Below are 69,809 nucleotides of genomic sequence, written 5' to 3'. Positions count from 1 at the left end.
CTCCTGCCGTGGCACTCTTCAAGACCCTGGGCTCTAGGAAGCCATGTTCTCGGGAGTCTTCCCTGACCCTCTTTCCCTACACTAGCAAGTTCCCTTTGCTATGGCCAAACCCTCCATTGTAGACACCAGCCTGCAGTTCTTTCTCTGTCAATCTATCCCCTTAACCAGACGGTGATCTCCTTCTGGCAGGGTCTGTGTCCAGCTCATCCATGTGTTCCTAGCCCAGCACGTAGTAGGGTGTGGATGGGTGGACTAAGGACTCAGCTCATTGAGACCCTCCTAGAAGTGGGAAAGGTGGGAGGTTATACCACTGTCTGCTGTTGGCCCTGAATCTTTCCCTCCTGAGGCCCCACACCATCTGCCCCAGTAACTCATTCTTCCGGGGCTCCGGAGAGGAGACTCTCACTCTCACCCAACTCCTGGGCCATCAGAGAACCACTGAATGCCTCTCCATCCTGTAAAATGGGGCTTACGTCCTGGGTTTTTTTTCAGCTGAGATGAGATTATATTCTTTCACAAAATTTCTTTCAAGAAACTAAAGGAAAACAGAAACATGGAAAATCAGGAGGGGGAAGAGTTACATATGAAAATGTCTGGATTTGCAGTTACCATGGGTCAGGCCGTGTCAGACTCTCCTGGGACGGACGCTACATGAGGAGCATGGCTCCTGCCCACAGAGGACCTATTCCAAAGGGCAGTGGAAGTCATCATCTATACACCCAATTATAACATGGGAAGGAAGGTAACAGCTGGGCGGAGGCCCAGGCACAGTAAAAATGCTAATACTTCCTCATTCACTAAAGCCGACCCCATAACCTCCCACTTCCAGGTTGTGGCTCAAAGCATCTCACTAAAGCCCATCTTGGTCTCCATCACAACCAGCTATCCACTGACCACCTCCGCTCTCTCCCTCTCTCTTAAAGCAGTCCATTCTGTCTTCTCATTCCATCTGGTTAAGAGTCTGTGACTCATCCTCTCACCCACTCCTTGACAGACTCCTCAACAACCTAGCTGCCTGACCTTTGGTCCCTCCCTCCCAGCAAAAATCCCCTCTGTGGATGAACACTCACAGCAAGTGGCTACTAGAGAAATCTGAAGAGCCAGGCAGCCTGGTGTCAGCGTGATTCCCCATCACCAATCTCAGCCCGGTCTGAAACTCAGTTCACAATTTACACTGTTTCCCAGGCCAGCTCCTGCTCCCACATGGCCCTCAAGTTCCCTCCACTCCCTTCACACCCCAGCATCACTCCCCCCGCAGCCCCCAGCACTGCTGTCTGCAAACAACTTGGCCTCCCTCATTGTGAGAAAATGAAAGTCGTGGGGCAGGAAACCTCCACCTTGCTCCCACGAAATCGCTCCTTCTTAACTCCTGTCTGTCAAATGGTCTTGTCAGCCAAGCTAAGGAATTTGGACTTTGTCCTCAGGACACTGAGAAACCTGGGAAGGTTTTAATTAGGGTGGTAACCTAACCAGAATGGGATTAGGGACTCGCCTGGCTGCCCTCTGAAGGCCAGATTGGTCTAAGGAGAAAAGGAGTAAGAAAAAATGACTAACCAGCCCCAGAAGTGCCATTTCAGCAAGCTCCTGAGGGATGAGAAGCAGCTGGCCAAGCTAAGGAGGTTGGGAAGAGAATCCCAGAAAGAAGAAAGAGCAGAAGTGCCCAGAGACGAGAGAACTGGTCCTTTGAGGAACCACAGAGATTGTTAGTGGTGGAAACATGGAGCATTAACGGGCAAGAGGCAAGGGCGTACCTGAGGGGAGCCCTGGGCCCCTCCCAGGCTTCAGAGTCTCTTTAGCAGGTAGCACAGTTTCTTGAGGTCAAGAGGAATCCAGTGATGGACTGTAAGGAAAGCAATGGCCTGGCTGAAACTGTATTTTAGAATTCATAGGAAGAGGCAAAAATGGAGGCAGGGAAAGCCTCTGTCTCTGCTCATAGAGGACTTGTTCCAAAGGGAGTGGACATCATCATCTATATACCCAACTGTAACATGGGAAGGATGGTATCAGCTGGGTGGAGGGCCAGACTCCAGTGGTAGACTGATGCCATCTCCAGATGACAGGGCTTGGACAAGGAGGTGTCTGCTAGGACAGTCTTATAGGACAGGTTCTATGGATGCTCAGAAGGTAGGACTCACGGGTCTTCGTGACTATCTACCTGGAGGAGCTTCTTTAGGACCAGACAGATGTGATGGGTCCACATTGATAGAGAAGAAGTAGGTCTTTAAGTCCCTGAGCAGGAAGGTGGGGAGAGTGGATCAGAGCCCACAATAGAGTGACTGGAGCCCACAGTGGAGTGACTGGGCTCATGATGCTATTTTGATAGGAAGAAGGAAGAATGTGGACACATGTAGGTTTGTGAGTTTTGTAGCAGGAAACTGACCAACACCCACTCTCTCTGAGGCAGCGGCGATGGTGGTTTAGTCGCTAAGTTGTGTCCAACTCTTGTGACTCCATGGACTGTAGCCTGCCAGGCTCCTCTGCCCATGGGACTCTCCAGGCAAGAATACTGGAGTGGGTTGCCATTTCCTTCTCCAGGGGATCTTCCCAACCCAGCAATCGAACCCAGGTCTCCTGCATCGCAGGCAGATTGAGGCCATTTTAAAGAGTTGCTAGGGAGAATAAACAGGGAAACAGCAAGGTTGCCGGAGGCTTTGAGAACCTGGAGAATGCTGGGGAATGAAGACTTTGAGGGCCCGAGGGAGGCTGGAAAATGGAGGCTTTGAGAGCCCGTGGGAAACTGGATAACGGGCAGGAACAGAAGCATGGACTGGGCGATGCAGGTAGCGGTGAGGGGGTGGGAGGGAGGGTTCTTCAACAGTATGCAGAGGTTAAGATGCAGGTCTCAGGTTGGAGTGTCACCTGGAGACATGATGACATGGTGGCAATTGTGACATGATGGGGCAGGTATTGGCAAGAGAGAGGTTAACATAAAGGCCCTGTAATTACTAAATAGGTGTCAGGGACAAGGGGAGCTGATAAAGATAGCACAGAGTGGTCAAGACCTCCTAGAAGCTCCCACTGGCAGTAGGCAAGATGAAGAGAGAGAAAGACTTGCCCCCTGTTCCTTCTGGGTCTCCTGGATGCCTGGATCCTAGAAGAATATGTTCCAGAAACCTCCAAATCTGTTCTAGTTCAGGTGGTCCTTCCATCATATCCAGTCACACCCCACAGGAGACCTCAGGCTCCCCTTGAGGAGCTTCCTCTGGGCCTCAGGGGACCAACACAAGCTCCGTGTTTGCACACTGACCAGTCTGCCTCCTAGACTGTTGCCCAGGACTCGCCCTGGGCACAGCAGAGAACAGCCTGCTCCGGTCCCCTCCCCAGTCAGGGATGGGACCCACCACTTCTACCTCCCAGCCTGCTCTCCCAAACCTGGAACTTCTTGGCCCTCATTCACATGGGCAAGGGGTGCCAACCCAAGAATGATAGGGGCAAATTCAACTACCAGGAGATTCTTTCTCTGGGTCTGTTTGATCATGATTTAGAGGTGAGATAATAGCGTTATTGCTGAGTGAAGCAGGCAAGTTGTAGTTAACCTGTTTGAGCCTCAGCTTCTCAGCCTATCAAATGGGCTGCCTGTCCAGCAGGGCTGTTGTAAGGAAGTGCTTACACATCAGTGTTATTATTGTTGCTGTCATTATATCCTTCAGCATCAGAACTTTTCCCCCCCTTTTTACTCTTTTAATTATGACAGTATTATAACACATTTACAGGAAACAGAAAATACAGAACAAAATTACATATAGTCCTACTATATATTAGAATTATTTTTAAGTGGATAAATTAAGATGTTTAGTTGCAGTTTCAATATCAAACCCTCAAAAATTAATAGAATGAATGGACAGAAAAGTAGAAGGATATAGTAGACATGAAAAGCACTGTGAACCAATTCAACACAATTAAAACAGCAGGATACAGATTCTATTCAGGTTTCCATAGACTATAAACCAAGAGACACTGGAATATATCCAGGGATATAAAACAAGTCACAAATATTTCATGGTCTAAAGGTACTGAAATTGTACTGAGTCTGTTCTCTTTATCACTGTGGAATTATGTTAGAAATCAATATCAAAAGGTTTTTGAAAACAACCCATGTATATCTAAGTGCAATGTGACATTTACCAAGAGAGAGCATCAGAACATCTAATTCTAGTGTTTTGCTGCTCTGAACTGGATCTTCTGACCTGAGTCCTGGGAAACAGACACGTTCAAATCCCAGTCTAGAGCGAATGAGGAGGAAGGAGGCATGGCAAGCTCCTTCTCCAGGATTAAGACTGATGATCTGTCGTGGGGAGAGATTGCCCTGGTGGTGCCCCTACAGATGCAGCTAATACCTGCAGATGCTTGCTCTGTTCCACTTTACATGTGTCACTCATTTAAGCCTTCTAAAACCATGTGAGGCAAGTGTAACTATGATCGTTATTTTACTGAGAAGAAATTGGAGCACTGAGGGGGTAAGTAACTTGCCCAAGGTCACACAGCAGGTAAATGGCAGAGCTGGGATTTGAATCCAGGTCTTCCTGGTGGCTTAGATGGCAAAGAATCTGCCTGCGATGTAGGAGACCGGGGTTCAATCCCTGGGTCAGAAAGATCCTATGAAGAAGGGAATGGCAATCCACTCCAGTATTCTTGCCTGGAGAACCCCATGGACAGAGAAGCCTGATGGGCTACAAACCTGGGGTGGCAAAGAGTCCGACACGACTGAGTGACTCACACTTTCACTTTCACATCTGTAATCTCAACTCAGTTTGTTGCTCTGCCAGCCTTCTTCAACTTCACATCCCTGGCTTGTGTGACCCCTGGTTTTGGCCTCTACACAAGGACAAGGGTTGTGGCCTTGCTTTGGGGACAGCAGGATGAGGCTGCCGAGAAGCTGGGCTATCCTTTGCAGTCAGGTCTGGGTTGGGGCTCCCAGGGGAGAGAAGGTAGTGACAGCTACGGAGGAATGAGGACAGGCTGCACGCGAGGGGCAGAGGTGGCCTGGAATCGAGGTCTGAAGCCACAGGAGGTCAGACCAGAGACAGGCCTGGCTGGGTCCCAGGCCTCCCAGCAGTTCTCCGTGTCCTTGAATCTGTGGACCCGAGTGGTGTTTCCTCTTAGTGCCTGGGGCCAGGCACGCGAGCCCGCTGGGAACCATCCCTCCGGGAAACCCAGCTGGGCCGCTCTCTAGGTCCAAATTTTGCGCCACCCACAGCAGGTTCTGGAACTCTTGTTTTTCGATTTTCCAACAGATGTTGGCAATTTGATCTCTGGTTTCTCTGCCTTTTCTAACTCCAGCTTGAACATCTGGAAATTCACGGTTCACATGCTGCTGAAGCCTGGCTTGGAGAATTTTGAGCATTACTTTACTAGCCTGTGAGATGAATGCAAATGTGCAGTAGTTTGTGGTTTTTCCAGTGGTCATGTATGGGTGTGAGAGTTGGACTATAAAGAAAGCTGAGTGCCAAAGAATTGATGCTTTTGAACTGTGGTGTTGGAGAAGACTCTTGAGAGTCCCTTGGACTGCAAGGAGATCCAACCAGTTCATCCTAAAGGTAATCAGTCCTGACTATTCATTGGAACGACTGATGCTGAAGCTGAAACTCCAATACTTTGGCCACGTGATTCGAAGAACTAACTCATTTGAAAAGATCCTGATGCTGGGAAAGATTAAAGGCAGGAGGAGAAGGGGACAACAGAGGATGGGATGGTTGGACGGCATCACTGACTCAATGGACATGAGTCTGAGTAAACTCCAGGAGTGGGTGATGGACAGGGAGGCCTGGTGTGCTGCAGTCCATGGGGTCGCAAAGAGTCGGACATGACTGAGCGACTGAACTGAACAGCAGGTTCTGAGGGAAGGTCTCCCCTACCAACCCTTCTTGGTGCTGGGCTCAGAAATGTGTGTGGTAAGTCACTTCGGTCGTGTCCAACTCTTTGTGACCCCATGGACTGTAGCAGCCAGGCTCCTCTGTCCATGGGGTTCTCCAGGCAACAATACCGGAATGGGTTGCCATTTCCTTCTCCAAACTTCTAATCTGGGATTGGGCGCTCATCTCTGCCCACATTTCTCAGAGGTTCAATCAAGGCCCTGAGAAGCTGAGCTGCTTCCTGGCCCAGAAGTGCAAGCCAGGGCAGCCCCTCCGGGTGGGCCCCGAGGACATATGAGGGGCACAGAAGTGACCCACTGGCTCCTCCCCCGGAGGCCAGGACATGCTCTGCTACTCAGCACCCTCTCCGGGGTCTCGGGCTGGGGCAGCCCGTGCTGCTGTCCCCCACACAGGGCCTTCCCCAGGCTTCGAGGGCCTGGGGGCTGAGGAACAATGAACAAGCTTGGCTCCCCTCCTCCCTGGCTCCTCCCCAACATCTGCCAGCTCCTCCTCCTCTGCGGACAAACCCTTAGATGCCAGTGTTTCCCCGCTGTGTCCTCACTGCCTCCTCTATCCCATCCCAGCCCTGGTGAGCTGATTCACTCCCGAGGGGCTCAGAGACCCTATTGTCAAGGATTCCCAAGGCCACATCTACAGACCGGACTTCACTCTGTGAATGCAGCTACCCCGGGCATCTACCCCCTGGAAATCCCATGTCCGGCATTGAATCCTTGCTCCCCGAAAACCTGCTCTTCCTCAAGTGCCCAGCCAGTCAGTCAGAAACCAGGGTGGCTTCGCTGACTCCCTACTCCGCGTGTCCAGTGGCCAAAATTCCTGTCAACCATCTCCCCATCCCCCCCACCTCACCCCCATTCTATCACATCCCTGGGATCTCTGTTCACTGTGCCACACTTTAGTCACATCTTGGTCTCTCCCCTTCCCTCCATCCCTGCACAGCATCCCCTCTTCAGCTTCATCCTTGGCATGGGCACCCTCAACCCTATACCACAGCCATCCTTGACTTCTGACCTTTTCCTCAAGCACCCCACACATTAGTCAGCCCTCACCTTCTTTCTCCTCTGGCTCTTTCCTCAAAGGCTAACACTGCATGTGGTGGATACATCTGGGCAGCTGCCTGGTTCCCCACTTCCCCCTGTTTGGCTGGGGCTGAACTGGAACAAATGGGTGGGCTTCTCAAATCGCAAGAGGACTACAGGAGCCTGCCCCCTACTGGTCGGAGCTGATCAGACCAGTAGTAGATACTCCACCCAAGCTGGGCCAATCAGATTCTATCAACTGCATACTTGAAACCCAGAATGAAGAGTTTGGGAGTCTCAGGCATGGAACCTCATGCTGCTAAGTTGCTTCAGTCGTGTCTGACTCTCTGCAGCCCCATAGACGGCAGCCCAGCAGGCTCTGCCATCCTTGGGATTCTCCAGGCAAGAACAATGGAGTGGGTTGCCATTTCCTTCTCCAATGGAACCTCATAAGTACCCATAAATGACAGAGCACTAGAGGTCCCATGCCTGACCTTAGACAGCTGGGACCACCTGCTTCCTGCCCTCCTGAGTTAGCTATCCCCCTTTAATTCACCCCCCAAACTCCTTTCCATTGCTTGCAACCAAAAGAAGCTTAACTCAAGCCTCTGCCGTCTTGAAACTGTCTCCCTTTCCCCAAACTCCCCACTAGCAGTCATGACCGTGTCTTTTTCCTCTCCATCAAGGTTCCACGGTCAACTCCACTCCATCATCTCTCATCCACTCACCCCTAGGCCGATGATAATTCAACAAAGTCAATAAATACTTTTTGAGTATCTACTATGTACGAGACTGAGTACACAGAACGAGGTGCAGACTGTGGCCTCAGAGAATACACAGTCTGGCCCAGTAAGGGTAAGGGCAAACTGTAACAAAGATGAAAATTAAACATGGTAAGAGACCAGCAGGGAAACTCACAGGTGTTATGGGAGGCAGCAGCTCTCAGGTGTCCAAAGGAGGGGATGTCTGAGTACTGCCATAGCTTTGAGTGACAAGGGACGTTTTTATGGACAAGCATCAGTTCAGGAAAATAAAAAATGAGAGACTTTATTTTTATTTAAAATGAAAAGAGATGCATTAATATCCGTGAAAAACATAATAGAACTATTTAGATTACCACTTTATTGATAGGAAAAAAATCTCAGTAAGACATTTGGCACACTGAATTTTCTCTGCTAAAAGGTTATCATCAGGTCACATCTGAAATGCTGGCAGGCAGGCAGGCTGCCTGGAGTCTACTGGCCGGGGATTTTCATCACTATCAGAGAGGACTTGGGAGAAGAGAAAGGAATCGAGGCAACAGAGGAGTGTGAGCAAAGGTCCAGGGAGAAACAGCATGGTAGGAGCGGGAGCAATAACAAATAGTTAGCTAAGCAGGAAGTAAAGAAGGGACAGTCAAGAAGGGAAACCAAAGGCTGACAGAGGCATGATTTCAAAGTCAGGCCCTTGGTAAGCTTTATTCTGAGAACAGGAGGGAGCCATTGAGAGTTATTGAGTAAAAGAAGGTCATGATCACTTTGGTGACTAGAGACGAGGAAGGGAGGATTGGTCCACCCCTGACCAGCCCTTAAGCCCTAACTACCAAGTCCCTGAGGCTTGTGGTTCCCATGAAATATCTGTTCTTCTTAAGCTGTCAAGCATAGGGATGGGGGGTGGGATAGTCCAAAGATGAAGACTCAAAGGGAGAAGCGGTCCCTGCTTGCTTCTGTCTCCAGCCCACCAACCCCAGGCTGAATGTAATTGTCCTCAATGAAGCCATCATCATCCTCATCTTCACCCACCTCGGGGCAACCTCCCTTCCCTGTTTCAGGCAGTGGGCGGTGCTGGTAGCTGGCACGGTATTTGCGGCAGAGATGGCATTTGGCAGCAAGTGCGATGAGGAGGGAGAGGACCACAGCCCCAAGGACGACCCCTACCAGCATAGGCCATGCCCGGATCCCGTTGCCCAGTCCAAGGGACAAGGTAGATGTCGTGGGGACCTCGGAGGCCCCCACAATGGCTGCAGAGAAAGGGACAGTGTTATGGATGGGGCCCAGGATCGGCTCCCAGGGGAAACTGAGAGACATGAGCGTAAGGTCCTCCCCACAATCTAAGGGGAACCCAACCCCCTCCTCAGTCTCCCTCCCACTGTCACTCACTTTGGTTTGCCTCACTCATGGAGGGGCCAGAAGACACTGGTGAGCCTCAGCCTCTGCCAGAAGAGCCCTGGCTCTAAGGAGACCCCCTGATGCCAGGCAGCCCTGGGACAGTAGTCCTGGAATATACACACACAGATGGGGGTCAGGGACGGCCACAGAGCACACATTCCAGGCCACACTCACAGCCACAGGAGGGCACTGCACAGACTCTGGAGACTGGACAACTGGCCATAACTAGCTATCCACAGGAGCAAAACAAGCTGAGCCATGCACATGGACTGTTTGTAAGGCAACACCAGAAAGTGGCTGGAAACATAACTCAGTGATGGAATTTACTGAGCACAACTTATGATCCCTGTAATGTGAGCATAAACATTATCCCCACTCTACAGGTGAGGACCCTGCAGCCCGGAAAGGTGAACTAACTCAGCCAAAGTCCCAAGACTTGAACCCAGGTCTCAGATGCCAGGGTCCAGAGCCCAGACTGCTCCCCTGCTCCGTAAGCTGAGGGTGGGAGGTGGGGCAGAGGCAGTCCTACCTTCCAGAGGATGGACAACAGCAATTCCTTGAAGCTAATGGGCAAAGCAGAGACCACGATGGAGGATGGTGCTGGTCCCCACCCAGGACAGGAGGCCCCAGATACTGCCAGAACAGCCCTGGCCCTCTGCTCCAGAGTCAGGAGTCCTGTGTCCCCAGCCCCACCTCTACCCTCAGCCCTTCAGGCACATTCCTTGTTCATTCACCTCTGCCCCAGTGGGTGGGGAGCTGTTTTGGGGGAGTAGCCAAATGTAAATCAACTGGATCAGGAAATTACCCGGCTGAGACTCTCTAAGGCTGGAAAGGGTCTAGAGGAGTAAGAGCACCTGAAATAAGGGAATATCTGGAGCAAGATCATCTAGGCTCAGGATACCTGGAGAGAGAGCATCTGGGCCAAAGGAATGTCTGGGGTGAGGGGGCAGCTAGGGGAGGAGCTAGGGGAAGAGCATCTGGGTTAGAGAAGTACCTGGGGCTGGAGGTGTCTGAATCAGAAGAGGACCTGGGAGGAGTGTCCAGGCAGAAGAGCACCTAGGAGAGAAGTACCTGGTTTAGGGGAGTACTCGGCCATCTTCTTTAATATCGATACCTTAACGATGCCTTCCCTCCTCAACACCACCACACTGTCACCAGGCCCCGCGAGTTCCTCCTCTCAGTAGCCCTAGAATGCTGACACCCCGCCTATGCCCCAGTTCGAGTCACCTTCATCTTGTTCCTCAACTCTTGCAATAACCTCCTAACTGAGATCTCTCCTCACCTCTCATCCACGTCAGAGTGATGGGCCCATGGACCAAATCTGACCCCACTACCCTCCTACTTAAAAGTCCTGCACAAGCTCCCTAGGCTCCTAGGGCTTCGTGCAGATCCTTCAAGGCTTTGCAATTCAGCACTCGGTCCTCAATTCCCTCCACATGCTACACACACACACACACACACACACACACACACACACATCCTGCCTTGCACTCTGGTTTCTCACTCACTCCCTCCTCAGTTTTTCGAGTCCCTCATCCCTCAAGGCCAAATCAGACCATACCTGCCTGAGAGGTTGTCCCAAGACTCCCCTCATCACCCCCTTCACTGCCCTGCCCACTCGACCACCAGTCAGAATTCGCCAGTTACTAAACATGCAGCTCCCTAGGTGGGGACTAAGCTGACAAATGTGCACCCTGCCGTAGGCAGAGAGAGAGCTTGTCAGTCAGCGGCTCAGTGCATGTTTGTGAGATGAGTGGATATAGGGGGTGGAGTGGGGGAGTCATTAGAAAGGAGAAGTAAATCATTCACTCATCCATTCACCAGCAAACGACCACTGGGTGCCTATCTGGGCCCCATACTAAGCCTTGGGTTCTCAAAAAAAAAAGGTTTTGTTCAGTTGAAATGAGTTGTTCAAGAGGGAGGGAACATATGCACAAATATGGCTAAGTCATGTTGATTATGGCAGAAATCAACACAACACTGTAAAGGAATTAGCCTCCAATTAAAAATAAATTAAAAAAAAAACTGAAATGAGTTAAATTCGGCCTGATGTTTCTAAGACTTTACTCCTATTCCTTTCCTTCCTGCCCTGTCCCAGGGACACACACACACACACACATACACACCCTCAGGTTCTCACCCCACCCCTTCTGGTCACATTTCTTCCACCAACAAACACACTCCACCCCAATTTGTAACTCCTTTCCTGCTCCCAGGAGCCTTCAGGGATCTGTGATTTCCCCGCCCAGGCCCCCCAATGCCTTCCCATTTGCTCCCCACCTGTAGGAACTGTGCCCAGTCCGCAGAGGAGCTTCCGGTTACAGCCAGCAGGACCGGGCCAGGTGGGCGGGCCCGAGCTGCCGCACGACTCACCTGGGGACGCAGCGGGCAGGCGGGGCCGGAGGCGCGGGTGAGAGTGGAGGGCAGCGCCGCCAACAGGGAGGACTAATCCTACATCTTCCCAAGGTTTTGCGGAGCACCTTCAGGCACAGGTCTCACCCCCACCCCCGGAGCTGGGCGGGTGGGGGGCTGGTGCAGCTGGGATCCAGAGATCTTCAGCGGGCGGCTGCTCAAGCTGGCGGCTCTGAAAAACAAGTGAATTTCCGGTGACAGGTACAAAGTCCAGAGTTGAAGAGGGTGGCTCTGCAGGGCTGTGAAGGCGGTGAGCCAGAACCAAAGGGGAGAGGGGTGGGCATTCTCCAGGCAAAGCCAGACGGGCCAAGCACACTCAAAACTGCCTGCAAAAGTGGATGTAAGCGTTTGTGCGTGTGCGTGTGTGTGTGTGTGTGTGTGTGTGTGTGTGTGTGTGGAGGCGGATGTGGAAGTCGATGCAGAGTGGCAGAGTGTGAGTTTAGAGGCCTTTTCGGAATGTGATGTGCCCTTGGGGGTTATCCTGTGTTTGTGTGTTTACCTGGACAGAGGGTACAAGCCTCTATCTGGATCTCAAGGGTTCTGTGACCCCACAAAGCTAGGCTCCCCAGGCTTCGTGTGCCTCCTTGTCCTTTCAGACCCTCAGGGAGTCACCTTCCCTGAGTCCCCCGTCTTCTCTAGCAAGCCCCGCCTCCACCTTGACAGGCCCCGCCTCCACCCGGAAAGCCCCGCCTTCTCTATGCCCAGAGCTCCGCCTATCCGTCATTATTTTGTAATCATTTATTTCTTCCTCTGCTCCCTCCCCAGCTAGACTAGTTGAGGAGCTCTCCCAGGGTGGAAACAAGTTCGGCAGTCTCTAGGTTCCCAGCACCTGACACAGGGCAGGCTCTCAGTAAATACCTAAGGGAGGAAGGGTTCCATGAGCTATATCATGCGGGCATAGCAGTTCACGGGGACCCACAGGGCAGAGAGGGAGCAAGGGCTGCGGCCGGGGTTTGTGAATGGGGCACGATTAGAAATGCGGCTGGAAAGCGGATGGCCAGTGCGTGCAGGACGTTGAAGATCTTGGCCCGGAGTCTGAACTACTGCCAGCGGCCCATTCCTCACTCTCCCACCCACATCTCATGTTCTCTGCTGCAGTCATGCCAAACTATTTTCCATTCCTAGAACTCACCATGTGCTCATCTCCTGGGCTTTGCGTGTGCTATTCCTGGGACCCCTGCTTTCCTCCAACCTTCATCCTCTCCCCCAACATATCCACCTCCCACCTGGCTGACTGTTCCTCCCAGGCCTCCCATCATGTAGGTCCCAGGTGAGGTCCTCTTGATCTAGATGCACCTTAGTCTAGGTCCCTCCTCCCCATTCTTTGCCCCTAGAAGACCCTGGCCCTTCTCCCTCATGTCCCTGAGCACACAGTATTGTGATTTTCTCACTTGGCAGAGTCCCCTATGAGCCTATAAACTCTGAGGATAGGGTCTGTGTCTGTCTTGTTCCCCTTCGAATCCCTAACATCTAAAATGACAACAATAAGTACCCCTGAAATAAACAAATGAAAGGAAAGTGAATATTATCCTGGATGAGGGAGTGAAGATCCAAAGAAGGTTTAGAAGTTTGGGTTGATTTTGAAGCAGGGAAATCTCATAGGATTCAAAAGATATTCATTGAACACCTACCATATGCTGGACACTGTGCCAGCATATGGTACATATGGTTTTGATGTTGTTGTTTTCATTGAGGTATTCACATAGCATAACTTAGTTCACATAGCAAAAAAAAAAAAAAAAATCACTCTATTCATCCATTTCAGCACACAATTCAGTGGCTTTTAGTACATTCAGAATGTTGGGCAACCATCACGCAATGTAATTCTAAAACCTTTTCATCACACCAAGAGGATTCCCCCTGCTTGTTAAATAATCACACTTTGTTTCCCAATCTCTAGCTTCCAGCAACCTCTAATCTTCTCTGTCTCTATGGATTTGCCCATTCTGGATATGTCCTACAAGTGTAATCATATTTGTGCCAGCTTTTTAATGAACTGCTTTATTTAATCCTCCTAGCTGTACTAGGAAATTGATGTTAATTACCCTCTTAACAGATGAATAAAATGAGGCCATAAGAAGGTAATTTCCATGCAGTCCCACAAAAGAAAACAAGTAAGTCTACCCACCCATCAGTCAGCAATTTATTCAATGAATACTTCCTAAATGCCCACCACAGAGCCACAGCCAGCCCATAGGCAAGCATTGTAAAATAGCAGAAGGCAACCTGCTAAATGCTCCCACAGCGTGAAGAGCAGAGAGCCGGCTGGATATTAGCACCTACCAGCCTGTCAGCCAGAAGCTTTGGTGCAGGGAACAACCTTTACGACCTTCTGTGGCGGCCCTGGCAGCCGTGTGGTCGGCTCTGTGCTAGCTACTGGGGGCAGTTCCCGCTGCCATACAGCTTTCATTCTGGTGGTGAAGATAGACAATACACAAGTAAAGACATGAATATGATCATTTCAGATAATGGTTAGTGCTATAAAGAAAGTAAAATAGCTTCCAGTGATGGAGTTGTGGAAAGGGCTCCTATTTTATATTAGATGGTCGGGAAAGGGAGGCTGACTGAAGGGGAGGCATTTGAGCTGAGATCTGTATAAGAGTGAGACAGCAGTCATGCCTATATCTGGGGGAAGAACATTCCAGAAAAAGGGAACAGCCAGGACAAAGCAAAAGCAGGACTGGCTTGTTCAAGAAGCAGATAGAAGGTGGGCTAATGGAATCCATTAAGTCAGGGGAGATGGAAGAAGCTGAGATGCTGTGCCATCTGTGAGATGGGGAGCTGTTGATGATCAAAGTTGGGGACCTAGGGACTGACCTTCTTCGGCTTCCGTGTGAAGAATGGATGAGAGCAGGCCAAGGCAGAGGTAGGGAGGCCAGTTAGAGAGCTGTGGCTATCACCCAGGAGAAGGGAATGTGGCATTAGGGTAGTTAGGTAGAAATGGAGAAAAGTACTAGATTCCGGATGTTTTTTGAAGGTGAAGCCAACACAATTTGCTGATTGGATATGGGAGTTGAAAAAAAGAAAGGGAGCAAGGATAGCTCCAAACCATTGATGTGAGCAACTAGGGTGTAGTTATGGGGAGACTCTGGAGGGGACAGATTTGGGAGGGCAATCTGGACCTCAGTTTTGGACATGTGACTTGTGAGATGCCCGTGATTCATCCAAGTAACATGCTAAGTAGGCAGTAGATAAACTAGCCTAAAGGCAGCAGAAGGTAGGGGCTAGAAATATAAATTGGGGAACCAGCAAAAAACAGACTTTTTTTTAAAGCTGGTCATCTAGGTGAGGCCCCATAGAGAAGTGCAGAGAGAAAAGAGGGCTGAAGGCTGAGCCCTGGAGCCCTCAGTGGGCAGAGGTGAAGGAGCAGAGGAGAAGCAGGCAAAGGGACTGGGGAGTGACCAGCATGATGGGAGAGAGTGTCCTGGAGGTCAGAGAAGAAAGTATTTCAAAGGCAAGAGCTTGACTAGCTACGTCAAATGCTGAGGATAGGTCCACTAAGATGAATGTGAACTGAAAACTGACATTGAACTTGGCCGTGTGGAGGCACTGGTGACCTTGACAAGCACAGTTTCACTGCTAAGTCAGGGACAAAGGCCAACTGGACCCATGCCTGGGCATGGGAGCAGAGGAGGTAGGGACAACTCCTTCAAGGAATTTTCTATAAAAGGAGCAGAGAAATGGGGCAGACATGGGAGCAGGTGTAGAAGGATTTTTTCAAGACTTTTTTCAGGGCTAGGAGCTTTTAGATCATGTGTGTGTGCTGGTCAGAATAATCCAGGAGAGGAAGGAAAGTGATGATGCAGAAGGAAGAGAAAAGAGACAGTGAGGGGGTGGGATGTCCTTCTAGAATCAAGGGGTGTGGGAGTTGAGCAGCAGATGAAGGGCTGGCCTTGGGCAGGAGCAGAGGAAGGCGGAATGTCAGGTGAGTGATGGGAGTCAGGGGGTTTTCTTCCCATGGCTTCTGCTTTTCCAGAGAAATAAGAAGCAGTATCCTCAGCTGAGAGTGGGGAAGGGGTGCTGAGGTTTGAGGAGAGAAGACGTGAGTTTATCATCCTGGGGTTTTGGAGAGAGAACTGCATGTGGCAGGCTTGCCAGGCAGCATCAGGACCCCCTTGAGGGGAGCAGCATGAATTTATAGTGAGATCAATAAGGATGGCTGAGTGTTTTGTTTTCTAGCCCCTCCAAGGGCAGGTGGAAAGAAGAAGGAGCCTACAACTTAATCAGGGTTGGGAGACACACCAGGCAAGTCTGATTAAGGGGGCTGAGTTGTAGACAAGGCCTGAGGTGGGGCCAGGTAAAGAGGGAAGTATGGACAGAGTTGAGGAGGTGGGAGGGACTCTGAAAAAGTGGCAGAATTGATAGATTTTAGCTAGAGCATATAGAAGTGGAGGTTACCCAGGGGATGCCGTTCTTGATACAGACAAGTCCTAGGACATGAACCATGGAGAGGTCCTGAGGTAGGATCTACAGACTGGTGGTGGTTTTACTATTGCCTGCAGCATATTAACTCCTGAATCAGAGGTCAAATGATTATGTGCTACAGTTCAATGAGTAAATGGCAGAGGCAGGATTGAACCTAGGTCTTTTGCCTCTAGGTCCAACACATTTCCAGATACATCCCAACTGCTCCTGTGAGTAACACTTACCATCAAGGTGTTCAATTCCTCATAGTCACTGGGAGTGACAGTCAGTGATCACTGCTTTTCAAGGATTTACTTATATTTTCCAAAGGAGACTCAAAGTGCTGCTATTAGAAGAACCAGGAACAGATGCTGAGCAGGCGAAAGAACCTGGTGTCCTGGTCCCCAGCCCACAGCTACTTCCTCCTCCATCTCAACCAGCTCCTCTCTGTGACAGACACAGGGCTCTTAGCCTGGGGATAGTTGCATCCCCTTTAAGAAACTGATGAAAGCCCAGACTGCTGTCAGCCTGCGCACCAACCAGCTCCATTATGGCGACCTGCAGCTCCAGCATCGTGATTAGTGATGATGAACCAGGTTATGACCTGGATTTATTTTGTATACCTAATCATTATGCAGAGGATTTGGAAAAGGTGTTTATCCCTCATGGACTAATTATGGATAGAACTGAACGGCTTGCTCGAGATGTGATGCAGGCGATGGGAGGCCATCACATCGTAGCCCTCTGTGTGCTGAAGGGGGGCTATAAGTTCTTTGCAGACCTACTGGATTACATCAAAGTACTGAACAGAAATAGTGACAGGTCCATTCCTATGACTGTAGATTTTATCAGACTGAAGAGCTACTGTAATGATCAGTCAACAGGTGACATAAAAGTGATTGGTGGAGATGATCTCTCAACTTTGACTGGAAAGAATGTCTTGATTGTTGAAGATATCATTGACACTGGCAAAACGATGCAAGCCTTGCTTTCCCTGGTCAAGCGCTATAATCCAAAGATGGTCAAGGTTGCCAGCTTGCTTGTGAAAAGGACCCCTCGAAGTGTTGGCTATAGACCGGACTTTGTTGGATTTGAAATTCCAGACAAGTTTGTTGTGGGATATGCCCTTGACTACAATGAACACTTCAGGGATTTGAATCATGTGTGTGTCATTAGTGAAACTGGAAAAGCAAAATACAAAGCCTAAGGTGAGAGTTCAAGTTGAATTTGGAAACAGCTAGTGTCCCATTGATATCACCAGTAAAATTATCAAATGTTCTAGCTCTGTGACCAGCTGCTTAGTAGAGTTTATTATTGCATGTATCTTCTAAGAATTTTATCTATTTTGTATTTTAGAAATATTAGTTACTGCATTCCTGAACTCTTTTTTTGCACTATGAGCCTGTAAACTATCATTTCCCTTTGGGTTAATTGTTGTTTGACTCATGAATAAAAAAATCTCTTAAACTGTACCACTATTGAATGAAAATATTGAAGTTGTATCTGTAAGAAACATTTAAAGAAAAGAATTTATTAGTTTTTGAATTGGTATTTTAACTTTTACATATTCAGGGAAGAACATAAGTGATAGAACATTGTCCATTGTACCACTGTGTGTTTAGAAAAGTAGAGGTATCATTATGTCAGATAAACCATACATCCTGGAATTATTTTAGTAGGTTTCAGTAGTATTAACTGTATTTTCCCACTTGTTCATCATATTATTTCCAGTGAATCTTTGTCAACAGTTCCTTTTATTTTTTTCCAAACTTTAAACTTTTTATTTTGCACTGGGATATAGCCGATTAACAACCAATAGTTCCTTTTAAATACAAATCAATAAGTTCAAAAACCTACCACTTTTTGAATTCTTCAATATAAAAATCCTTAAAGTAAAAACTGTCTCTTTAAAAAATAAAAAGATGATGAGGATGATGAAAGCAAGAAAATGCACGTGCACACCCAGTCACAAATATGCTCACAGGCCTGACAGGTAGGAATTGTTCAGTAAAAACTTGTCAAATGACTGAATGGTCAGAATTCAGGGAGCTCACTTGCTGTCTTGGGGTGAAGGGCTGGTGCTAACACAGATTGTGCAGGAACCTCTATTCTATTATAAACAGGTACCGCCTTTGACTAGGCAGAGAACCTCTTCTTCTTTGTAAGCCTCTGGAGGGTGACTGCCCATTTTCTGCTTCCAGAGGGGGTGGCAGCCCCACCCTGCACTCTTCCTCCTTCATTCAACCCTCATCTTCCCTGGAGGCTGACCCCTCCCCATTCCTGCCCAGCCAGGGCTGACTTTCTGGACATGCCCTAGCATTCAGAGCATCCCTGATGTGGTCCCAGCAGGGACTGGGCTTCAAACTTGGCAAAAACGAGCTCTCTGACCTGGTCATCAGTAAAGTGAGGTCAAAAGATGTGTCCCCAGTGGTGCATCCCAGCAGCACCCAGAGATCACAGCTTCTTGGCTTTCCCCACTTTCTCAAGGTGGACCAGCCTGTCTGGGGCCACCGTGTTCTGCAAAGCCCTGATCAAGAGCTTACTAAACCTCCTCTATCCCAACCACACCACCATGAAACTCCAGTGTAATTACCTCAGATGGTTGCCACAGCCAATGTCCAGGTTCACAGGACAGCTTCTTCCCAAACCACCAGCTCCATCTTGCCAGGCTGGATTTATAATTAGACATCACAGGTGTCCAGAACAATGAAGCAGCAGTCTGGGGTCCCCTGTGATCACCTATCTCTCGAGCAACTGAATGGGAGAAATAGATCTCAGCAGACCTGCCAGAGGACGACTATTCCCTCTCCTGAGGGATGTCACACCCAGGCAAGTGGCCAGAGGTGACAGGACAGCTGGACAGAGCAGCCCCACAGGCTGCACCTCCCAGCCCCACCTCCGTGGGCTCCCCGCAACCGGGATAGTCATCTCTTCCACATTCTCGCTTTCTCCTGGGGGCTGGAAAGGAGGAGAGTTGGTCCCATCCGAGCCCCCGGGAGTATTGGGGCATTCCCAAGTGGAAATCCCCTGGTGGTCGACACTGCTCACGCCTGGGGAAAGGCAACTCTTCCCACGATGGCATGAAGCTCACTCCTGCCTGCTGTTGCACGCACACCCACCCCCAGAACAAGTGTCCCTTCCTCAGGGTGGGGGCAAGGATGGAGCACCAACATGCCTTCAGGGGAAAAGCGTTTAAAAAAGCAGGGGGTGTCCCTGTGACGTGGTGAGTGAATGGGCTGTGTCATCACTACTCCGTATTCTCAAATAACATTCGAAGTGAGATTGAACAGCCAGGAAGCCATCCCCATGCTTCAGCCAGGCTGTGGATCCTGCAGGAAAGTGTGACTGTGGCCGGTGGTGGCAGCTATCTCGCATGAAATGTGCTTTGTATTCTAAGCAGCCTTGCTGTTGTTTGAGGCCAAGGACAATGAGTCATTTGTGTCCCGAGCCAATGGTTCTAGGATTTCAGGGTGACCTGAGATGAAGTAAGGACCTGGTGTACCTTGAAGGCAAAATGCCCTGAAAATTCGTGCCTGCCCAGCTCTACCGGTCACACTTGCCCTTTAAAGGGCCCCTACTCAATCGTGACACAGCACAGAGAAGACAAATTATTTTTCTGGAGTAAAACCTCTAATGCTTTCTGAGTAAATGTGTGCGTGAGTGCCAAGTCATTTCAACTGTGTCCGACTCTTTGCGACCCTATGGACTGTAGCCTGCCAGGCTCCTCTGTCCATGGGATTCTCCAGGCAAGAATACTGGAGTGGGTTGCCATGCCTTCCTCCAGGGGATCTTCCTGACCCAGGATCGAGCCTGAATCTCTTGTGTCTCCTGCGGTGCAGTCAGGTTCTTTACCACTAGCGCCACCTGGGAGGCCCTTCTGAGTACATAAGGGTTGACTTTTTAAAATCATTTGTAAGACTTTGGAGATGATGCATGCAGATGGTAGCCACCTCCCTGTAAATGCTGGCAGAGACTTACTTTTACCCTGCTTGCCATCTGGATGGGACCATTTAACAGACCTGATCCAGAGTTAAGCTCTCTGGTTCTAGATCAAATTGTCTGGGGTCAGAGCTGAGCTCCAACACATGACACCCTTAGGAAGCCTCAGTTTCTTCACCTGTTAAATGGGGATAATTATAATTAAACCTGATTCAACAGGTAAGGAGCAAATGGGGAGGTGTCAGTGTATTTTCCTGGCACTTGTAAATGTTCAATAACCATCTATCACTCCAATGGAGGTTTGTTGCTGTCTTACATAAGACCTCTGCTTACAGTACTAGATAAATTTTGTTCTAACCAAGGTCAGATATGCTTTAAGAAGGTCCTGAGTTTTGAACTATCTGAACCCTCTATGGGGTGTTGATTCCAGCTTCTATTCTACCAGGGTTCCTCAGGGCCAAATGGCCTTTGTCAAGCAGTTTGTGTAAAAGGGACTTCATTCAAACCTTGTTGGATTAACTGGGGCTTCCTTTAAATAAGGGCTTGTTTTCAGAAGGTTTCTTTTTTCCAACAGGGAAAAGAACACAATGGATTCGAAGTAATCTACAGTCCTCATCACAGCTTGTCACAAACACCTGGCACATCTTTTCAGCCCAGAGTGCAAATACACACGCTCCCTCACTTGCTGACTTCAGGAACCTAGCCCCAGCCTGTCCCAAAAGCATTTGCTGACAAACTTCCGCTCACTATAAAGTTATTTCCTGGAAGAATAGCAAAACCTGGTTTTGAATTAACAGTATGGCTTTAGTTGCTGCAGAAGCTAAGTGAAATTACCATTGTTACCAATTATTTACCTAAAAAAAAAAAAAAAAACCTTACAAGAATTTCTTTCTTTTCTTTACTGATCAATATGAAGAATGATTTACTGGTAAGTCATTTTCAAGCAAAGACAGGACTTAGGAATTGGGTTAATGTGTTACTTATTCCAAAAAAAGGAAATTCATAATGTTGGTTGGGCACCAGTTTACTTGCTGCTTCCAAAAGCAATTGTGATGAATAGTAGAGAGAGTTAAAGCATTTATGGAATAGATAGACACCAGCATTTGGGGTTGCACACAACAAAGAAATATCTTAAATATTTTTCAAAATATTCTAGAAGCCAAGACACAAGGGCATGCTTTAAGAGAACATAGGAATGTGGCCGGGTCGGGGGGGAGGGGGGGTGCATATTGGAACTACCCGTTTCCTTTCAAGTCAATGAGGAAGACATCAGCATTCAGCCTCACATACTGACTTGACACCGTTTATATATAATAGTTTGACTTTAATCCAAGAAGCAAAGATGGAGTGCTCTGTTTATTTTGAAAAATAATTGCATGGACACTCAGGTTATCCTCCCTTGTCTGACAGCTTTTCTTGGGAGAAGTCTGTCTCTGTTACTTAGAAAAGTACCAATTTAGCACCCTTATTTAGATGACCTTGATATCAATTTTGACTAGGGTTTCCCTGGTAGCTTAGACGATAAAGAATCAATTTTGAGAGGCAAACTGAAGAGATTCATTTTCTTCCCTCTCTGTTGATCCATCCCTAAATTTCTCAAGCAATTGCGTGTGTGTGTGTGTGTGTACATAATTTACAGAACAATTTCACCCAGATGGGTCTCAACTCTGCCACCATTTCTGCAAGAAGAGAGTGGAACTTGTCTACATAAAACATTAAATCAAATCCATGGGCATTTTCAAAAGAGCCTTTCAAGTGTTTCCACAAATATTTACCTGCAAGCTAAGATCATGGAAGACCACGGAAGGGGTATAACTCAGTTCACTGTCTGAGCCACTTATCCAGGAAGACTGATGCAGCTTGGAGAGTCTAGCTTTTCTGTTCCTCTTAAATGTGAGAATCACTTGGACAAAGGTGAACCCAGGCCCAGTAGGACCACCACAGAAAATGGGACTTTACTTTCGTAAAACAAAAGAATAATCAAGAAAACAGTGTTTGGGCTGATTTGCAGCTGAGTACTCCCTCCAAAGCAGTACTTAATACCACAATCAGACATTCATGCTCCTGAGTTTTCTCACGGGTGTGTGTATGCTCAGTCATGTCTGGCTCTTGGTGACCCCATGGACTATAGCCCGCCTGGCTCCTCTGTCCATGGAATTCTCCAGGCAAGAGTACTGGGATGGGTTGCCATTTCTTACTCCAAGGGATCTTCCTGACTCAGGGATTGAACCCAAGTCTCTTGCGTCTCCTGCATTGGCAGGTGAATTCTTTACCACTGAGCAACCTGGGAAGCCCTCTCTCAGGGGCAGTAGAGTGTTTTTTGCCTTTTTTTCTTTCTGGCTGTGCTGGGGCTTTGCTGCAGTGCAGGGGCGGGTGGAGGTGGGGGACGGTGTTTCTCTTGTTGCAGTGTTGCTCAGGGTCAGTATGGCTACACATGGCCTTACCTCCCAGTGGCACGTGGGATCTTAGTTCCCCGACCAGGGAACACACCTGCGTCCCCTGCATTGGAAGGCAGATTCTTAACCACTGGGAAGTCCCCTGCCTTTAAAAAAGATTATTTATTTATTTTTGGCTGCACTGGGTCTTCCTTGCTTTGTGAGGGCTTTCTCTAGTTGTGGCACGTGGGATCCTCCGCTTCGTTGCTGTGCACAGGCTTCTCATTGCAATAGCCTCTCTTGTTGCAGAGTACAGGCTCTAGACAAATGGGTTTCTGTAGTTGCAGCATATGGGCCCTAGACGGCTGGCTCAGTAGTTGTGGCCCACGGCCTTAGTTGCTCCATGGCTTGTGGAATCTTCCTGGACCAGGGATTGAGTTCGTGTCCCCTGCATTGGCAGGTGGATTCTTATCCACGGGGCCACCAGGGAAGCCCTTACTTGCCTTTTTTACAGCAAGGAAATAAATATGAGGAGCTGAATTACCATTATTTCAAACTTATTTTGTTTTATTCTCAAAAAGATAATATGAGTCAGAGAACAGAATAAAAATATACAGTGAAAGTTCTCACTCTCACAGTCCCATTCCTATCTACCTTATTCTTCTCACCCCAAGTAATAACATACTTGTATTAATTCCTGTTGTATCTTTCAAGTTTCCTTATGCAAATACAAGTGCTATCAATATATATTCTTATTTTCTCCTTCCTTAAGCAAAAGCCAACGTACTGTTCTGCATCATGTTTCTTCCACTTATTAATTAGTGTGTCTTAAAGAGCTTTTTAAAAGCAATATATAGACTTAGAGATTTTCTCCAATCATTTTTATGGTTGCACAGTATTCCCTTATGTGGTTACATCAAAATTTATGTAAGCAGTCCTGTGTTGATTGACACTTGGGTTATTTCCAATCTTCTACCGCAAGATACAGCGCTGCAGGGAAACATTTTATGCTGTGCAGGTATATCTAAAGGATAAATTCCCAAGAATGTGAGTCAAAGAATGAATGTATTTGTGAATTTGACAATATTCCCAAATTGCCCTTCATGGGAGCTAGACTAATATGCATTATATGTGAGCATACCTGTTTCCCCACAATTCCATCAAGAATGTGTGTTGTAAAATTTGTGGATTTTTTTGCCAAGTAATGGGTGAAAATAGTAGTTCAGTTCAGTTCAGTCGCTCAGTCATGACCAACTCTTTGTGACCCCATGGACTGCAGCATGCCAGGCCTCCCTGTCCATCACCAACTCCCAGAGTTTACCCAAATTCATGTCCATTGAGTCGGTGATGCCATCCAACCATCTCGTCCTCTGTCATCCCCTTCTCCTCCTGCCTTCAATCTTTCCTAGCATCAGGGTCTTTTCAAATGAGTCAGCTCTTCACATCAGGTGGCCAAAGTATTGGAGCTTCAGCTTCAGCATTAGTCCTTTCAATGAAAATTCAGGACTGATTTCCTTTGGGATTAACTGGTTTGATCTTGCAGTCCAAGGGACTCTCAAGAGTCTTCTCCAACACCACAGTTCAAAAGCATCATGAATTCCTTATTGCCAAATTCAGACTTAAATTGAAGAAAGTAGGGAAAACCACTAGACCATTCAGGTATGACCTAAATCAAATCCCTTATGATTATACAGTGGAAGTGAGAAATAGATTTAAGGGACTAGATCTGATAGACAGAGTGCCTGATGAACTATGGACAGAGGTTCGTGACATTGTACACAAGACAGGGATCAAGACCATCCCGAAGAAAAAGAAATGCAAAAAAGCAAAATGGCTGTCTGAGGAGGCCTTACAAATAGCTGTGAAAAGAAGAGAAGCAGAAAGCAAAGGAGAAAAGGAAAGATATATCCATTTGAATGCAGAGTTCCAAAGGATAGCAAGGAAAGATAAGAAAGCCTTCCTCAGTGATCAATGCAAAGAAATAGAGGAAAGCAATAAAATGGGAAAGACTAGAGATCTCTTCAAGAAAATTAGAGATACCAAGGGAACATTTCATGCAAAGATGGGCTCAATAAAGGACAGAAATGGTAGGGACCTAACAGAAGCAGAAGATGTTAAGAAGAAGTGGCAACAATACACAGAAGAACTATACAGAAAAGATCTTCATGACCCAGATAATCACGATGGTGTGATCACTCACCTAGAGCCAGACATCCTAGAATGTGAAGTCAAGTGGGCCTTAGAAAGCATCACTACGAACAAAGCTAGTGGAGATGATGGAATTCCAGTTGAGCTATTTCAAATCCTAAAAGATGATGCTGTGAAAGTGCTGCACTCAATATGCCACCAAATTTGGAAAACTCAGCAGTGGCCACAGGACTGGGAAAGGTCAGTTTTCAGTCCAATCCCAAAGAAAGGCAATGCCAAACAATGTTCAAACTACCATATAATTGTATTCATCTCACACTAGCAAAGTAATGCTCAAAATTCTACAAGCCAGGCTTCAACAATACATGAAACGTGAACTTCCAGATGTTCAAGCTGGTTTTAGAAAAGGCAGAGCAACCAGAGGTCAAATTGCCAACATCCGCTGGACCATGAAAAAGCAAGAGAGTTCCAGAAAAACATCTATTTCTGCTTTATTGACTATGCCAAAGCCTTTGACTGTGTGGATCACAATAAATGTTGGAAAATCCTGAAAGAGATGGGAATACCAGAGCACCTGACCTGCCTCTTGAGAAACCTGTATGCAGGTCAGTAAGCAACAGTTAGAACTGGACATGGAACAACAGACTGGTTCCAAATCAGGAAAGGAGTATGTCAAGGCTGTATGTTGTCACCCTGCTTATTTAACTTATATGCAGAGTACATCATGAGAAACGCTGGGCTGGAAGAAGAACAAGCTGGACTCAAGATTGCCAGGAGAAATATCAATAACCTCAGATATGCAGATTATACCACCCTTATGGCAGAAAGCAAAGAACCAAAGAGCCTCTTGATGAAAGTGAAAGAGGAGAGTAAAAAAGTTGGCTTAAAGCTCAACATTCAGAAAACCAAGATCATGGCACCCAGTCCCATCACTTCATGGCAAATAGATGGGGAAGCAGTGGCTGACTTTATTTTGGGGGGCTCCAAAATCACTGGAGATGGTGACTGTAGCCATGAAATTAAAAGACACTTACTCCTTGGAAGCAAGTTATGACCAACCTAGACAGCATATTAAAAAGCAGAGGCATTACTTTGCCAACAAAGGTCTCTCTAGTCAAGGCTATGGTTTTTCCAGTAGTCATGTATGGATGTGAGAGTTGGACTATAAAGAAAGCTGAGTGCCAAAGAAAATAGTAGTTAGGGAGAGTTTTATTTTGTATTACTCTTACTATGAATGAGGTTGAGCATGCCCTCATAAGTTAAAGGGCCATTTGTATTTACTTCTCTATAAACTTTCATAATCATGAAATTGTGTGTTAACATGTTATCTTTTTCATAATCTCTGCCCATTTATATATTGTATTTTATGTGTCTTTATTGATTTCTAATCTTTAATAATGAGTTTAAAATAGTTTGGACATTTGTCTTATTTTTGCTTTTCAGTTTCTTTTATATTTAGTCAGTTTGATTAATGTTTTCTGTTAAGGTCTGCAGATTTTTAAAGCTTAGTTACAAAGGTTACCCAATCCAAAGTTATAAGAGAATTTGCCCATATTTTCTTCTAGTTATTTTGTGGGTTTGATTTTTTATGTTTAAATCTTAGGCCTATTTAGAGTTTATTTTGATATGTGATATTAACTATAAATCCAACTTTATTTTTCCAGACAGTTATCTGTTATTGCAACATCATTTATTAAAAAGAAACAAGTTTTCCCACTGATTCAAAATTCCATTTCTTAAAATTTATTTATTTTGGCTGCACTGCTCAGCATGGGGTATCTTAGTTCCCTGACCAGGGATTGAACCTGTGCCGCCTACAGTGGGCACACAGTGTCCTAAACTCTAGGCCAGCAGAGAATTCCCCATAACTGCACTTCTTTTTGAAATGCCACTTTTTATGCATACTAATTTCCTGTTTGTATTTGGGTCATTTCTGGATTTTCTCTTCTTTTGGTCTATTTGTGTGCTGACAACACATTGTTTTAATTGCTGAGACTTATATATATAACAAAGGTTTGTTTAGTCAAACCTATAATTTTTCCACTAGTCATGTATGGATGTGAGACCATAAAGACCATTGGACCATAAAGATGGCTGAGCGCGGAAGAACTGATGCTCTTGAACTGTGGTGGTGGAGAAGACTCTTGAAGGTCCCTTGAACTGCAAGATCAAACCAGTTAATCCCAAAGGAAATCAGTCCTGAATTTTCATTGAAAGGACTGATGCTGAAGCTGAAGCTCCAATACTTTGGCCACCTGATGTGAAGAGCCGACTCATTGGAAAAGACCCTGATGCTGGGAAAGATAGAAGGCAGGAGGAGAAGGGGACGACAGAGGACAAGATGGTTTGATGGCAACACCGACTCGATGGACATGAGTTTGAGCAAGCTCCAGGAGTTGGTGAAGGGCAGGGAAGCCTGGTGTGCTGCAGTCCATGGGGTCGCAAAGAAACAGACATGACTGAGCAACTGGACAAACAACAACAATATATTATATATTACATATAAATAGAAAATATTAGAAAATATTGATGTGAAACAAGTCATCCCTAAACTTAGTCATTTAAAACAATTGTTTTATTATATCTCACAGTCTATAAGTTAGGAATTTAGGAGAGTGTTGACTGGGTGGTTCTGGCTCATTCAGTTATCAGAAAGGAGCCAGAACTGGAAGTGTTGGAGGGGAGGAGCTGGAGCAACTGGGAGCTGGTCAGCTATCCTTTTCTCATGCGGCTTCAAGCCTTCTCTTTTGTTTAAACAAAAAATGTAATATATTTATTTTTAATGGAAGGATAATTGCTTTACAATATTGCCTTGGTTTCTGCCATACCTCAACATGAATCAGTCATAGGTACACATGTCCGCTCCCTCTTGAAACTGCCTCCCACATCCCACCCCTTCCCACCGCTCTAGGTTGTTACAGGGCCCTGGTTGCAGTTCCCTGAGTCAAAGAGCAAATTGCCATTGGTTATCTATTTTACACATGGTAGTGTATATGCTCCCATGCTATTCTCTCTATTCATCCCACTGTCTCCTTCCTACCCCCAGCCCGTGTCCACAAGTTTATTCTCTATGTCTGTGTCTCCACTGATGCCCCGCAAATAGGTTTATCAGTACTATCTTTCGTTAACATATGATATTTGTTTTTGTGTTTCTGACTTACTTCACTCTGTATAATAGGCTCTATGTTCATCCACCTCAATAGAACTGACTCAATGCATTCATTTTTATAGCTCAGTAATATTTCATGTATATATGTATCACCGCTTCTTTACCCATTCATTCAAACTTTCTTTTTTTTTCATTGAAGCGTTCTTTATGTGGTCTTTCTGTGAGAGCTAGTTCAATCTTCCTCACAGCATGGTGGCTTCAGAGAAGAGAAGACAGGCTGTTTACATGGCAACTAGAATTATAGTGAAGTGCCTCCAAGAACAAACTAGAAGCTGCCTCAACTTTCTGACCCAGGCAGCACCATATTCTCTGCAATCATTTTATTACAAGTGGGTCAATCTCATCCAAATCCAAAGGGAGGTGAAATGACCCCATCTCTCAGTGGGACAAATGTCAAGTTCACACTGTAAGAAAAATAGATGGAGTGGGAGAAAATACTGTGGTCAATTGGGGAAAACACAATCTACCCCATTTTACTTTCTGATAGGACTTGAATACCCTTCATTAATCTTCTATTTCAGAGTTTTTCTGGCTATTCTTACCAGGCTGTGCCACCATACAGCTTGTGAGAACCTCGCTCTTGACCAGGGATCAAACCCTGGCCCTCTGCAATGGAAGTGCGGGAATCATAACCACTGGACCCCCAGGGAAGTCCCTAAGGAGCGTTTTTAGAAATCTGATACCTGAAGTGAATACACTGACAATCATGTCTTAATGTTTTATCATTTTCATAATATACATTTAGTTCTAACTATGAATAAGTTCTCTGAAAATACGCTTTTAAAAATTAAATAATGGAGATGAATATTGTGTTTGGTCAGAGACAGGGTGGGTCTAAAATAAAAAGCACTGCTCTTGACTCATGTAATAATGGAGAATTGGAGACATCCTTATGAACTGATGCTTCAGTTCAGTTCAATCGCTCAGTCATGTCTGACTCTTTGTAACCCCATGGACCACAGCACGCCAGGCCTCCCTGTCCATCACCAACTCCCAGAGTTTACCCAAACCCATGTCCATTGAGTCAATGATGCCATCCAACCATCTCATCCTCTGTCATCCCCTTCACCTCCTGCCCTCAATCTTTCCCAGCATCAGGGTCTTTTCAAATGAGTCAGCTCTTCACATCAGGTGGCCAAAGTATTGGAGTTTCAGCTTCAACATCAGTCCTTCCAGTGAACACCCAGGACTGATCTCTTTTAGGATGGACTGGTTGGGTCTCCTTGCAGTCCAAGGGGCTCTCAAGAGTCTTCTCCTGATGCTTAGTTTAATATAAATACAAATTGCTAAATATAGAAATATTTGTAGATATATATATATGCCTTTACTGGTATAAACACATATATTTCCTTGCTCTGCCAGCTGAGAGGGCCTAGAAGCAATGATATACCAGTAGTAAAAAGCACACCTGGCACCCAGATTTTGTTTTCTAATGTCGTTCTCAAATAAAATATCAAAAAAAAAATTAAAAAGAGTGGTGACTCATTCTAGAACTGGAGCAGGAAAAATATGAGATGAGCCTGAAGCATCTTGTTAGAGCCAGGAAGTAAGGAAGTGGAAGACAGCAAACAAATAACAACCAAAAAAATACAAAGCCCTACATTGGTGGGAATATATCAAAGGAACATAGGAGACAACTGGAAGCACTGCCAACAGTCAAAGCTGAAACAACTGAGCAACAAAATAAAGTAGAATTGGATTATAATAACCCAAAATATGAAATAAATACCCATGAGGGCATGTTGTTGTAAACAAATAATTGACTAGACAGAGAAGCGGAAGAGAAAAGGGACATATCTCCATTTCAGAAGAATTCTAATTAATTTATGTAGATAAAGTCTCCCAGAGGGGCAGAGTCCTTCTCCTTAAGTGTGAGCTATATATAATGACTTCAAAGAGGAGAGTCTGTAAAGGGAGGGAAAAAGTAGTAACTTCTGGGACTTCCCTGACAGTCCAGAGGTTAACACATCATGCTTCCACTTCAGGGGACACAGGTTCAATCTCTGGTCAAGGAACTAAAAACTCACATTCCACGCAGTGTGGCTATAAAACAGGGGGGAAACAGTGACTTTACAGTGGAAAAATGTGACAAATACCACCTCAGGTAGGTGATCAAGTTCAATATCAACAGTGACAGAACATATTGGTGGTATGTATCCTTGTTAAGACCTCTTTGGTCTTCCTCCCTAACACCTAGAACCTCAGTCTAATAGTAAGAAAACATCAGACAAATTCCAATAGAGGGGCATCCCACAAAATACTTGACCAATAGACTTCTCAAAATTGTCAAAGTACAAAAAAGAAGAAAAGCCTGAGAAATTATCATACCAAGAAGAGCCTAAGGAGACACAAAACTAAATGTAATATGGTATCATGGATGGGATGCTGGAGCAGAAAAGCAAAAACAGGGAAAAACTGAAGATTTCTAAATAAACCATAGTCTTTAGTTAATAATAATGTACTAAGTAAGGTTCATTAGTTATGGCTAATATACCCTATTAATGTAAAATGTTAATAAGAGGGGAAACTGGCTATGGCTATATGGGAACTCTGAGCACTATTATCTCAATTTTCCTATAAATCTAAAACTGTTCTAAGAAATAAAATCACAAAAAATAAAACAAACAAAAATCCCAAAGTGAAAATCAAAAACAAAAAACACTGCCCCCTCCAGCTCAGGAGAAAAGATTCACAGATCCCCATGAGCTGGAACTGTAAGCAGTAAAAGCTATTGCCCACTCCCTACCCCTCCCCCACCAAAGCCCAGGGACTGAGGAAACCCAGCCAGGCACCTCCAGCCCCATTCCAGACTTTTCTGTAGACTCAAAGTGAAAAATCAAGCAGTCCCTAAGATGACAGAAAGGGATGTTTCCCCCAGGACCACCTCCATCCAAAGCACAAACTAAACGGGGCCTTGGCAAGTCAGAGCTCATCCGTAAGAGTAAGTTCCCACCTAGCCTCAAGCCCTCTGCCCACATGGTCTGCTGCTCCTTAGTCCCCCAATTCTTCCCCTTCCCCTTCCTGAGCTTCCACTCATGGAAGAGAATGGTAGAGGATAGACAGAGATGGGGGATAGTTCAACATGGAGAAAAGCAGTCCCCAGACCCAAATAAGCAATACAGCAGGTCTTTCATGGTCTGGGTTCCTCGGAACACCCTGGGATCAAGTAGGACACCCATTGGTCAGAGGAGGCCAGCACACCACCCTAATTCTGTGATTTAGTCACTAAGTCGTGTCCAACTCTTGCGACCCCATGGACAGAGGAGCCTGGCAGGCTACAGTCCATAGGATTCTCCAGGCAAGAATACTGGACTGGGTTGCCATCTCCTTCTCCAACCCTAATTCTGTCCCATTATTTTATTCTTCAACTTGTTGATATGGTGTGTCACATTGATTGGTTTGTGGATGTTGAAAAATCCTTGCTTCCCTGGGATGAATCCCACTTGGTCACAGTGTATGACCTTTTTAATGTACTGTTGGATATGGATTGCTGGTATTTTGTTGAAGATTTATGCATCTATGTTCATCAGTTGATACTGGCCTGTATGTTTCTTTTTTGGTGCTATCTTTGTCTGATTTGGGGTATCAGGATGATGGTTGCCTCATAAAATGAGATTGGAAGTTTTCCTTCCTCTGCAATGTTTTGGAACAGTTTCAGGATAGGTGTTAACCTCTCAAAATATTTGATAAAATTAGCCTATGAAGCCATCAGGTCCTGAACTTTTGTTTGTTTGCAACCCCATGGACTGTAGCCGGCCAGGTTCCTCTATCCATGGAATTTTTTAGACAAGAATACTGGAGTGGGTTGCCATTCCCTTCTCTAGGGTATCTTCCTAACCCAGCGGTCAAACCTGGGGCCTCCCACATTGCAGGCAGATTCTTTACTGTCTGAGTCACCAGGGAAGCCCCACAAAATGAGTTTGGAAGTGTTCTTTCCCCTGCAATTTTTTGGGAACAGTTTCAGGACAGGTGTTAACTCTTCTCTAAATGTTTGATAAAATTCACTTGTGAAGCTATCAGATCCTTAACATTTGCTTGTTGGGAGATTTTTAACCATGGTTTAAATTTCAGAGTTTGTGATTGGTCTGTCCTGTCCCATTATTTTAGAGGAGATCTGTCTTTCCCATCACCACCCCCAAAGAGTTTAGAACCACTTGCAGGAAAAAACAGAATTGATGCATTACAAAAAATGTGCAGATGGTACGCAAATCAAGAAGGCCTGTATTGGAAATGTTCAGTGCAGGGTTTTTACATGGCTGCATCTATGTAAAAATACAGTGTGTTCTGAATGACAAGGGTGAAAAGGAGCGTATCCTCATAGATGACCTTTCCAAACCCCACTTGGACTTCGTCTCCTGCGGCCATCTCCTCCTTGCCACTCCTGCAGCACCACAGACTCCACCATAAGCCAGAAACGCTCTATGGGTCTCCCCACTATCAGAGCATCCCCATGAAACCTTTAAGCCAAGATGGCATAAAGCAAAGAAGCAATTACCTTAGGACACATCTTGTTAACTAACGGTTGCACAAAATAAATCAAGATTAAGCACAGATGTTCACAGACACAATTCAAAGCTCTGGGGGCTTGACGCTGAGATGCTGAGTATAGTTTCTGGGGAAGGAGCTTGGAGGTCTACCTCTCTAGCAGTTCAAGGTGCAAGCTGCCTCTGTAAAAACTCCCTGCAAAACAAACGATGAATGCTTTCACTTTTCACCTTTTTTCATAAAATTGAAAATGCTCCTCGGATCTCTTTCGGTCAGCAAAAACAGGTACTAAGGAAGGTCTCTCATAAAAGAGAAAAAGTGGGAGATCCCTGTAACTCTCAAATTCAGACATTTATGACTTCAGCCATCTATTCCTCGACCCTCTTTGTCTGTTACCCATTAGACTAATGCTACTCAAAAGTGGCCCAGAGGTCTGCCAATTGTTACAGAGACAAGGGCTAAAACCTTAGTCTCATTAATCTGCTCCTAGCATAGGATGACTGTATGGTCTGAATGTTTGTCCCCCTCCAAAATTCATACATTGAAATCTTAATGCCCAGTGTGATGGTCTTAGGAGGTGGAGGACTTTGGGTGATTAGATCATGAGGGTGAAATTATGGGCATACTTCATTTTATGGTGCTTTGCTTTATCATGCTTTGCAGATGATATTTTTTTTACAGATTGAAGGTTTGTGGCAATTCTGCATTGAGCAAAGCTATCAGTGCCATTTTTCCAACAGCATTTGCTCACTTCCTGCCTCTGTGTTGCATTTTGGTAATTCTCATATTTTAAACTTTTTTATTATTATTGAATTTGTTATGATGGTCTGTGATCAGTGACCTTTGATGTTATTGTAATTGTTTGGGAGCAGGTGTCCATATAACATAGCAAAATTAAATGAGAAATGTGTGTTCTGACTGCTCCACCAATTGGTCAGTCCCCTGCCTCTCCCCATCTCCTCGGGTTTCCCTGAGACACAATAATATTGAAATTAGGTCAGTTAATAACCCTACAATGGCCTCTAAGTGTTCAAGGGAAAGACAGAGTTAATTGATACAGACTTAACTGTTGTCTTATTTTAAGAAATTGCCACAGCCACCCCCTCCTGTAGCAACCACCAACATCAAGGCAAGACCCTCCAACAGCAAAAAATTACAACTTGCCAAAGGTTTGGATAACGGTTAGCATTTTTAGCAATAAAATATTTTTAATATGTATATTTATTTATTTATTTATTTGGCTGCATCAGGTCTTAGTTGCATGTGGGATCTAGTTCCCTGACCAGGGATTAAACCTGGGCTCCTTGCCCTGGGAGTGAAAAATCTTAGTCACTGGACCACCAGGGAAGTCCCCTGTATTTTTAAACTAAAGTACATATATTTTTTAGACATGATGGTATTATAAACCTAATAGATACAGTACAGTAAGCCTAACTTTTATATACACTGGGAAACCCCAAAATATGTGACTTGCTTTATTGTGTTATTCGCTTTATTGGAGACATTAGAATTGAGCCTGCATTATCTCTTAGGGATGCTTGTAATACATTTATAAAAGAGAACCGACAGAGCTCCTTTGCCTTTTCACCCTGTGAGGACCTGTCACCTGGAAGAGGGTCCTCACTGGACTATGATCTTGGATCCATCCTGATCTCAGACTTCTAGCCTCCAGAACTGTGAGAAATAAATGTTTACTGTTTAGAAGCTAGCCAGTCTGTGGTATTCTGTTATGGCATCCCAAAGGGACCACAACAGACTACTTCTCCAAAAGCAGCAGCCCCAAAGCTCAGATTAGCTATGAAAAAATACACGACCATTTTCAGTAGCACTCAGTTGATACCAACAGTTGACACAATCATGCAAACACAGAACTCTTTAGCTCCACAGCCCCACAGTGGAACACGAGGCTGCCCCCATGGGCATTGGACAGTTCCACAATTTCAGTCCTTTTTCAGTTCTTATGGGCAAAGGATAACTACTTTCTTTACCTTTTCAGGTCCAACTTGCAGGCTTCTTACTAGCAACATTCTAACTGAAGGTGAGTAAAATCTGGCATTGGGAAAGTAAATTGGCATGGATTGTTTACTAAAAATCTCTGCTTCAGAGTTCAACAGGAGGCCTGGTTGCCCTTAACCCCTGGTGACCTGGCAAAACCCCTATATGTGACCATGTGACAAGAGCTGGCATTCCCACTATTTGCAGGAAGGTGGCTTTTGTAGCAGTGAATCATCAGCCTTGTGTGGAGTTGGTCATGCTGCTATTCTTGTTTTTTTAAAAACTAAGTTATCTTTAGCTTTATCATTATCAGCTTTGTTTTGGATTGGAAGGTTGACCTCACAATGTGTAGAACTGCGTATCTGCATTAACATTATTCTTGGTCTGTAACTTTCCAGTGACTGAGACTTTAAAGCATGCATTATGGTTTAAGCATTCCTATTGCAAGAGCAGATGTACACACAACCCACTCAAAATTTGTTGGTGCACAGATAGTTCATTAGTGACATCCTGTTTGTAAACAGATGGTATTTAAATTGCTTGCAACCTAATCTCAACACATTAAAAATACATTCTTACACTTATAGGACATTGTTTTATAATACAAATTCTTGTATACAAACTCTGCAAGATGTGCATTGTGTTCATCTACAGATCATTACTACTGAGTTCTGTTTCCCAGTTGAAAGTGGGGCAGCCAGATGGACCTGTAGTCTTTGCCGTGTTACAGAGTCACAGAGCCTTAAACTTCATTCAGAGCAAACACCTGTGCCAGTAGCTGTCATTTTCCACAACAGATGCTGCCCAAGTGCTCTCTGTATACACACAAAATGACATTAGGCCTTCCAGGTTTTCCCAGAAACAAGGGGAAAGTTCTGCCTACAACCCTGCCAGACAAACTGCTCAGCATTTCCCAGGCTCCTTTCTTATGCCAGAGTCAAAGGTCTTGGCACCAAGAAAAGCTGAAGACTAAAGCATCAGCCACCCCCCATTCCCACCAGAGTCTTATCCATAAAAAGCTCTTCCCAGCCTCATACCTAGGAATGAGTAATCTGGGGGCCAACATGGTGGGGGTGGGGGTGGGGGGTCTTCCCTGATCCATTTTTCAAACTACACCAGGAGTCAACATCTCTCCTGGGACTTTTCAGGGATTTTCAGAAGAGTCCCATGCCTAAATCAGCTCAGCTAGACTGCCGAGGCCCAGATTCCCCCAGTGAATTAGAGCCCCGTGGGTCCAAAAAGAGAGTCCAGCTTTCACCTGGCAACAGACTCTGGAAGATGTCCCAGCCCCAAAGGGAAGGTTGATGTACCAGCCCCAAAGGGAGGGTGTGGACTTCCAAACCAGTCCCCTAACCTAGCACCAGGTCTCACCCCACCTCAACCACTCCATTTGAGGCCAGAGGAGTCACAGATTTTACAAGCAAGCCCAGCCATCTGATGGCTCCAACACACTTCCCTCTGTTCCCTGCAAGGATAGACCCCACTCCCAGCCTGGCAGGCATTCTGTGCCCATGGACGATGTTCTGCTCCGGCAACTGCCAGTGGAGAGGTGGCACCAGGGCAGGGAGAGATGAGGCGCACAGCAAATCCACCATGGGACTTCAGAGCCTTTGTCAAGGGCTAGGACTGCTTCCAGGCTGCTGTCAGCCCTCAAGAGTGCAGGCACTCCCTGGGTGGGGCTTCTGCTGCCCCAGTGTCCAGGGATAATGACATCAGGCAGACAGTGTGCTGAAGCCTCTGTTAGTGGCTTAAGCCAAGGATTGCAAATGCAGGAGACTCAACCCCTGTGCACTCTGTAGCTTGGCTTAGCATGAGCCCTGAGGAACGGCTAAGTCAGAAGCTCAGGTCCCAGCCTCGCTGTGACCTCAGAGAGCCTTCAAGCCCTGCAGGCTCAGGCCTCAGTTTTGCTACCTGTAAACTGAGAGAATAACACAAGACCGAATCAAAGGGCTTTTGCCCTGAGTGTGTTGTTTGTTCCTTTGTGTACATTCCGGATCCTTGTGTTACATACATGAACCGCTCTCTAGGACACCCATGGAACTGTGTCCTAGGGTGCAAACATGAGGAATCTTGTGTTTGTGCTGGGGGAGGAGAGACCCCAGAACAATATCCTCCCCATCCCCTCTCAATAGGAGGAAGCCACCGACTTCCTCCCTTTCCTGTCTCCTGCCTCCTGCCCGCTGGCAAGACTGAGGCCCACGCGGAGAGGAGGGGAAGGGAAACAGTCCAACAGTCCCCAGGTCTGTCCTTACCACAACCCTCCCCCCACCCTCAGTGACCCCATTCCAGGACCTTCCAGGCCACACCCATCCCCAGACCAGGGGGGCCTAGAGGCCCAGAAGCAGGGTAAGTCCTCCCCACCCCTCTCCCCTGCCACCCCTCCCACCCAAGCTAACTCACTTCCTTTTCCTCCCTAACACCAACACACTGACAACACAAGCCAAGCAGCCAGACCCAGAGTGACTGACCCTGGGCCCCGCTTGTGCTGGCTGGCGCAGTCAGCCTCCGGAGTATGGTCTGGCTGGAGCCCCCTTTGCTGCTCCCAATCTTCTTCCTGGCTTCTCATGTTGGTAAGTCTCCCCTGAACCTCCCTGCCCAGGGCCTTGACGACCCCCGCCCCCGAAAACCCTATCAGCATTGCTATCTCTTTCCTCCACACCCTGATTCTCTAGAAAGTGGGATCCGGGCCTGGAAAACCCAGGCAGAAGCTAGGGACTGGGGGAGGGGAGCAGCCACAGACTGTGTTGGATTTGAAGTCAGTGGAGAGCAGCAGAGCCTCTGGGCCCCCTGAAGTTTTCAGGGGGTGCTCATACGGTCAGTGTGTGGGACTCACTCAGTTATTCATTTGACAAACATTTATCGAGCACCAACAACATTCCAAGAGCTGTGAGAGGCAGAGAGCTTCTACAACTGTACAACAGATTGAATGATGCTGACCTCCTATAGCTGTAACTGGGTTTCAATGAGGTAATTTACACAGAGCACTGCTAAGAGCTTCTGAATATGTGGTAGCCAATTCCTTCAGCGTGCTGCCCAAAGAGGATGAGAACGCAAAGGCCACCTCGAGAGGTCTGAGGTCTAGTGGGGGGCCCGGGACACCGGGTGAGCACGGAACAGACAAAGAGGAGCACTGAAGGGTCAGCCTACTCTACTTCAGAGTGGGAGATGAAAGGGGATCAGGACAGACTTCACTCAGACGGGTGGTCTTCATTCCAGGGCAAGCAGAACAATAGACACAAGTCAGAGGCTTGGAAGTACACGGGGGCGGGTGAGGGATCCTGGAGGGAACACACAGTAGGAGGGGCAGTGGGAACAGCAAGGGAGCTCTACAGCAAGCTCTGCATCCTGAAGGGCAATAGGGAGCCATAGAAGGTTGTAGGCCAGAGTGTCACAAGGTCTCAGATAGGTCATTTTGGAGGACAAGCTGAGGGAAGAGTGTGGCTATCCGGATGGTCCACTGAAGCAAGGATGAGGGTTAGCAAGGGCAGACTTGAGGATGGGGATGAAGTCTAGAGTTTTTAAGGAAACAGAATTTTGTGACTCATTGGGGCAGTCAGGATAGTGCTTCAAGGTGTGGACTTTAGAGTCAGACAACCAGGCTTTGCCAGTTACTAATTGTATGCCCTTGGGTAAGTTGTTTATCTGAGCCTTAATTTGCCAGCTATAAAAATGGGGTAATAATACCCACCTCCCAGGAGAGCTGGGATGATAAAACGAGAGAACATAAGTAAAGTATGTGGCATATAACTGATCTCTGATAGACATTCATTATCGTAGCAGCAGTATGAGATGTCTCGAAGTTTGTATCTCAAGTGGGTTTTGCAGTCTGCTGAGGCAGCAAGTCCAGAGAAGAACAAGTTTGGGGAGAGCCGAGAGGCCTGCCCAGGGTTATTGACTTGGAAGTGATGGTGAAAGCCTGAGAGGGCATGGGCTTGCTAGAGGAAGCCTGGAGAATAATTTTTATGACCCTCCTCTGTGGATGGAAAGACACCAACTTCTGCAGAGTGGGAGGATCCAAAGGAAAGCAGGTGGTCGGCACAGGACAGACAGTCAGCTTCATTTACTTGTGGCAGGCTTTCAAAGAATATCCATTGATAAGCAAAGTAGCATCTAAACCAACTAACCACTTGGCAGTGAACAGACAGGGACAGAGTAGGAGGGGCTTGGGAAGGCATGGGGTCCCAGGGCTGAGGAGGCTCAGCTGAGCCGAGACTCCAGCTCTACGGGGTCCCTCCTGGCTCTGGCTTCAAAGTGCCCCAGCCACTTTGAACTTGGACAGCCCCCTGTCCACACCATGATATTTTTCATTCCACACATTTACTCAGGCCCTGGGACTTCCCAGGTGGCGCTAGTGACAAAGAACCCACCTGCCAATGCTGGAGACATAAGATACGTGGGTTCGATCCCTGTGTCAGGAAGATCCCCTGGAGAAGGAAATGGCAGCCCACTCCAGTATTTTTGCTGGAAAATCCCCATGGACAGAGGAGCCTGGCCGGCTACAGTCCACAGGGTTGCAAAGAGTAGGACATGACTGAAGTGATTTAGCAGGCACCATGGCATGTCCTCTGCCCAGAATGTCCTTCCCACCGATGACCTCTCCCTGTCCTCATTCGCAATCCCCACCCTATATCCTGCTCAGCTTTAAGACCCTCAAGCTGTATCTTCCAGGAGGCACCTCTTCAGCCCCTCTCTCCCCCATGCTGGGTTAGGTGTCCCTTCTCTGCTCTCTACAGCTCCGTGCATTTGATAGGCATCTCTACGTCTGTCTCTCCCCTGGAGGAAGCTCTGTAGAAGGCAAAGACCAAGGCCCACCTGGTGTCCTGTGCATGTTTCAGCCCCAAGTGGGTCCTAGGGCCTGCCCTCCCTGCTTCTGGCCTTTTGCTGGGACCAGAGCTCTCTTCCTTTCTGCCCCATAACCACCCGGCTGCAGAATCCAGCCTCTCCCGCCTTCAGTCCCAGCACAGCAAACCGGTCAGATTCCGGAGCGACCTGGGGACCAGAGCAACGGGAGGGGTCCTCCAAGACACTTGTGACTTTTAGCGCTCTCCCCTGGCGGCAATCTGGTGTGGGCGGGGGGGGGGTGTGAGGGGCAGGGAGAGCGGCTCCCTTTGCGGAGGAGCAGTAGAGAACAGGTCAGGAAAGGGGACTGCGGGAATAGAGTGAGGAAACGGTGATGGGGCGCATAGATCATTCTTTCTTTCCGAAGGCTGGGCTGTAAAGGGAAGCCATCTGGCTGGAGAAGGGAGGGGATGGGGAGGCTAGGGAAGGGTCTTTGTTTTTGTTTTTGTTCTGTTAGGATGAAGAGGCTCGAGGGAAAGGGGCCAGTGCACCGGGAAGGGGATAGAGACAGGAAGGGAGGCGGATGGACGTGCCTGCTGAAGTGCAGTGCCTGGCGGGGAGGGGAGGAGAGGGGAGAGGCTGCGAGGAGAGGGGCGAGAGGTGGAGGGCGGGGCAGGGGGAGGGCCGGGACCCTGCCAGATCGGAGCCCGGTGTCCCGGCCCAGGGGCGGCGGTGGACCTGACGCTGCTGGCCGACCTGCGTCTGACCGAGCCCCAGAGCTTCTTCCTGACCTGCGTGTCCGGGGAGGCGGGGGCGGGCAGGGGCTCGGACGCCTGGGGGCCCCCGCTGCTGCTGGAGAAGGACGACCGCATCGTGCGCACGCCCCGGCCCTGGCAGCCCCAGCACCTCGCCCGCAACGGCTCGCGCCAAGTGACGGCGCGCGGCTTCTCTCAGCCCTCCGACCTGGTGGGCGTCTTCTCGTGCGTGGGCGGCGCGGGGGCGCGGCGCACGCGCGTCCTCTATGTGCACAACAGCCCCGGGGGTGAGTCCGGCCGCCGGTGAGGGTGGGGCTGGGGTGGGAGCGGGGAGGAGGGGGCTGCCCTTGACCCCTGACCCCTCCCTCCATCCGCCTCGCAGCCCACCTGCTCCCGGACAAGGTCACACACACAGTGAACAAGGGCGACACGGCTGTGCTTTCCGCGCTGGTGCGCAAGGAGAAACAGACAGATGTGATCTGGAAGAGCAACGGTAAGGGGGGAGGAGTCTGAACTGGGTGGGCAGGTAAACCCATAGTACTGACACCCCGGCACCTCCATGGCCCTGGAAGCTCCTAGTGCTGGCCCCTGACACAGTCGTGGCTCCATACACCTGTTACCAGCTCTGGCCAGCCTCCGGGGCGCATCCTCTCTCCTGCACCAGATCCATGGGAAGCACCTGCATCCAACTCATCTCTGGCTGTGAGATGTCCTCCTTCTGCGCCAGGAGGACCACAGCCTCCTGGTCAGCTGCCTCCTTCCCTGTCACCCCCTAGTTAGCTGTGTTAACCCCTCCAAGTTGGGCTCTCTCAGAAGTTAGCAAGTACTATCACATAGCAGGTCTGGCAGGGAGCAGAATCCCCCCTGCTGAAGAAGAGAAGGGGTAACAAAGTCCCAGCACGGGCAAGGGACATTTGGCCTCTTCCAGAGATCTGTCCAGACAGGAGCAGGGGCCTGGGCCGGCCTGGGGATCTCAGCCCGGGCCTGCTCCCACCTGGCCCTGTCAGGCCCTCTGGTCACCACAGAGGAGGAAGCCATTTTTCTGTATGGCCCCAAAGATTCCTGCCTCAGCTCTCCCACCCACAGACCATTGGCTGACTCTGTGTCCCTGGACTCTTGAGTCCCTGGACTCTTGAGCGAAAGGTTTTGCCTCCTGAGCTCCAGGGCCCCTGAACTAATAAGAGACGTGGAGTCAGGTAGACCTGTGTTCTCTAGAATCTCTCTTCCATCCTGAGCAAAGAGGAAAGGGGGAGGGGTGCAGGGACGAGAACCCTAATATTAGTGTCCACAGACCCTGGAGGGAGAGGCTCCTGGGAATTAACTGCACAAAGAAGAGGGGAGAACTAGGTTGGATGCATGAGGCAAGTGCTCAGGGCTGGTGCACTGGGAAGACCCAGAGGGATTGGGTGGAGAGGGAGGTGGGAGGGGGGATCGGGATGGGGAATACATGTAAATCCATGGCTGATTCATGTCAATGTATCACAAAAACCACTATAATATCGTAAAGTAATTAGCCTCCAAGTAATAAAAATAAATGGAAAAAAAAAAAAGAAGAGGGGAGAAGCATTCCAGGAGAAGGATTGATAAGAGCAAAGGCAGGAAGCTGTGAGATACCACATTGTTTCTAGAAGAGATAAAAGCAATTCAGGAATGCAAGATTGTGGAGAGGTATGGGGGTATGTCCTTCAGGACAAGTTGGGAGCTAACAATTCCAACCTCACTCCTTTGAACTGTATCCTGAAAAACTGGGATAGATTTGATCCCCAGGGCTTAAAGAAGACACACCTGGTCTTCCTATGTGATACTGCATGGCTGCGGTACCCACTGGAGGATGGCAAACGGTGGCCAGTTGGAGGGTCTTTTAAGTATAATACTGTTTTACAATTAGATCGGTTCTGTAGAAAACAAGGGAAATGGGTGGAAGTAGCATATGTGTCAGAGAAGGCAATGGCATCCCACTCCAGTACTCTTGCCTGGAAAATCCCATGGACGGAGGAGCCTGGTAGGCTGCAGTCCATGAGGTGGCTAAGAGTCAGACACGACTGAGCGACTTCACTTTCACTTCACTTTCATGGGGCTCGAAAGCTGCATGGTAGCCAAACTGGTGAAAATGATGTGTTGAGGAGTCTGATGCTGTCCCTTGGGCAGTGAAGAACTATTGAAGAGCTTAGGCAGGGGAGCTACGGTGGGGTCTACTGGAGAAAAATCTCACTGATCACCCTGAGTGGAGGATGGACAGGAAGCAGGGGGACTGAAGGCAGACAGACAGCTTGGAAGGCTGTGGGAGGCTGGGAGCAGGGTAGTGGCAGTGAGCGTGGAGAGAAGGGGGCAGCTTTAGGAGACAAGGAGGAGGGGGACTGAACAGGACTTGGTGATTTACTGAGTGGTTGGTGGAGTATGGAAAAGAGGCTGCCTCCTACATTTCTGGCTCAGGTCCAGACACTCGCTGGTGCCTTCTCCCGATCTGCTCACTCTGCCTGACCCATGCTAATGTGACTCAGGATAAGGTGGGCAGAGGGAGGCGACCCCAGCTCTTGTGTGATGCTGAGGCCCCTATCCTGTTTATGCCCCCAGGATCCTATTTCTACACCCTGGACTGGCACGAGGCCCAGGACGGGCAGTTCTTGCTGCAGTTCCCAAATGTGCAACCATCATCGAGCGGCATCTACAGTGCCACGTACCTGGAAGTCAGCCCACTGGGCAGCGCCTTCTTTCGACTCATCGTGCGGGGTCAGGAGCAGAGGGCAGAGGTGGTGGGTGATATGGGAGGTTGGGAGCCCTGTGCATACTTCCTGTGGACCCCCCTCAGCCCCCAGGGGTGCCCCAGTCATCAGAGGCAGTGGTCGAGTGGGTGAGGGTCTGCTGCTGAGAGTACATTCCTGCAGGCTGTGAGGCGGGGCGCTGGGGACAAGACTGTACCAAGGAATGCCCAGGCTGCCTGCATGGAGGTGTCTGCCATGACCAGGATGGCGAGTGTGTGTGCCCCCCTGGATTCACTGGGACCCGCTGTGAGCAGGGTAAGGAGGAGGGGGCACCAGGACCTGGGCAAGAGAGGAGGCCTTGCTGGGAGAAGACTCTCAAACCACAGGAATGGACTTGGAGGGTGAGCATGTTCCAGTAGGTCTTGAACGCTGAGACCCAACAGAGGCTTCGGTACCCACATGCCCTCTTTCTAGCCTGCAGAGAAGGCCGTTTTGGGCAGAGCTGCCAGGAGCAGTGCCCAGGCACATCAGGCTGCCGAGGCCTCACCTTCTGCCTCCCGGACCCCTATGGCTGTTCCTGTGGATCTGGCTGGAGAGGAAGCCAGTGCCAGGAAGGTACAGACTAACCCACCCTCCGTAGTCTCTGACTAGACAGCCGGCTGCAAGCCTGGCCCCAGCTCTTCCTTCCGGCCCTGCCTCACACACTGAGCCCTCCACCATCCCCTGCTCACTTGACCAGTGCCCTCTCCGCCCAGCCCGGCATTCCCCAGGCCCCCGCTGTGCCCCTCTAACTACACCCCCTTGGTGCCCAGCCTGCGCCCCAGGTCGTTTTGGAGCTGACTGCCACCTCCAGTGCCAGTGTCAGAATGGTGGGACTTGTGATCGCTTCAGCGGCTGCGTCTGCCCCTCCGGGTGGCATGGGATGCACTGTGAGAAGTCAGGTAGGAGCACGGCAGGTGGCTCTGAGGAGCAGATCAGCTTCACCAGATGCATCCCCCTGGCTCAAAGCCCCTCCTCCCCCTGGGGATGGGCAGCAGCCCAGGGTGGGTGGGAGCCCCGAGGGGGCCCTGACCAACCCGAGAGAGTCAGGGAGGGCCTCTGGAAAGAGGCGTGATCTCAGATGGGGTATGGAGGATGCGAGAAAGATGGCCAGGGAGAGAGCAGGGCAAAGGCCGGGGGACTGAGGACTCAAGCTTCAACACTGGGACAGTGGCGTAAGGAAAGGCTCTGGAAGTGGTCAGAGGAGGTCAGCTCTCGAGGCGTTTGAATGACAGGCTGTAGGGTTTGCACTGAATATGATAGCCCTGCAGGGAAGGGTTGAAGAGGTCCATCAGGTGTGCTGTCAGGCATGGGTTTGAGAAAGGACCCCAGCTGCTGGGGAGGAGCGGGAGCAGGAGAGCCCAGAGGATCTGTCACGGGGCCCAGAAATGATAGAGGCCTGAACCAGGGTTCTGGTGGTGAGGCTGGCGAGGGGTCTGAGGAGGCGGAGGGTGCAGGAGGCAGATTCGGGGGCCGGTAGAGGTGGGTGTGAGGGCCTGGAGGTGTTGCCGGGACTTTGCTGGCTTGCAGGCCTGTGTGACTGGGATGCTGGCAGTGCCTCCACTAAGATGAAAGACTCGGGGTGGTGGCTCTGTGGCAGTCGTGTGTCTGCCCTTACAGGGCCTCTGGGATGAGTGTCCCCTCTCTCCCCAGACCGGATCCCCCAGATCTTGGACATGGTCTCAGAACTGGAGTTCAACTTAGACACAACGCCCCGGATCAACTGTGCCGCGGCGGGGAACCCCTTCCCAGTCCGGGGCAGCATGGAGCTTCGCAAGCCGGATGGCACGGTGCTCCTGGTGAGGCCCATGACCTCTGGGCCTCTGGAGGTCCAGGACCTCTGCCCACCCACAGGCTCCTCCACCCCTCGGGGCTTTCTGAAGGCTCTGCCCACTGGCCTGACCACAGCTCAAATTGGGTCAGGCTGATTGTTGAGGGACCGCCTCCCCATCTCTGTCCCCTCATCAACCTGGACAAACACACAAGCCTCTGCCACCTTCTCTGAGGCCTGTCCCTCTCCCCTGCCTCTTTCAGTCCACCAAGGCCATTGTGGAGCCAGATAGAACCACAGCCGAGTTCGAGGTGCCCCGCTTGGCTCTTGGGGACAGTGGACTCTGGGAATGCCGCGTGTCTACGTCTGGTGGCCAGGATAGTCGACGCTTCAGGATCAATGTCAAAGGTCAGTGATGTCCCGGATTCATGGAGGATGGATGGCAGATAGAGTGGGCCCTAGCCGAGGCTGCTCAGATAGGAGCAGAAAGGGCAAGAGCATGTAAGGTCACAGCCCAGCACCAGGCAGAGAAGAGGGCTTGTCGTCAGCCTGAGGCCTGGGCCGGGCACTCCCCAGGCTGGAGCATAGCTCAGTCCCACCTGGGAAGGGAACCCATGCCCCAGAAGTGGGACACTCTCCAGCCTTGCCCCGGGAAATGCTACCTTTCTATCTCCCCTGCCCCACAGATACACGGATCTGCATCCCAGATCCACTTCTGGGATGCTATGTTCCCTCCAACCCCAAGTCACACCACCAGGCACCCAGTGCTACAACAGGGGAGTGCCTGGGGCTGTGGACCTGTTTATTTTCCCAGAAGTGCTTCCTGGTGAATAAGGAGGCAGCTGCCAGTGCCCAGGATTGCTCGGAGCCTAGCACCCCACCCCGGTCTAGGTGTCCCCCACCTTCTCCAGCACCATAAGCATCAGACGTTCACGGCCCCTCCCACCCCCTGGTGCTCTTTTCCTGTGCTTCTGACCCCCGCCACCACCTCCCCGACATGAGCCCAGACCTCTTGTCCCTCTCCCTCTTTCTCACTGTCGGGCTCTGCTTCCCATCCTCTCTACTTCTCTGTCACCCCCTCCACCACCCCGGGGTCCCACCTCCTGCCTTCCTCTTCTTACTCTCCCCAGGCCCACTTGGCTTTGAATCTTCACGACAAATTCTAGCTCCATCATCTATCTAAGTGAGTTACCTTGCCCCTCATAGCTTGTTTCTTTCTCTGTAAAATGAGGATATCAGCCCTCCCTTGATAGGATTGCTGTGAAGATTAAATGAGATGATGCATTTAAGCATTGGGCACAGTGCCTGACAGAGGGTACGTGCTCAATGTATGTTGACATTTATTGCTATTAGTAGTTATAATGTCACCTATTCCTGAGATTTCAACCGTTCCCTGGCAACTCCCAGATAACGATCTGCAGCCTCGACCCCTCTCCTGGGCTCCAGACCTCTGTGTAGTCGGGGTCTGGTTCTGAGGTCAGTGGGGAACTCACCTGGTGCACGACTCAGGGGCCCTACTCCAGGTCACCTAACCCTCTGCGTGAGCCACAGGCCCAAGGGCTCAATAGGATCCAAACTGGACCTTCCTCTCCCTCCAGGCCAGCACTTCTTCCTGACATGTGTGTTCCTGCCTGACAACATTGTTCCTTCCCACCCCTTCTACCACACCCTTCCATCCTCCTTGACTCTCCCCCCCTTCCCCCATCCATCCATTTATCCATGCATGTATTCACCCATACATACATCCAGTTTTCTTAGAAAATCCATCTGGAAAATGTTTGGATGAAACAAGGGAACCAGTTGAGACATTAATGCAATAATCTGGACAGAAGAGCTAAGGCAGGAAAGACAGTGACCATGGGGTGAGGAAGCTAAGCAGGAGCACAAAAGCTGTTTGGGATAAGATGGGCTGATTTTAGATGGCCTGGTCAGACGGACTTTGTTTAAACCCTGGCTGCATGTCTTAAGCAGGTCGTTCCATGTCTCTGAGCATCAGTTTCTTCATTCTTAAGATAGGGATGATGAGCCCTGCTTGAAGGCAGTTGTCAGAATTGGAGATCGTGCACATGAAGCATCTGGATAGAGCAGGTGCTTCATCACCTGCTACTTTTGTTTTTTTAATTACGAGCGTGATGAATGATGGGGGAGGGGCAGAGAGCAGGGTGACACTGCCTTGGGCTTTAGCTTTCTCTGTCTTCCCCCACATTGCATGGCAGAGTGCCCTCCCCCAAACCCCTGTCTTACCATGTCACTCCCTCACTTAACATCTTCTGGGACACCCTCATCTCCTTGTTGCCCAGTCCCCATGCCCCGAGCTGTCCTCCCTAGGCCCTGGCCACTCTGATCATCTGTTGCACCTGGTCTCTCCCCAGCTCAGGGGCATCCCCAGGTCCACACTGAGACCCAGAGTTATCTTTGATGCTCAGAGCGCAGAGTCTGCCCCTGTGTCCGAGGGCTGGGTGGGCTGTGTGGGCCACGCCTCACCCTGAGTCTCCTCGCAGTCCCGCCAGTGCCGCTGACCGCCCCGAGGCTTCTGGCCAAGCAGAGCCGCCAGCTTGTGGTCTCCCCGCTGGTCTCCTTCTCTGGGGACGGACCCATCGCCTCCGTTCGCCTGCACTACAGGCCCCAGGACAGCACCATGGCCTGGTCCACCATCGTGGGTGAGGGGGGCAAGAGCTAAGGGCAGGATGGGGTGTCAGGCAGTCATGAGGGGGACGGAGGGAGGGAAGGGAGGGGTAAGTGTACGGAGAAGAGAGGGGTTGAAGGGGGAGCGGAGGCTTCTGGAAGGGGTTGGCCCTGAATGCTGTGTGCTGTGCACCCCGCCCCCAGTGGACCCCAGTGAGAACGTGACGTTGATGAACCTGAGGCCGAAGACGGGATACAGTGTCCGTGTGCAGCTGAGCCGGCCGGGGGAAGGCGGGGAGGGGACCTGGGGGCCTCCCACCCTCATGACCACAGACTGTCCTGGTGAGAGGCCCAGAGTCACCCCTTTCTGTTCCCCAGGGGTCACTGTCCCACACGCTCCGGGGTTGTCTCGGCCTGTCGGCCCCGGGGGTCCCTGCCTTTCCCACTGGAGGTTGTCCCTGGGGGTTCACCATCCCGTCCGGCCCCCAGGACCTACCAGACAGTTCTGACCTCTACCTCTGGCCCCAGAGCCCTTGTTGAAGCCGTGGCTGGAGGGCTGGCATGTGGAGGGCCCCGACCGGTTGCGAGTGAGCTGGTCCTTACCCCCGGTGCCGGGGCCGCTGGTGGGCGATGGCTTCCTGCTGCGCCTGTGGGACGGGGCCCGGGGACAGGAGCGGCGGGAGAACGTCTCGTCCCCCCAGGCCCGCACCGCCCTCCTGACCGGACTCACGCCTGGCACCCACTACCAGCTGGACGTGCGGCTCTACCACTGCACCCTCCTGGGCCCGGCCTCTCCCGCCGCGCGCGTGCTTCTGCCCCCCAGCGGTACGCTCGGGAGGGGGTGGCGGGCTCCTAAGAGGGCGGGCCGGGCATGCCGGGAACACACGGGGCCTGAAAGGACATGGAGGTTACAGGAGCCTGGATGGACAGGCAGAGACCACCGGATGTGGAAACAGGGGCGCAGGGAGGACCTGGATGTCAGGCAGACAGGGAGGACAGGACAGGGGAGGATCCAGGATGCTGGGAGGATGGGGTCCTCCAGGAGTAACTGAGTCAGAGGAGAGCCCGGGGGCTCATGGGAGGGGGTTGGGCATGAGGAGGACATGGGACTTGGGAGACGTGGGGACACTGCGAGGAAGACTTGGGATGTAAGGGGAAGCAGAAGGTCGTTGGTGAAGGAGGCCACAGCGAGAGGAATATTCAGCCCAGGAAGGAACGGGGAAGTTGGCAGCGGATCTCCCATCCTGGGGTCGGTAGAGCTGGGGACACAGCTAGAGCGGATCTGTCTGACCCCACAGTCACACAGCCTGGTCCCATCTGAGCCCCACCTTCCCACCCCGATCTCCCCAGGGCCCCCTGCCCCCCGACACCTCCATGCCCAGGCCCTTTCAGACTCTGAGATCCAGCTGATGTGGCAGCGCCCCGAGGCTCCAGCCGGGCCTATATCCAAGTACATCGTAGAGGTGCAGGTGGCGGGGGGCTCCGGAGACCCGCTGTGGATGGACGTGGACAGGCCCGAGGAGACGAGCACCATCGTCCGCGGCCTTAACGCCAGCACGCGCTACCTCTTCCGCGTGCGGGCCAGTGTCCAGGGCCCCGGCGACTGGAGCAACGTGGTAGAACAGTCCACCTTGGGCAACGGTGAGATGAGGGGATGCCCAGGCCATGGGGTCAGTCTCGGTGCTCTTCCCGGCACGTGATCCCCTGCCTTGGATCTAGGGCCTCCTAGGCCCCTCCCAACAAGTGATAGGGGAATAGGGGCCCCCTGGCAGTAGGGGCCCCGACTCTTCCCTCCTTTCATTTTTTCGGTTTTTCTTTGATGTGACTCTTCTTTTTTTTTTTTTAATTGCTTATTTTTTACTGCACTGGGTCATCTTTGCTGTGTGCAGGCTTCCTCTAGTTGTGGTGAGGGGGACTACTCTTTAGTTGCCATGTTCAGGCTTCTTATTGCAGTGGCTTCTCTCTTGTTGCAGAGCTCAGGCTTTAGTAGTTGTGGTTCGAGGGCTGTGATGTAGCACACAGACTTAGTTGCCCCGAGGTATGTGGAATCTTCCAGAACCAGGGATCGAACCCCTGTCCCCTGCATTGGCAGGTGGATTCTTAACCACTGGATAACCAGGGGAGTCCCACCCTTCCCTTCTTATGACCCATTGTCTGAGTGCTGGGAAAATCATGACATTCCAGCAACCCGCTGGTCCTAGGCCTGACATCCCCGCTCCCTCCCTGGTACTGGGATCTCTGACCTCCACCTCTGTGTGACCCTGTGGTGGCCTCTGGGTTCCCTGACCCAGGCATCTCTGTGATCTGCCCCTCTTCTTGTGTCCAGGGCTGCAGATTGAGGGCCCAGTCCAAGAGATCCATGCAGCTGAAGAGGACCTGGATCAACAGCTGGTCCTGGCTGTGGTGGGCTCTGTGTCCGCCACCTGCCTCACCATCCTAGCTGCCCTCCTCACCTTGGCATGCATCCGCAAAAGCTGCCTGCATCGCAGACGCACCTTCACCTACCAGTCAGGATCGGTCAGTCACCTGTACCTGCCGCTGGGCACACGTGTGCAGACCCTGAGTGTATATGTGTCTACCTGTATACACACAAGTATTTGTACACTGTGAGTGTGTGTATGTGTGTGTGTGTGTGCACGCATGGATGTTTAGGTGTAAGACTGCACTCAACAGCATACAAGCGTGCAATCTGTAATTTTCTCCATTTCTATAGAATTGAACTCAGCTCATGAGCCCAGGTATATTAGTGATGAAATATTTAATATTCCCAGTTCAGAATCATTCGGTTATGTCCATGTTGCACCAGGGTCAATTCGGTGCTCTCCCCCTTCCCATGAGGGGTGATGGAAGCTTGGGAAGCCTGATGAGAACGTGGAGAATGCCTGGGCTCCATGAGGACTTCTCTCTGGCCAGGCCCTCCTGCAAGCATTCGTGGCCTGTGTCCTCAGCCCTTCTGTGACCTCCTTTGGGCCAGAAGGGCACTTGCACTTTGAGTTCCTCATCCCAATCTCCATCTTTGCAAATATCAGGGCCTCCTTGCACGTAAGAACTCCAAGGTCCTTCCCTGTCCCCTGCAGAGGGCAGCATATTCTGCAGCCCTCAGACCCATTGCTGCAGCTCCTCCTACAACTGTTTCTACCACTCTCAAGTTGATCTGGGCCTGCAGCCTCACCTGTCACTCCTTCCGAGAAGCACAGGCCTCCCTACTCTTCTTGTCTTCCCTGTAAACCTGAGCAGCAGGCCCCCACTGAGGGGGTAAGGACTGGGAGAGGGTGCTAACTCCCCTTCAGGGACCCCAGCATCACCTCATCTGTCACCCCCACTCCACCTCTCTCTCCTCTGGGATCTTCCCCACTGTTGTCACTTATGATCTGAACTCTGCCCTGGATCCTCCGTGCCTGGACTTGGTATTTACAGAGAAGTTTTGGCATTTAAAAAAAAAAAAAAAGCCCTCTTCTCTCTCAAGGGCTGATCCTTGTGATAGAAAGCCTAGTGTCCAAGGCTGTTGTCTCTGCCATGCCTCTAAAATACTCCCTTCAGAGATTCAATCGGCTTCTTTGTTCCAGGCTGCGTTGGCCTCCCTCTGAGGTCAGTGTGTGCAAAAAGCAGCCTGGCTGTGGTGGGGGAGGGTCAGGGGTATGAATGTGAAGGGAAGGAGTGGGAAAGTAGCCTTAAATGGATATAGCATCCTAACATATATCAAGACATACCCCTGCCCCAGGCGCCTATGTGCAGGTATCTGTGCATGAACGCATGTGCTGGGTATGAGTGTGCCCGTCTGTGAATGCCCCCATCTGTATGCACCTGTATCCCTGACATGTGTGGCCCTCCACTTGTTCTCCTGTACAAGCTCATGTACCTCTCATGGATGCCCTGCCTACTGGCCTCCACTAGAACACGTGTGTGTGCATGCAGGTGTGCGCTTTCAGTTGCCTATGTTTCGTGTGAATCCATGTGACCTGTGCCCTCAGACATCTCCCATCAAGCTGGGCTGCGGCTCATATAGGGACCCCACGCCCCAACAGGTCTATCTTAACCGTTCTTTCTGTTCTCATATTGGTGGTGCCCATGGTCCCATTCAGCTGTTTCCTTTCCCTGCTCTCAGCCCTGCCCAGGTGGCCCAGGTCCTACTTGGCTAGGACAAATGGATGGTCTTCTCTGTTATGTTCTTTCTGTCTTCAGGTCCTGGGTGGTTTGAGAGCTATGGGAGCTACCAAGTGGGTGGACAGGGGTCATCTCTGCTTCTCTGCTATGGAGAAGAAAACCATTCCACTGGCTGCCCGCTGCTCTAGGCTCAGCATGGAGTAGGTACTCACTAAACATACCCCAATCCACTGCCCAAGGCCAGAATCCACTCCAGAGCATCCCTGGTGACAACAGAGCCTGATTGTGGGATTGGCACAATAAGGGGAAGCTCATTGCTCCCATCACAGCTCATTCCAATTCCTCTTGGTTTTGGTGTTAGGAGTATCAACCTTCCATTGACTCATGTCATGGCTTCCAGCAATTTTACCTACTCCTTGTTCCTTCAGAACCCACATACTAGATCTCCAGCCTGTGGTCTCTGCATTTCTCTCTGGACATCTGTCCACCCAATGGCCCAACTGTGGCTCCATCTCATATGATTCTGTCTCAGTATGTGTCCTCTGTCTGTCCATGCCTGGCTGGCCACTAGGGTGCCCTCTGTCTGGGTCTGTGTTTGTTTGTCTAATGACTGTTTTGTCTGCCTGTCTCTGCCTCTTGCTGCCCCTGTCTCTTGTGTGGACTGTCTGCCTACTTGTCCCATCCTGTGAAGGGCGAGGAGACCATCCTGCAGTTCAGCTCAGGCACCTTGACACTGACCCGACGGCCAAAACCTCAGCCCGAGCCCCTAAATTACCCAGTGCTGGAGTGGGAGGACATCACCTTTGAGGATCTCATTGGAGAGGGGAACTTCGGCCAGGTCATCCGGGCCATGATCAAGAAGGATGGACTCAAGATGAACGCCGCCATCAAGATGCTGAAAGGTCCGCTGAGAGCAACCCCTGCCCCAGCCCTGACCCTCTCCTTTCTCCCTCAACCCCAGGCCCCACTTAGCTTCCACCAGCAACTGACCCCAGCCCTCAATAGCCCACGCCCTTGTTATTTCTGGCAAAAGTGATATTGGATTCTTTACACAGAGTATGCCTCTGAAAATGACCATCGTGACTTTGCGGGAGAACTGGAAGTTCTGTGCAAATTGGGGCATCATCCCAACATCATCAACCTCTTGGGGGCCTGTGAGAACCGAGGTGAGCCCCCAACTCATCACCTACCCCTTCTTCCACACCCACATCATCAGCCAATACCTCTAGTACCCTGTAGGAAGCTTCAGGACACCAAAACATCACTACTGGTTCTCCTTCATGCACCAGGTTCTCCATCTAGTACCATAAGGTGCCTGCTGCCATCCCAGGTTGTCTGAGTGTAAATCACCACCCTGTATGCCTCATCTCCCAGGTTACTTGTATATCGCCATTGAATATGCCCCCTATGGGAACCTGCTGGATTTTCTGCGCAAGAGCCGGGTCCTGGAAACTGACCCAGCTTTTGCCCGAGAACACGGAACAGCCTCCACCCTCAGCTCCCGGCAGCTGCTGCGTTTTGCCAGTGATGCCGCCAATGGCATGCAGTATCTGAGTGAGAAGCAGGTGTGTGTGTGTGGGTGTGTGTGTGTCTTTGGGGAAGTTGGGCTAGAGGGATGAGGGGAGACCATCAAGTGAACTTCAGGAGATCAAATCAGCAGGCTCTAATTGGATATGGGATTGAGGACTAGAGAGGATGTGACCCCAAGTTGCTGGCCTGGGTGAGTGGGTGAGAACACCCCCAAAGCAGGTCTGTGTTTGGGGGTGTGGTTTAGCATTTTGCAACTGTCAGCCTAGAACCAAGGAGGGAGACCTGGACCAGGGACAACAGTCTGGAAGCTGTCATTTCAGAGATCAGGGTGCTGGTGGCCAGGGAGTGGGTGAGACTCACCAGGAGAAGAGTGGAACAGACAGGAAGCCTGAGCCCAAGTCCAAGGACACCCTGCTTGAATGAAAGGAGGGAGGAGACAGTTGGAGGAGGGGATGTGAGACTGAAGGGAGGCATTTTGAAGTTGTTAATGTATTGAGTATCTTTGAAAGTAGAGGGCAGGGGGCCAAGGCAGAGGAAGGGGTGATAGAGCAAGGTCTCTGAGGAAGGTGGAGGGCCCAGTGGGGAGGATCTGGAACTCAAGGGAGAGATCGCTTTGGGCAAGAGAAGGGCCTTTCCGTTCTCATCAGTGGAGCAGGGGTTGGAGAGATGGGGTCAGGGAGCATTCAAAGAGGAGAAGATGCAGTGTGGTCACTGGGGAAAAGTCAGCTGTCGTCCCAGAAGAAGGATACAGCCTGAACTTGGCCATGGCCCAGATCTCAAGTAGGAAGGGATGACAGCCCCCACTGTGGCTTTTCCCAGGCACGAGTCTCTGATCCAGGTTGAGGCCTGGGGTGGGTGGGCAGAAGAGTAAAGGGCTACTAAAGGCACAGAGGGGCCCAGGAAGCCAGCCGTGAGTCAGACGCCCTCCCTGGACCTGGAGCCCGAGGTGCCATCATCCTCCATCGTCCCTGACTTCTGACCGTGCCTGCAGTTCATCCACAGGGACTTGGCTGCCCGAAACGTGCTGGTCGGAGAGAACCTGGCCTCCAAGATTGCAGACTTTGGCCTTTCTCGGGGGGAGGAGGTTTATGTGAAGAAGACTATGGTGAGTCTCCTTCAGTCCTCCCCTTCGGGGCCGTGCCTGGCCCTGCCTCCCAGAACCTGCTGAACAGCCCTTTCTCCTTACCCAACCCCTCAAACCCACTCCCTCCCAGGGGCGTCTCCCGGTACGCTGGATGGCCATTGAGTCTCTGAACTACAGCGTCTACACCACCAAGAGTGATGTGTGAGTGTGGGAGCGCGGACAGGCAGGAGGGTTTGGTCCCCTAAGGATGCATGTAGGTGTGACCTGAGCGCACCTCAGAGATGTCTCAGGTTGTCCAAGGCATGACTTGCCTATCCCTAAGGTGTATTCCAGGTATGACACAGATGTGACATGGATATGTCTTAAGCATGCCTTGGCCATGCCCAGCATCTTAATGGGAAGGCAGGGTTGGGCGGGGGAGAATAAAGCTGGAAGGAAGCTTCATCTTGGAAGGTGTTTCAGGGGTAGCATTGGAGTAGGGGTGGTTTAGGGCTGTGTTTGACTAAGAGACTGGAGGATGCCTTGGAGAGGTATGGGGCTGCTGGCAGATAACGCCTGGGTAAATGGAGAGACCACTCAAAGAATGCTCTGACCTTCCTCTCTGTAGGCAGGTCATCCCCACCAGAGGACCTAACCAGAGCATGACCCCCAAGATGCCACTTCTGCGCTCCCTCCTCCAGACAGCCATCCTGGCACACCCTTGTCCCTCTCTTCAACCTGGCCTGCCCAGCACTCTAGCCCTGGTCCTGGCCCTTCCCCATGCTCTTTGGCCTGGCCTGCCCAGCTCACTGTCTACCACACCAACACCCCTCTGACCACTACTCTCCTACTTCCTACTTCTGCCCCAGGACCCCTGAGATGACTCCCCCAACTAGACCTCCCACCCTGGCCTCAGCCACCTCTTACCTGCCCAGCTGCTGTTATCAGAGGCAGCTAAGAGCAAGGGCTTTGGAGCCAGACTGCCAGAATTTGAATCCCAGCTCTGCCACTTACTAGCTGTGTGACCTTGGTGAGCTAGCTAACCTCTCAGTGCCGCAGTGTCTCTATCTGTAAAATGGGGATGATAATAGTACCTAGATCATAGGGTTGGTGTGAGGGGTAGATGAATTAACATATACATCAAATGATGAGTGCCTGGCCCAGAGCAAGTGCACAGTAAAGATGTTAGCTGTGATTATGTTGAGCCTGGGAGGCTGTGAAGGAATTTCAGTAGCAGAGACCACACCTGGCCAAGGCCAGACCCTTGCAAAGTAGACATAGGTAGGGACTAGGAGAGGCTGCACACATGGGGTAGGTAGACTTTAAGCTGCTGGGCCCCAGGGCCTAGAAGGTAACTCAGTTCATCCTCCTTGTTTCAGTTGGTCTTTTGGGGTCCTCCTCTGGGAGATCGTGAGCCTTGGTGAGTCCGTGAGCCCCAGATGGCCCCCATCTTTCCCTGACCCCCACTCCCCTCCTCCTGGGCCCCGGGCTAAGAGAGCATTGTCCTCCCACAGGGGGCACCCCATACTGCGGCATGACGTGTGCCGAGCTATATGAGAAGCTGCCGCAGGGCTACCGCATGGAGCAGCCTCGCAACTGTGACGATGAAGTGTGAGTCCCTCAGCCTCGAGCCCTGGGCCCCCTGTCAGTCACCCCAGCGGGCCCTGACCCTCATCTCATCGATCCCCACCCGCAGGTACGAGCTAATGCGGCAGTGCTGGCGGGACCGTCCATACGAGCGACCCCCCTTTGCCCAGATCGCGCTGCAGCTGGGCCGAATGCTGGAAGCTAGGAAGGTGAGGCGAGCACCAGGGTGGGGAGAGCTGGGCTTACTGAGCTCACAGGAGTGCCCTCGAACAGGAACCAGCAGGCAGCAGTCTCCTGGCCCTGTCCCCACCACCAGCTGCACCACAACTAAACCGGGCCCTGGGGTGTAGTGCCCTTTCTAGCTCTCACTGCGTTGGACACTAGGCCCTTCTAAGCCTTCCAAGGCCACTGATTAGCCTCAGCAGCAAGTCCTTGTCCCAGATCCCATGTCCAGGACTCCCTGCTTTCCTCTGCTGGAGTCATCAGTCCTTTCTTATCATGGACACCTCTTCTCACCTGGCACAGAGCTGAGTGGAATGCATGAATGGTCAGCTCACCAAATGGATGGATGGATGAGTAACACAGTAACTGAATGGATGAATGTATAGAATTAGTAGATGAATGATATAATAATTATACAAATAAACTAATTAAGGGAATTCCTTAATTCCTTGGTAGTGCAGTGGTTAGGACTCCACGATTCCACTGCAGGAGGCACAGGTTTGATCCCTCATCTGGAAACTAAGATCCTGTAAGCCACATGACAAAAAAAATGTAGTTAAATAACTGACTCTAATAACCATATAAGTAAATGAATTATCAAATAAATCTAAGTGAAGAAGTACATGAAAATGAGTAATGTGAAAAGAGTTCTGAAATATGAATTAATGACAAAATAGTTATAGGAATTATTAAACTATCTTAAGAATGAAGGAATAATCAAATAACCATGAAAGCCAAAGTTGCTCAGTCATGTCCGACTCTTTGCAATCCCATGGACTATACAGTCCATGGAATTCTCAAGGCTAGCTAGAATACTGGAGTGAGTAGTCATTTCCTTCGCCAGGGGATCTTCCCAACCCAGGGATCAAACCAGGTCTCCCACGTTGCAGGTGGATTCTTTACCAGCTGAGCCATCAGGGAAGCCCAAGAATACTGGAGTGGGTGGCCTATCCCTTCTCCAGGGGATCTTCCTGAGCCAGGAATCGAACTGGGGTCTCCTGTATTGCAGGCGAATTCTTTACCAACTGAGCTAAGTAGTTATAGAAATTATTAAACTATCTTAAGAACGAAGGAATAGTCAAGCAACCATCAAAATGGGTAAATCAGCAGAAATAGCCTTATGAATAGAAGAATAGTAAATGAATGGATGAATGCATTAGCCATCAATTCATTAGATAAGGGCATGAAAAAACACCTGTCTAACATTGTGTCAAGGGTCTCTCATGTTAGCTTCCCAGCTGTGGTCTGATATTCTTGCTGCTCTGGGCTGGTGAGGACCACCCTTGACCATGGGGTCATCCTGAATCTCCAGTACGGATCAGTGTCTCTTCCAGTACCCCAACCACATGGGAGTCAAGAACCTCCAGGGCAGGCATACCCCAGTCCCTGGCCCCCCACTAAAGCTTGCTCTGCTCCCCAGGCCTATGTGAACATGTCGCTCTTTGAGAACTTCACATACGCGGGCATTGACGCTACAGCCGAGGAGGCCTGAGCTACTGTCCGACCAGATCCTGGCTCTGCTGGCCAGAGCACACTCGGCTCTCCAACCTGTGACTGCTGATCCTTGTCGCCTGAGCTGCCTCAAGGAATTGGTTTTTAACTTAAGGAAGAAAAATGGGGATCCAGGGATGGGGTGGGCTCAGGGGGTGGGTCTTCATCCCTCGCAGTTGCTCCCAGTGCCTCCTGCATCACTGATGGCTACCCTCACATCCTTCCTTCTGGCTTAGCTGCTCCACGTTTGCGCTCTTCTGCTCCCTCCACTCAAACCCCTGCTTCAACCCCTCCATTGAAGCCAGCACTCTTACCACTAACGTGCCATTTTCAGCTGCACCCTACTCCCAGCCTCGTAATCAGGACAAATAAATGCTCTGAGAAGTTCCATCCAATGTCTACCTTTTACTGCTGGTCAACCCCAGGGAAAAGTTAAACCAAAGAGGAAGAAACTGGACTTTCCAAGAAAATAAATTCTCTCCCTTGTTTCACTGTCATTATTTCAAGCCCTCCCTGATGGGAGACATCCTGAAAGACCCATTTTACACATACACCTCTCCCACATCGGGCTTCCCTGATAGCTCAGTTGATAAAGAATCTGCCTGCAATGCAGGAGACCCTGGTTCAATCCCTGGATTGGGAAAATCCTCTGGAGAAGGGAAAGGCTACCCACTCCAGTATTCTGGCCTGGAGAATTCCATGGACTGTATAGTGCATGGGGTCACAAAGAGTCAGACACGACTGAGTGACCTTCACTTCATAATCACTCCCCCACATCACTATCATAGTGAGAAGCCCGGTTTTCCCCTAGTCTCTTACCTGTTCTCCAGCCTCTACTACCAGTATGTCTCCCTAGATAGCTGCCAGTCTAGGGTTCTTTGCTCTGTGCAAACAGTCCCTCCCAGCATCGGCTCTAGCCCAGCCTCAGTTCAGACTGACACCTGAGCACCAGACAGAGTCTGGCCTGTCTGGAGCTCCCCATTTCCTTTTGTCTCTAGGCAACCTTCCCTGGCTTGGTACTGCCCAGCTTGTGGGCCCCAAAGGAAGCAGGCAGAAATCATTTCCAACTTCAGTCAGTCACAGCAGGATACCTGTGCCTTCTTCAGAGTCTCTCAGTGTTTGGGGAGGTGCTCCCTGTCCTGAAAGCTAGTCCCACATCACTACCCCCTGCTGTGTGGCCTTCAGGTCTGCCCATCCTTTTGATCTGTCACTGCTGGCCTCAGCTTTCTCTCCCACTGCTCCTTAAAGAACAAGACATCTTGCTTCTCACATTTTTTTCAGAGAATCAGATAAAATCAAAAAAGCCATAGCATAGCATAACATTGTGGTTAAGAGCATAGTTTGTGGAATCACATAGACCATGTCCAAGCCTGGCTTTATCACTTACTGTCTGTGTGACCTTGGTCAACTCACTTAACCTCTCTGAGCTTCAGCTCTGTCCTCTGAAAAATGGAGTTCATAATAGGTACCTCCCTGTTGTTAGCACTGAATGGGATCACAGCACTGAACCTTGGAAGTAGTATTCAGTAAGTGTCAGCTGATAACATTATATACAAATACGGGAGGTTGGGGGAGGGGTGTCCTCCAAAAAGACTTGAGTGCTAAGAGAGTGGAGCTGACTTTAAGAAGAAGAAATTAACTGGAGTAAACGGGAAGCTATGCATGCTAGGGGGGATGGCATTTACTTGGATGAAATTCCATTTCTGATCTATTGCAGGGCTATTTCCAGGTCCAGGATGGAAGAATTAAAAAGTTATCTCTGATAGGGACCAACATATAAACAAAGATGCCCTTGTGGGACGACAGATATGTAAACAAACTAAAATACAATGGTGTATGCCGTAGGAGCAGGAGGGGGACCTAGGGGATACATAGAAAGGAGACACAGTCAGGAAAGCTTTTCCAAGAAAAGTGACATTTTAGTATGGGCTATGAAGAAGAAGCAGGAACTTGACAGAAGGAAACCTCTGGCAGAGGAAACAACACCTGTAATATTTGGTACGTTCAAGAGCTGCAAACAGTTCCCTGTGGCTGGAACAAAGGGAGAACATAGCTCTGTGAGGGTAATGACCCCAGAGAGGTGACACAGGCCAGCCTGTGCTGAACCTTAGGCACTATTAAGGATATGGGTCTTTATCCTTAGGGCAAAGGTCAGCCATAAAAGAACTGGATGTAGGGGTAAGTCATGATCAGTTTTGCATTTTTTTAAATATCACTAGCCAATATGTAGAGAATGGATTATAGACGAACAAGGTGAGGACATGCCTATAAATTAGAAACCTTCAATAAAACAGACAAATACCTGGAACTTCCCTTGTGGTCCAGTGGTTAAGATTCCAGGTTTCCTCTGTAGGGGACACAGGTTCAGTCCCTGGTCTGGGAAGATCACACTTATGGGGCAACTAAGCCTGAGAGCCACACCTACTGAAGCCTGCTCACCTAGAGCCTGTGCTTCACAGCAAGAGAAGCCGCCGCAGTGAGAAGTCCACACCGCAACTAGAGAGTAGCCCCCACTCACCACAACTAGAGAAAGCCTGTGTGCGCAGCATCAAGAACCAGCTAGGCCATAAACAAATAAATAATTTTAAAAAAATAAACAAACTCCTAGAAAGACAGGAACTACCAAAATTGACTCAAGAAAAAACAGGCATTTTTAATAGACTTAGGACAAGTAAAGAGATTAAATTAGTAATAAGAAAGCAACCTACAGAGAAAAGCCCGTGCCCAGATGACTTCACTGGTAAATTCTACCAAATGCTTAAAAAATAAGTACAAACTATTCACAAACTCTTCAAAAATAGAAGAAAGAATAGTTCCCAATTCATTCTGTAAGACCAGTATTACCCTGATATCCAAAGCAGACAAAGATATCACAAGAAAACAGTGAGCCAATATAGCTTATGAATATGGACACAAAAAATTCTCAAGAAAATACTAGCAAACAGAATCCAACAAGATATAAAAAGGATTATATAACATAACCAAGTGGGATTTATCCCAGGTGTACAAGGTTGGTTTAGCATCCAAAAACAAGTTAGTATAATATGAATGCATGATCATCTTAAAGGCACAGAAAAAGCATTAGACAAAATCCAACACACTTTCATGTTTAAAAAAAGAAACTAAAACTAAGAGTAAACGGAAACTTCATCAACCTAATACAGGGTATTTACAAAAATCCACGTCATGCTTAATGAATGCTTTCCGTCTAAGAAAAGGAAGAAACAAGACAAAGATATCTGTTTTCCCACTTCTATTCAACACTGTACTGGAGGTTCTAGCTAGAGCAGATGTGCAAGAAAAATAAACAGCATCCAAATTGTAAAGGATGAAGTAAACCTGTCCCTATTTGAGAATAACATGATCATGTATCCAGGAAATTCTAAGGAATCCACTAAAAAACTATTAGAACTAATACATGAGTTCAGCAAGGTTGCAGAACATGAGATTTATATACAAAAAGCAGTTTTCTTTTATACACTTGCAATGAACAAACTGAAAATGAAAATAAGAAAACAATTCCACCTATAATGGCACTAAAAAGAATAAAATACTTAGGAATAAATTTGGCATGCAAAACATAGTCTGAAAACTATAAAACATCACTTAAAGAAATTAAACCACTGCTAAATAAATGGAAAAACATCTCATGTTCATGAATTAGAAGACTTAGTATTGTTAAGATAATAGTACTGCCCAAATTGATCTATAGATTCAATGCAATCCCTATCAGAATACTAACTGGCTTCTTAGTAGAAATTGACAAGCTTATTCTAAAATTCATATGAGAACTTCAAGCGACACAGATTAGCAAAAACAATGCTGAAAAAGAACAAATTTGGAGGAATGATTCTTCCTAATCTCTAAAACTTACTACAAAGCAATAAAAATTAATGGTACCGATGTAAGGATATACAGATAGATCAACAGAATAGAATTGAGAGTCCAGAAAGTAACTCAGGTGTCTATGGTCAACTAGTTTTTGGGGTTTTTTTTCTTTTTTTGTTTTTGTTTTTTTTCTCAACTAGTTTTTAACAAAGGTGCTGAAACCATTCAACGGGGAAAGAAAAATCTTCAACAAATGCCATTGGGACACTGAATAGCCACATGCAAAAGAATGAATTGGACCTATACCCAAATACCATAAACAAACTTAAACTGGATCAAATACCTAAATGCAAGAGCTGAAACTATAAAACCCTTAAAAGAAAACATAGGGGTAAATCTTCATTACCTCAAAAAGTACAAGTAACAAAATTAAAAATAAATAGACTTTATCAAAGTTGAAAACCTTGGTGTATCAAAGGACATTATCAAGAGGACAACACACACAATGGTAAAAAAATATTTACAAAGCACATAACTGATAAGGGACTTGTATCTAAGATACATTGACTTGGTCAAAAAGTTCGCTCAGATTTTTCCATTAGATCTTACAGAAAAACCCAAATGAACTTTTTGGCCAACCCAATATAAAGAAGTGTGGACTGCTCAGTCGCTCAGTCATGTCTGACTCTTTGTGACCCCATGGACTGTAGCCCACCAGGCTCCTCTCTCCATGGCATTTTCCAGGCAAGAACACTGGAGTGGGTTGCTGTTTCCTGCTCCAGGGGATCTTCCTGACTCAGGGAGTGAACCCATGTCTTCTGTGTCTCCTGCATTGGCAGGCAGTTTCTTTACCACTGCCACCTGGGAAGCCCCATAAAGAAGTATTACAACTCAACAATAAAGGCAAATATTTCAATTTTTTAAGTGAGCAAAGGCTCTGAATGGACATTTGCACATAAAATATATTCAACAGTATTAGTCATCAGGAAAATTCAAAGCAAAACTATAAGGAGAGTTGTGAGGGGGAGAGAAGGATTAGGAGTTTGGGATTAGAAGATGTAAACTATTATAAATATATAGGATAGATAAACAACAAAGTCTTCTGTATAGCACAAGGAACTATATTCAATATCCTGTGAAAACCATAATGGAAAAATATGAAAAAGAATATGTGTAACTGAGTCACTTTACAGCAGAAATTAATACAACATCATAAATCAACTACACTACAATAAAACTTTTTTAAAAAACTATAAGGAGATACCACTTCATATCTACTATGATGGCTATAACCAAAAGTTAAATAATAACGAGTTGGCAAGAAGAAATCAGAACCCTCATACATTGCTGGTGGAAACGTAAAATGGCATAGCCTCTTTGGAAAATAGTAGTTCCTCAAATAATTAAGCATAAAATTCCCATAGCACCTCACACTTCCATTTCTAGGTATATACCCAAGAGAAATGAAACATAGGCCTACATGAAACTGTGCATGAATGGTTGTAGAAGCATTATTCATATTAGACCCAAAGTAGGAACAATCCAAATGTCTATCAGCTGATGAATGGGTAAACAAAACATGGTATATCCATACAGTTGAATATTATTCAACCATTAAAAGGGAATGAAGTACTGATATACTCTATAACATGCATGAACCTTGAAAATACCACATAAGAGAAACCAGTCACAAACAGACTAATATTGTACTTGTTTGTATTTCACTTATTTGAAGAGTCCAGAACGGACAAGTCTTTAGAGACAGTCAGTGAATTGCAAGTTGCTTAGGACTGGGAGAAAGATGGAAGGATATAAAGGCCAGAGCTAAAAGATACAGAATTTCTTTTTGAGGAGATAACAATTATCTAAAATTGACTGTAATTTCATATAAACACTAAAGTATACTAAAAGCCATTGAGTTACACACTTAGTTGGGCAAATTTTATGGTATGTGAATTATATCCCAATAAAGCTATTAAAAAAGAGAGAGAGAGAGTGAAGATGTGATGGTGTGGTGATGAGCTGGAAGAAATACTTGGGTGAAAGACCGGGCAGGGGTTGAATAAGGGTGTGGAAGGAAAAGGAAGGCGTCTAGGATGATTGCCACACTTCTGTTTAGATGACTGAGTTACTGGAAGTGCCAGTCACTAAAAGAACAAAAAACAGCTTTAAACTCAACATTAAAAAGTAACTAAGATCATGGCATCCAGTCCTTCACTCTATGGCAAATAGAAGGGGGAAAAGTAAAAGCAGCAACAGATTTTATTTTCCTGGGCTCCAAAATCACTGTGGATGATGACTGCAGCCATGAAATTAAAAGACACTTGCTGCTTAGAAGGAAAGCTAGAATAAACCTAGACAGCATATTAAAAAGCAGAGGTACACCCAATCAAAAAGTGGGGGAAAGACCTAAACAGATTTTTTTCCAAAGAAGACATACAGATGGCTAACAAACACATGAAAAGATGCTCAACATCACTAATTATTAGAGAAATGCAAATCAAAACTACAATGAGATATCACCTCACACCCAATCAGAATGGCTATCACCTAAAAGTCTACAAACAATAAATGCTGGAGAGGGTGTGGTGAAAAGGGAACTCTCTTGCACGGTTGGTAGGAATGTAAACTGATATAGCTACTATGGAAGACAGTATGGAGATTCCTTAAAAAACCAGGAATAAAACCACCATATGACCCAGCAATCCCACTACTAGGCATATACCCTGAGGAAACCAAAATTGAAAAAGGCACATGTACCCCAATGTACGTCACAGCACGATTTACAATAGCTAGAACATGGAAGCAACCTACATGTCCATTAACAGATGAATGGATAAGGAAGCTGTGATGTGTATATATATGATGGAATATTACTCAGCCATAAAAAGAAACACATTTGAGTCAGTTCTTATAAGGTGGATCTTATTATACAGATTAAAGTAAGTCAGACAGAGAAAAACAAATATTGTATACTAACACATATATATGGAATCTAGAAAGATGGTACTGATGAAATTATTTGCAGGGCAGTAATGGAGACATGGACATAGAGAACAGACTTATAGACACACAGGGGGAGCAAGGAAGGAAAGGGTGGGATATATGGAGAGAGTAACATGGAAACTTACATTACCATACGTAAAATAGACAGCTAATGGGAATTTGCTGGATGACTCAAGGAACTGATACCAGAGCTCTGTAACAACCTAGAGGGGTGTGATGGTAAGGGAGATGGGATGAAGGTTCAGGAGGGGGGGGACATATATACACTGCTATTGATGTTTGGCAGAAACCAACACAATTCTGTAAAGCAAGTATCCTTCAATTAAAAAATAAATTAAATTTTTTTAAAAGAAAGAAATTTTAAAAAAGCAGAGATATGACTTTGCCAGCAAAGGTCCGTATAGTCAAAACTATGTTTTTCCTGGTAGTCATGTACAGATGTGAGAGTTGAAACGTAAAGAAGGCTGAGTGTCAAAGAATTGATGCTTTTGAACTGTGGTGTTGGAGAAGACTCTTGGGAGTCCCTTGGACTGCAAGGAGATTCAACCAGTCCATCCTAAAGGAGATCAGTCCTGGGTGTTCATTGGAGGGACTGATGTTGAAGCTGAAACTCCAATACTTTGACTGTTTGATGCGAAGAGGTAACTCATTGGAAAAGGCCCTCATGCTGGGAAAGATAGAAAGCAGAAGGAGAAGGGGCTGGCAGAGGATGAGATGGTTAGATAACATCACTGAGTCAACGGACATGAATTCGAGCAAACTCTGGGAGACAGTGGAGGACAGGGGAGCCCAGCATGCTGCAGTCCATGGGGTCGCAAAGAGTTGAACACAACTTAGTGACTGAACAACAACTTCCATGATACTTAGTTGCCAAGCACTGTCCCAAGAACTTGGCATATATTAATTCCTTTAATCTTCAACAACCCTATTAGGTTGGTACTATTATTATCATTCCCATTTAACAGAAGAGACAGCAAGTCTGAGAGGTTAAGTAACTTAACTAGAGTCTGGTAGTTATTAAATGGCAGAGTTGGGATTCAAACTGAGAATTTTGGATCCAGAATCTTTCTGTTAGCCACAGTGCTATGGTGCTTCTCTGGCACAGGAGAAAGGGCCCAGCTGAGGTATGATTGTTGTTGTTGTTCAGCCGCTAAGTCATGTCCAACTCTTTGCGATCCCATGGACCACATGCAGCATGCCAGCCTTCCCTGTCCCCCAATACAAACTTGCAAATCCAACACCAATACTTTGATCGCATACTGCATGCCAGGTCCTGGGCTAAGGGCAGGCCCCAAGGGTACCCTCCCCAACAGAAGAGCTCACATGTCCACTTGGCACCATAGGACCCAGGATGCCACTGCAAATAAGAATTTCAAGCCAAAGCACCCGGCCTCTTAGCCCCACCTGCCCCAGTCCTGTCTAGCTGTGGTCTTCACCGCATCTTTCAGCAGCTGCATTCCCACAGGGGCTGACCTGGGTTGGATAAGCATTGGAGCAAGAGACCAGACCAACAGCACAAACTTGTTTCCAGGGAAATGATGGAAAGCGGAAGAAGGAAGGCCAAGGCACGCCTCTTAAAGCCTCATTAGGCTGGCAGCTATGGGGAAGGCAAACCCAAGCGCTTTGCCCAGGAGGCTTCGCTGCAGCCTGCCTGGGCTGCAAAAACGGAACTCCCACCCATCAGCCCTGAGTCATTCCCCTCTCAGCCCCAAGGAAAGGGTGATTTCCTGCCTGGCCTCTGGGCAGCTCAGGCTCCTGTCGTGGGTTGTGCATCTCTTATCTCACCCCAGGCCCTCTCCCAGAGTCTGGCCGGAGTGGTCTGGTCCTCATGTTTCCTGAGCAGGAAACATGGATTCAGAAAGAGCCCAGCAGCTCAGGAGAACAGAAGGCTAAGCAAACTGGGTCTCCAGAAGGTCTCTCGCTTGGAGTCACTGGTGGGTACCTAGGGATCCTTTGCCCTTTCACTTGAATTAAGTCTCTCCTGATGCCTATTTTCAACCCAGCCTCATCCTGTGGGAGATCCTGGCCTAGTGTGGCCCTGTGCCAGGCACACAATATTAAATACCGTAAGTCCCCTGCATACGAGCAAATTCCTTTCCGAGAACACATTCAGAAGTCCAATTTGTTTGTAAAGTCCAACAAAGTTAGCCAAGGTGCCCAACTAAAGCAATCAGCTATATAGCACTGTACTAGAATAGGTTTATAATACTTTTCACACAAATAATACATAAAAACACAAAAAATAAACATTTTTAATCTTACAACACAGTTCCTTAAAAAGTGCAGTAGTACAGTACAACAGCTAACATACAGTGATTTGCATCGAGTGAACAGGCCAGAAGAGTTACTGACTGGAGGAGGGAGTGGAGGTGGGAGATGGCAGAGCTGAAGGACTGTCAGCCACAGGAGACGGAGGGCAAGCTGCACTTTCACTTACAGCTGACATTGATGACACAGGTTCTAGTCCCTTGCTGGAACCAGATGCATGTTTGCATCATTGAAAGTCCTCAAACTGAAGTTTCATATGTAGGGGACTTATTGTAAGTGAATGTAGTGATGGAAACAGTAGTCCTCATCAGAGGTGTCCATGTAGAAGTTATAAGAACGGGCTTTGGAGTCAGACAGACCTGAATTCAAATCTCAGCTCTACCCCTGAATCGTGACTTTGGACAACTCAGTTAATCCATTTCAGTCTTGGTTTTCTCCTGCCAGGTAAGAAAGTGTGAAAATGAAAATCGCTCAGTCGTGTCTGACTCTTTGTGACCCCATGGACTATACAGTCCATGGAATTATTCAGGCCAAAATACTGGAGTGGGTAGCATTTCCCTTCTCCAGGGGATCTTCCCAAACCAAGGATCAAACCGAGGTCTCCCACATTGCAGACAGATTCTTTACCAGCTGAGCCACCAGGGAATCCCAAGAATACTGGAGTGGGTAGCCTATTCCATCTCCAGCGGATCTTCCCAACCCAGGAATTGAACCAGGATCTCCTGCATTGCAGGTGGATTCTTTACCAGCTGAGATATCAGGGAAGTCCCAGAAGAAGGGCATATAATCAATTCCTCATGTGATGTAATGAGACAGTGCGTTAGCACAGGGCTGGCAAACAGCAAACATTCTTTAGTGGTAGCTGATGAGACGGAATTAGAGAGGAAGAGGCTGGCCCACCCCATCTAGCTTTTACCCCAGGAAGCATGAGTATAAAATGATGGTGCCCTCTAAGCGGGGTTGACATCTAGTCTAGCAAAGGCAAAGGTATGCATGGCTGTTTATATGTAAAACACCCCAGTAGAGGTGCAAAATTCTGGGGGGACTCAAAGGAAGGAAAGAATGTGTGTGTAACCCAAATATCCTCAAGGCTTTCAACCCTTTAAGGCCATCTTTTCCCTTTACATCCAATCAGAACAGCCCTGTCCCTACTCCACATCCTCTGGAAAGTCCATACCCATCTCTATTTTGACTAGGACTTCAGTACATCCTCATGATTGCCTCTCAGTCTGAATTCCTGCTCTTGCTAAATTTTTCATCACTTTCTTGCTCACTTTCTGTGGCTGCCATTGTCTCTTGATTCCTCAGATATTGTCACCTTTTTCCCTTTGTTTCTAAAACACCTTGTAAGTTTTTGTGGATAGAATTCCTGTACCAATAGTATGCTTTAGGGAAGCTAAGCTTTCACAAAAGAGGGAGTAAACTTAAAACTGAGTATTAGGCTTCATTGTTCTAAAATTTTCCTCCAAATAGCCCTTCTACTGAAATTTCCCCCTGGTGAAGACATCTTTTCCTCAGGCTGCTATCTTTCATTTACTAGCCCTCCTTCTTCTTCTCTAGAGTTACCACTATATGCTTCAAAATTCTCATGAATCTCATATTTGGCAAATTAGCTCTCCAAATCCTTCCTAGGCCCAAAGGCTCGCCCAGTTGTTTCTGATCAAGGCCTCTGAAAGGAATGTGACACTGCATTTTTCTTTTAGACTCCCCCCACCTCCCAAAAGCCCATTACATTTAGTTGGCAGAGAAGAGTCCCAAAAAGTAATGATTCGGGACAAGTCTTGAATCACAAAGACAGTTCCAATAGGTTGAGAGGTTCTGGAGGGTTTTGTGTTCAGGGAAGGGGATTGCATTTGGGAAAGAGGAAGTGAGGGAGAGGGTCAGGAATGGGATGAAGAGAGACAAAGGGCTTCTACTTCAGCATCAAGAGGTGAGCCTTGGTCCAAAGGATCATGAGAGGGTTTTAAGCAGGGAAAGAATAAAAGCAAATCTGAGCTTCAGAAAAAGTTCTAAATAAGGAGATAACATTTGTCAACAATGGCAATGGCAAACATTAACACTGAAGAAGATATGAGGAAAACACAGTGTTTCCACACACTGCCCCAGGTGTCAATGCAAAAAGGATTCTAGAGAGAAGCTTGGCAAAGTTGGGAAAGAGGCGGGGAGATGGAGAAACCAAGTGCCCAAAGCTGTCTCCCCCAGGCTTTCTGACCGGATTTAAAATGACAACATTGGGAAATCTGGGAGGGACAGGGAAGGAGCACATCACATGAGTAGCTTGAAATTGGCTATTGTGCAGGTCTTGGGTTCTTTTGTATTGTGTGTGTGTGTGTGTGTGTTTTTACCGCGTGGCTCATGGGATCTTATTTCCCCGACCAGGGATTGAACTTGCACTCTCTGGATTGGAAGTAACCACTGGACCACCAGGGAAATTCCTGGAGTATTTATACCATGTGCATGCGTGCTAAGTCGCTTCAGTCTTCTCCAACTCTTTGTGACCCACTGGACTGCAGCCCACCAGGCTCCTCTGTCCATAGGATTCTTCAGGCAAGAATACTGGAATGGATTGCTGTGCCCTCCTCCAGGGGATCTTCCCAACCCAGGGGTTAAACCTGAGTCTCTTCTATCTCCTGCATTGGCAGGCAGGTTCTTTACCATTAGCACCACCTGAGAAGCCCATTTATACTACAAAGGTCAGCAAATGCTACACAACAGGACTCCCATGCCCCCGACTCCCCTCCACCACCGCCCGCCAAAGAGCAGATCAACAACACATACCTGCCTGAGCCAGTCCTCACCCAGCAGCCCTTTGAGTTCCCTCAGCAACGGCTGCACAGAGAATAAATACAGACTTTTGCAGGCCAGGGCTTTGGCTTGATATCCCAACAGAAAAGTCTAGGCCTGCTGATCTGGGCTGGACCCACTGGACTGTGACCAGAGAGTCGCAGACCTAAATGATCTTTCCCCAAGGGCTATCCCAGTCCTTGTTTGATATTCTACAAAAGCAAGGACCCAGGAAGGCATCTCTCTCCAGCTATGTGGAAGTAGAAAAAAAATGGGAAGATGACAGGGACAGATAACCGGACCCCCTTCCATGCAGGAGCAAACAGGCCCCAACTCTACTCTCTGATGGTCATAAACAAGCCCCTTGTCCTGTGGGCTCTGCACCCCTAACTCTCACAGGACTTGGTAAGACCTGCATGCAGGAGTGGAGGCAGAATGAAAATTTAAGGGTAACATTCAGGCTCCAAGCTTATATAACCAGGTTGCCTAGGGGGAGATGTAAAACTACGAAGGGAAGATAGGAGGCAGGTAGGAATAGTTCTGTTTGGGACCCAGCGAGCTTGAAGCACCCACGGAAGAACAACTCAAGATGTCTAATAAGTAACTGAAAACTTGAAGTTCAAGAGTGTTAAGATTTGGGGAGTTCCTGGTAGATTTTATAAATGGAACTGAAGCCATGAGGCTACTCAGAAACTAGTAACACAAAGGGGGAAGCAAGGAGATCTTTAGAACAGTAACATTTAAGAGAAGGAGCAAAGAAAGAAACTGGAAGGGAACATTACAGGAGTGGGAAGAAACCAGGTGATTGTGGCACACTGCAGAACCCACGGAAGGAAGGGAGTACCAAGCATTGCAGAAAGGTTGAGCATGATGAGAATTAAAATGAGAGACACAATGAGGTTATGTCAGTATGTGACCGACACAGAGAGAAGGAGACAGTGGTAGGAGGTAGGATCTAAGTAGGCCGAGATCAGATCAGACAGGACCTTATCTTTAGGAGGTAATCTAAGTGCAGTAGGAAGCCTTAGGGGTTTTAAGCAAGGGAGCAAAGAAATGTGATTTGCCTTTTGAACACCTCACTCCGTTCTATGGAAGAGTTGCTGGAGGGATTAAGAGTGGAGGCAGTTAGGAAGCTTGTCAGTGACTCAAACTGGGACTAGAGTGGTAGGAGTGCAGGTGGTAAAAAGCATTCTGGTTCAGGGTATATTTTGAAAGACTTTCTGGCAAGAGTTGCTAATGACTTGAATGTAGGGTAAGAGGAAGATAGGAATCAAGGAGTACTGAGATTTGGT

At 48.4% G+C, this 69,809-nt stretch overlaps 3 protein-coding genes across 10 annotated transcripts; 2 read left to right on the top strand and 1 right to left on the bottom strand.

Annotated features, from left to right (window-relative positions):
- Positions 1-7,927: 7,927 nt before the first annotated feature.
- C2H1orf210 (chromosome 2 C1orf210 homolog) lies at positions 7,928-11,547 on the bottom strand. 3 transcript variants are annotated; one of them, XM_043461640.1, is made up of 4 exons: positions 11,410-11,547; positions 10,031-10,092; positions 9,028-9,143; positions 7,928-8,888 (listed from the first exon to the last, which is right to left on the bottom strand). In XM_043461640.1, exons 3-4 carry the CDS (start codon positions 9,044-9,046, stop codon positions 8,566-8,568), a joined length of 342 nt encoding a protein of 113 aa, XP_043317575.1. In that variant the 5' UTR covers positions 9,047-9,143; positions 10,031-10,092; positions 11,410-11,547; the 3' UTR covers positions 7,928-8,565. The 3 variants fall into 3 exon arrangements, with proteins under 3 accessions (XP_043317575.1, XP_043317577.1, XP_043317578.1); XM_043461642.1 differs by having other exon boundaries at positions 11,317-11,413; XM_043461643.1 differs by lacking the exons at positions 10,031-10,092; positions 11,410-11,547 and adding an exon at positions 9,566-9,755.
- Positions 11,406-17,322, top strand: LOC122437104 (hypoxanthine-guanine phosphoribosyltransferase-like). 3 transcript variants are annotated; one of them, XM_043461639.1, is made up of 2 exons: positions 11,406-11,528; positions 16,183-17,322. In XM_043461639.1, exon 2 carries the CDS (start codon positions 16,403-16,405, stop codon positions 17,057-17,059), a length of 657 nt encoding a protein of 218 aa, XP_043317574.1. In that variant the 5' UTR covers positions 11,406-11,528; positions 16,183-16,402; the 3' UTR covers positions 17,060-17,322. The 3 variants fall into 3 exon arrangements, 2 of the variants coding, with proteins under 2 accessions (XP_043317574.1, XP_043317573.1); XM_043461638.1 differs by having other exon boundaries at positions 11,513-11,649; XR_006268178.1 differs by lacking the exon at positions 16,183-17,322 and adding an exon at positions 16,047-16,179 and having other exon boundaries at positions 11,517-11,649.
- An 18,865-nt stretch (positions 17,323-36,187) lies between these two features.
- TIE1 (tyrosine kinase with immunoglobulin like and EGF like domains 1) lies at positions 36,188-57,021 on the top strand. 4 transcript variants are annotated; one of them, XM_043461636.1, is made up of 24 exons: positions 36,188-36,203; positions 36,404-36,533; positions 39,467-39,784; positions 39,880-39,990; positions 42,072-42,227; positions 42,383-42,514; positions 42,674-42,814; positions 43,012-43,140; positions 43,892-44,037; positions 44,273-44,417; positions 46,511-46,669; positions 46,839-46,976; positions 47,163-47,459; positions 47,985-48,275; positions 48,961-49,151; positions 51,430-51,640; positions 51,794-51,904; positions 52,113-52,303; positions 53,260-53,373; positions 53,483-53,553; positions 54,711-54,751; positions 54,846-54,942; positions 55,028-55,127; positions 56,561-57,021. In XM_043461636.1, exons 2-24 carry the CDS (start codon positions 36,476-36,478, stop codon positions 56,630-56,632), a joined length of 3,420 nt encoding a protein of 1,139 aa, XP_043317571.1. In that variant the 5' UTR covers positions 36,188-36,203; positions 36,404-36,475; the 3' UTR covers positions 56,633-57,021. The 4 variants fall into 4 exon arrangements, with proteins under 4 accessions (XP_043317571.1, XP_043317570.1, XP_043317572.1 ...); XM_043461635.1 differs by lacking the exon at positions 36,188-36,203 and adding an exon at positions 36,293-36,309; XM_043461634.1 differs by lacking the exon at positions 36,188-36,203 and having other exon boundaries at positions 36,373-36,533.
- Positions 57,022-69,809: the final 12,788 nt, after the last annotated feature.

This window comes from Cervus canadensis, chromosome 2, assembly GCF_019320065.1.
Source record: "Cervus canadensis isolate Bull #8, Minnesota chromosome 2, ASM1932006v1, whole genome shotgun sequence".
In the NCBI taxonomy this organism is placed as follows: Eukaryota; Metazoa; Chordata; class Mammalia; order Artiodactyla; family Cervidae; genus Cervus; species Cervus canadensis.
Note: the sequence above shows the minus strand (reverse complement) of the source record. Positions and strands in the feature narration are given on the sequence as shown.

What these genes read in the sequence shown, in the direction of transcription:
- LOC122437104 (XM_043461639.1), top strand. Translation starts at nt 16,403, where the DNA reads ATGGCGACCTGCAGCTCCAGCATCGTGATTAGTGATGATGAACCAGGT.
- TIE1 (XM_043461636.1), top strand. Translation starts at nt 36,476, where the DNA reads ATGGTCTGGCTGGAGCCCCCTTTGCTGCTCCCAATCTTCTTCCTGGCT. An exon ending in TGGGACCCGCTGTGAGCAGG is followed by an intron (nt 42,515 to 42,673) that starts GTAAGGAGGAGG and finishes CCCTCTTTCTAG; the next exon opens with CCTGCAGAGAAGGCCGTTTT. An exon ending in AGTATCTGAGTGAGAAGCAG is followed by an intron (nt 52,304 to 53,259) that starts GTGTGTGTGTGT and finishes CCGTGCCTGCAG; the next exon opens with TTCATCCACAGGGACTTGGC.